This window comes from Microcebus murinus, chromosome 14 (assembly GCF_040939455.1).
Source record: "Microcebus murinus isolate Inina chromosome 14, M.murinus_Inina_mat1.0, whole genome shotgun sequence".
NCBI lineage: Eukaryota > Metazoa > Chordata > Mammalia > Primates > Cheirogaleidae > Microcebus > Microcebus murinus.
The window spans coordinates 82,032,100-82,102,148 of record NC_134117.1 but is presented as its reverse complement, the minus strand read 5'-3'; the positions used below and the strand labels follow the sequence as shown (position 1 = coordinate 82,102,148).

Below are 70,049 nucleotides of genomic sequence, written 5' to 3'. Positions count from 1 at the left end.
CGGTCAGGCAGAATGCTGTGTGGATGTGGCTTGTCCACACACCCACGGGAGACGGGCAGGCTGGGCGCCTAGTGGATCGGGCTGAGTCCACACACCCAAGGGAGACGGGCAGGTAGGGCACAGTGTGGATGTGACTGTGTCCACTCACCCCGGTAGACCGGAAGGCAGGGCGCAGTGTGGAACTGGCTGTGTCCAATGACCCAAGTGAGACGGGCAGGCCGGGTGCAGTGTGGATGTGGCTGTGTCCACTCACCCACGGGAGACCGGCAGGTAGGGCACAGTGTGAAACAGGCTGTGTGCACACACCAAAGGGAGATGGGCAAGCAGGGAGCATTGTGGATCTGGCTGTGTCCACTCACCCATGGGTGACGGGCAGGCAGGGCACAATGTGGAACTGGCTGTGTCCACACACCCTCGGGAGACGGGCAGATAGGGCGCTGTGTTGATCTGGGTGTGTCCACTCACCCACGGGAGATGGGCAGGCAGGGCGCAATGTGGAACAGGCGCTGCCCACTCACCCATGGTAGAGAGGCAGGTAGGGCGCTCTGTGGGACAGGCTGTGTCCACTGACCCACGGTTGACGGGCAGGTAGGGCTCTGTTTGGAACTGGCTCTGTCCACTGACCCACGGGTGACAGGCAGGTAGAGAGCTGTGTGGAACTGGCAGTGTCCACTCACCCACGGGAGAAGGGCAGGCAAGTCGCTGTGTTGAACTGGCTGTGTTCACTCACACACGGGAGACGGGCAGGCAGGGCGCTGTGTTGAACTGGCAATGTCCAGTCACCCACGGGAGACGGGCATGCAGGTCACTGTGTTGACCTGGCTGTGTCCACTCACCCACGGGAGTCGGGCAGGTCGGGCGCTGTGTGGAACTGGCTCTGTCCACTCACCCATGGGAGACGTGCAGGCAGGGTGCTGTGTTGAACTGGCAGTGTCCAATCCCCGACGGGAAACAGACAGGGAGGGCGCAATATGGAACAGGCGATGTACACTCACCCATGGTAGAGAGGCAGGTAGGGCGCTCTGTGGGACCGGCTGTGTCCACTGCCCCACGCGAGACAGATTGGTAAGGCACTGTGTGGAACTGGCAGTGTCCACACTCCCATGGGAGACGGGCAGGCAGGGCGCTGTGTTGAACTGGCAGTGTCCACTCACCCACGGGAGACGGGCAGGCAGGTCACTGTGTAGACCTGGCCGTGTCCACTCACGCACGGGACACGGGCAGTCAGGGTGCGGTGTGGAACTGGCAGTGTCCACTCACCGACGGTTGACGGGCAGGTAGTGTGCTGTGTGGAACTGGCTGTGTCCAGAGTCGCACGGGTGACGGGCAGGTAGGGCGCTGTGTGGAACTGGCAGTGTCCACTCACCCATGGGAGACGGGCAGGCAGGGCACGGTGAGGAACTGGCGCTGTCCACTCACCCATGGTAGAGAGGCAGGTAGGGCGCTCTGTGGGACGGGCTGTGTCCACTGACAAACCGGTGACGGGTAGGTAAGGCACTGTGTGGAACTTGCTTTGTCCACTCACCCACGGGGGATGGGCAGGCAGGTTGCTGTTTTGTACTGGCATTGTCCACTCACCCACGGGACACGGGCAGGCAGGGCATGGTGTGGAACTGGCAGTGTCCACTCACCCAAGGCTGATGGGCAGGTAGGGCGCTGTGTGGAACTGGCTGTGTCCACTGTCCCACGGTTGACAGGCAGGTAGGGCGCTGTGTGGAACTGGCAGTTTCCACTCACCCACGGCTGACGGGCAGGTAGGGAACTGTGTGCAACTGGCTGTGTCCACTCACCCACGGGAGACGGGCAGGCAGGGCGCGGTGTGGAACTGGCGCTGTCCACTCACCCATGGTAGAGAGGCAGGTAGGGCGCTCTTTGGGACGGGCTGTGTCCACTGACCCACGGGTGACGGGTAGGTAAGGCACTGTGTGAAACTGGCTTTGTCCACTCACCCACGAGGGACAAGCAGGCAGGGCACAGTTTTGCACTGGCAGTGTCCACTCACCCATGGGACACGGGCAGGCAGGGCGTGGTGTGGAACTGGCAGTGTCCACTCACCCACGGCTGACGGGCAAGTAGGGCGCTGTGTGGACTGTCTGTGTACACTGACCCACAGGTGATGGGTATGTAGGGCGCTGTGTGGAACTGGCAGTGTCCTCTCACCCACGGGAGAAGGGCAGGCAGTGCGCGGTGTTGAACTGGCAGTGTCCACTCACCGAAGGCTGATGGGCAGGTAGGGAACTATGTGGAACTGGCTATGTCCACTGACCCACGTGTGACTGGCAGGTAGGGCTCTGTGTGTAACTGGCAGTGTCCACTCACCCATGGTTGATGGGCTGGTAAGGCGCTGTGTGGAACTGGCTGTGTCCACTGACCCACGGGTGACGGGCAGGTAGGGCGCTGTCTGGAACTGGCTGTGTCCACTCACCCACGGGAGACAGGCAGGCAGGGCGCGGTGTGGAACTGGCGTTGTCCACTCACCCATCGTAGAGAGGCAGGTAGGGTGCTCTGTGGTACGGGATGTGTCCACTGACCCACGGGTGACGGGTAGGTAAGGCACTGTGTGGAACTGGCTTTGTCCACTCACCCATGGGGGATGGGCAGGCAGGGCGCTGTTTTGTACTGGCAGTGTCCACTCAGCCACAGGACACGGGCAGACAGGACGTGGTGTGGAACTGGCAGTGTCCACTCACCCATGGCTGACGGGCAGGTAGGGCGCTGTGTGGAAGTGGCAGTGTCCACTCACCCACGGTTGACGGGCAGGTAGGGCTCTGTGTGGAACTGACAGTGTCCACTCACCCACGGGAGACAAGCAGGCAGGGCGCTGTGTTGAACTGGCAATGTCCTGTCACCCACGGGAGACGGGCATGCAGGTCACTGTGTTGACCTGGCTGTGTCCACTCACCCACGGGAGTCGGGCAGGTCGGGCGCTGTGTGGAACTGCCTGTGTCCACTCACCCATGGGAGACATGCAGGCAGGGTGCTGTGTTGAACTGGCAGTGTCTACTCCCCGACGGGAAACAGACAGGGAGGGCGCAATATGGAACAGGCGATGTACACTCACCCATGGTAGAGAGGCAGGTAGGGCGCTCTGTGGGACCGGCGGTGTCCACTGCCCCACACGTGACAGGTAGCTAAGGCACTGTGTGGAACTGGCAGTGTCCACTCACCCATGGGAGACGGGCAGGCAGGTCACTGTGTTGACCTGGCTGTGTCCACTCACCGACGGGTCACGGGCAGGCAGAGCGCGGTGTGGAACTGGCAGTGTCCACTCACCCACAGTTGACGGACAGGTAGGGCGCAGTGTGGAACTGGCAGTGTCCACTCACCCACGGCTGATGGGCAGGTGGTGCGCAGTGTGGATCTGGCAGTGTCCACTCACCCACGGTTGACGGGCAGGTAGGGCGCTGTGTGGAACTGGCTGTGTCCACTGACCCACGGGTGACGGGCAGGTAGGGCGCTGTGTGGAACTGGCAGTGTCCATTAACCCACAGGAGAGGGGCAGGCAGGGCGCGGTGTGGAACTGGCGCTGTCCACTCACCCATGGTAGAGAGGCAGGCAGTGCGCCCTGTGGGACGGGCTGTGTCCACTGACCCACGGGTGATGGGTAGGTAAGGCACTGTGTGGAACTGCCAGTGTCCACTCACCCATGGGAGACGGGCAGGCAAGTCGCTGTGTTGAACTGGCTGTGTCCACTCACACACGGGACACGGGTAAGAAGGGCGCGGTGTGGAACTGGCGCTGTCCAATCACCCATGATAGAGAGGCAGGTAGGGCGCTCTGTGGGACGGGCTGTGTCCAATGTCCCATGGGAGACAGGTAGGTAAGGCACAGTGTGGAACTGGCTTTGTCCACTCACCCACGGGGGACGGGCAGGCAGGGGGCTGTGTTGAACAGGCTGTGTCCACTCACACAGGGGAGATGGGCAGGCAAGGCGCTGTGTTGAAATGCCAGTGTCCACTCACACACGGGAGACGGGCAGGCAGGTCACTGGGTTGACCTTGCTGTGTCCAGTGACCCACGGGAGATGGGCATATAGGGAGCTGTGTGGAACTGGCTGTGTCCACTCACCGACGGGAGACGGGCAGGCAGGCCGCAATGTGGAACAGGCGCTATCCACTCACTCATGGTAGAGAGGCAGGTACGGTTGTCTGTGGGACGGGCTGTGTCCAATGACCCACGGGTGACGGGCAGGTAGGGCGCTGTGTGGAACTGGCTGTGTCCACTCACTCACGGGAGACGGGCAGGCAGGGCGCGGTGTGGAACTGGTGCTTTCCACTCACCCATGGTAGAGGGGCAGGTAGGGCACTCTGTAGGACGGGCTGTGTCCATTGACCCACGGGTGATGGGTAGGTAAGTCACTGTGTGGAACTGGCTTTGTCCACTCACACACAGGGGACGGGCAGGCAGGGCGCTGTTTTGTACTGGCAGTGTCCACTCACCCACGGGACACGGGCAGGCAGGGCGTGGTGTGGAACTGGCAGTTTCCACTCACCCACGGCTGACGGGCATGTAGGGTGCTATGTGGAACTGGCCATGTCCACTGACCCTCAGGTGACAGGAAGGTAGGGCGCTGTGTGGAACTGGCTGTGTCCAATGACCCACGGGTGACGGGCAGGCAGGGCGCAGTGCGGATCTGGCTGTGTCCACTCACCCACGGGAGACGGGCAGAGAGGGTGCTGTGTGGATCTGGCTATGTCCACTCACACACGGGAGACAGTCAGGCAGGGAACAGTGTGGATCTGGCTGTGTCCACACACCAACGGGAGACAAGTAGTGAGGGCACAGTGTGTATCTGGCTTTGTCCACTCACTCACGGCAGACGGGCAGTCAGGGCGCTGTGGGGATCTGGTTGTGTCCACTCACCCACGGGAGACGGGCAGGCAAGGCGCAGTGTGGTCTGGCTGTGTCCACTCACCCACAGGAGACGGGCAGGCAGGGCACAGTGTGGATCTGGCTGTGTCCATTCACCCACGGGAGACGGGCAGGCAGGGCACAGTGTGGATCTGGGTGTGTCCACTCACCCATGGGAGACGGGCAGAGAGGGTGTTGTGTCGATCTGGCTATGTCCACTCGCCACGGGAGACAGGCAGGCAGGGCACAGTGTGGATCTGGCTGTGTCCACACTCCCACGAGGAGATGGGCAGTGAGAGCGCATTGTGGATCTGGCTGTGTCCACTCACCCAGGGCAGACGGGCAGTCAGGGTGCTGTGGGGATCTGGCTGTGTCCACTCACCCACGGGAGATGGGCAGGCAAGGCGCAGTGTGGATCTGGCTGTGTCCACTCACCCACGGGAGACGGGCAGGCAGGTCACAGTGTGGATCTAGCTGTGTCCACTCACCCACGGGAGTCGGGCAGGCAGGGCGCAGTGTGGATCTGGCTGTGTCCACTCACCCACGGGAGACGGGCAGAGAGGGTGCTGTGTGGATCTGGCTATGTCCACTGACCCACGGCAGATGGGCAGGCAGGGCGCAGTGCGGATCTGGCTGTGTCCACTCACCCACGGGAGACGGGCAGGCAAGGCGCAGTGTGGATATGGCTGAGTCCACTCACCCACGGGAGACGGGCAGAAAGGGTGCTGTGTGGATCTCGCTATGTCCACTGACCCACGGCAGATGGGCAGGTAGGGCGCAGTGCGGATCTGGCTATGTCCACTCATCCACGGCAGACTGGCAGGCAGGGCCTGTGTGGATCTGGCTGTTTCCACTCTCCCACGGGAGACGGGCAGGCAAGGCGCATTGTGGATCTGTCTGTGTCCACTCACCCACGGGAGACGGGCAGAGAGGGTGCTGTGTGGATCTGGCTATGTCCACTGACCCACCGCAGACGGGCAGGCAGGGCGCAGTGCGGATCTGGCTGTGTCCACTCACCCATGGCAGACGGGCAGGCAGGGCGCAGTGCGGATCTGGCTGTGTCCACTCACCCACGGGAGACGGCGATGCAAGGCGCAGTGTGGATCTGGCTGTGTCCACTCACCCACGGGAGACGGGCAGAGAGGGTGCTGTGTGGATCTGGCTATGTCCACTGACCCACGGCAGACGGGCAGGCAGGACGCTGTGCGGATCTGGCTGTGTCCACTCACCCATGGCAGACGGGCAGGCAGGGCCTGTGCGCATCTGGCTGTGTCCACTCACACACGGGCGACGGGCAGGCAAGGCGCAGTGTGGATCTGTCTGTGTCCACTCAACCACGGGAGACGGGCAGAGAGGGTGCTGTGTGGATCTGGCTATATCCACTGACCCACGGCAGATGGGCAGGCAGGGTGCAGTGTGGTTCTGGCTGTGTCCACTCACTCACAGTACACGGGCAGGCACGGCGCAGTGCGGATCTGGCTATGTCCACTCACCCACGAAAGACGGGCAGGCAGGTCAGAGTACAGATCTGGCTGTGTCCACTGACCCACGGCAGACGGGCAGGCAGGGTGCAGTGCGGATCTGGCTGTGTCCACTCAACCACCGGAGACGGGCAGGCAAGGCGCAGTCTGGATATGGCTGTGTCCACTCACCTACGGGAGACGGGCAGAGAGGGTGCTCTGTGGATCTGGCTATGTCCACTGACCCACGGCAGACGGGCAGGCAGGGCGCTGTGCGGATCTGGCTGTGTCCACTCACTCACGGCAGACGGGCAGGCAGGGCCTGTGCAGATCTGGCTGTGTCAACTAGCCACGGGAGACGGGCAGGCAGGGCGCAGTGTGGATGTGGCTGTGTCCACTCACCAACGGGAGACGGGCAGTGAGGGCGCAGTGCGGATGTGGCTGTGTCCACTCACCCACGGGAGACGGGCAGGCAGGGCGCAGTGCGGAACTGGCTGTGTCCACTCACTCCCGGCAGACGGATAGGCAGGGCGCAGTGCGGATCTGGCTTTGTCCACTCACCCCCGGGAGATGGGCAGTGAGGGCGCAGTAGGGATCTGGCTGTGTCCACTCACCCAAGGGAGACGGGCAGTGAGGGCGCAGTGTGGATCTGGCTGTGTCCACTCACCCACGGGAGGCGGGCAGAGAGGGCGCTGTGTGCATCTGCCTGTGTCCACTGACCCACCGCAGACGGGCAAGCAGGGCGCAGTGCGGATCTGGCTGTGTCAACTCACCAACAGGAGACGGGCAGTGAGGGCGCAGTGCGGATGTGGCTGTGTCCACTCACCCACGGGAGACAGGCAGGCAGGGTGCAGTGCGGAACTGTCTGTGTCCACTCACCCCCGGCAGACAGGCAGGCAGGGCGCAGTGCAGATCTGGCTTTGTCCACTCACCCACGGGAGACGGACAGTGATGGCGCAGTGTGGATCTGGCTGTGTCCACTCACCCATGGCAGACGGGCAATCAGGGCGCTGTGGGGATCTGGCTGTGTCCACTCACACACGGGAGACGGGCTGAGAGGGTGCTGTGTATATCTGGCTATGTGCACTGACCCACGGAAGACGGGCAGGCAGGGCGCAGTGCGGATCTGGATGTGTCCACTCACCCACGGCAGACAGGCAGGCAGGGCGAGTGCAGATCTGGCTGTCTCCATTCACCAACGGGAGTCGGGCAGGTAATGCGCACTGTGGATCTGGCTGTGTCCACTAACCCACGGGAGACGGGCAGAGAGGGTGCTGTGTGGATCTGGCTATGTCCACTTACCCACCGCAGACGAGCAGGCAGGACGCAGTGCGGATCTGGCTGTGTCCACTCACCCACGGGACACGGGCAGGCAAGGCGCAGTGTGGATCTGGCTGTGTCCACTCACCCACGGGAGACGGGCAGAGAGGGTGCTGTGTGAATCTGGCTATATCCACTGACCCAGGGCAGATGGGCAGGCAGGGTGCAGTGTGGTTCTGGCTGTGTCCACTCACTCACGGGAGACGGGCAGGCACGGCGCAGTGCGGATCTGCCTATGTCCATTCACCCACAGCAGATGGGCAGACAGGGAGCATTGCGGATCTGGCTGTGTCTACTCACCCACGGGAGACGGGCAGCCAAGGCGCAGTGTGTATCTGGCTGTGTCCACTGACCCACGAAAGACGGGCAGGCAGGGCGCAGTGCGGATCTGGCTGTGTCCACTCACCCATGGCAGACGGGCTGGCAGGGCGCAGTGCGGATCTGGCGGTGTCCACTCACCCACGTGAGACGGGCAGGCAAGGCACAGTCTGGATATGGCTGTGTCCACTCACCCACGGGAGACGGGCAGAGAAAGTGCTGTGTGGATCTGGCTATGTCCACTGACCCACGGCAGACGGGCAGGCAGGACGCTGTGCGGATCTGGCTGTGTCCACTCACCCACGGCAGACGGGCAGGCAGGGCCTGTGCAGATCTGGCGGTGTCCACTAGCCACGGGAGACAAGCAGACAGGGCGCAGTGTGGATCTGGGTGTGTCAACTCACCCATGGGAGACGGACAGAGAGGGTGCTGTGTGGATCTGGCTATGTCCACTGACCCACGGCAGACGGGCAGGCAGGGCGCAGTGCGGATCTGGCTATGTCCACTCACCCACGGAGGATTGGCAGGCAGGGCTCAGTGCGGATATGGCTGTGTCCACTCACACACGGGAGACGGGCAGGCAAGGCGCAGTGTGGATTTGGCTGTGTCCATTCACCCACGGGAGACGGGCAGAGAGGGTGCTGTGTCGATCTGGCTATGTCCACTGACCCACGGCAGACGGGCAGGCAGGGCGCAGTGCGGATCTGGCTGTGTCCACTCACCCACGGCAGACGGGCAGGCAGGGCGCAGTGCAGATCTGGCTGTGTCCACTTACACACGGGTGACGGGCAGGCAAGGCGCAGTGTGGATCTGGCTGTGTCCACTCACCCACGGGAGATGGGCAGAGAGGGCGCTGTGTGGATCTGGCTGTGTCCACTCACGCACGGGAGACGGGCAGTGAGGGTGCTGTGTGGATCCGGCTGTGTCCACACACCCACGGGAGATGGGCAGGCAGGGAGCACTGTGGATCTGGCTGTGTCCACTCAACTCGGGAGATGGGCAGTGAGAGCCCAGTGTGGTTCTGGCTGTGTCCACTCACCCACGGGTGACGGGCAGTGAGGGTGCTCTGTGGATCTAGCTGTGTCCACTCACCCACGGGAGACGGGCCGGCAAGGTCCAGTGTGGATATGGCTGTGTCCACTCACCAACGGGAGGCATGCAGGCAGGGCGCAGTGCGGATCTGGCTGTATCCACTCACCCACGGGAGACGAGCAGGCAGGGCGCAGTGTGGATTTGGATGTGTCCACTCACCCACGGGAGACGGGCAGGCAGGGCGCAGTGCGAATCTGGCTTTGTCCACTCACCCACGGCAGACGGGCAGGCAGGGCCTGTGTGGATCTGGCTGTGTCCACTACCCACGGGACACGGGCAGGCAGGGCGCAGTGTGGATCTGGCTGTGTCCACTCACCCACGGGAGACGGGCAGTGAGGGTGCTGTTTGGATCTGGCTATGTCCACTGACCCACGGCAGACGGGCAGGAAGGGCGCAAGGCGGATCTGGCAGTGTCCACTCACCCACAGCAGACGGGCAGGCAGGGCGCAGTGTGGTTCTGGCTGTATGCACTCACCCACGGGAGACGGGCAGGCAAGGCGCAGTGTGGATCTTGCTGTGTCCACTCACCCACAGGAGACGGGCAGAGAGGGTGCTGTGTGGATCTGGCTATGTCCACTCACCCACGGGAGACAGGAGGCTGGGCGCAGTGCGGATCTGGCTGTGTCCACTACCCACGGGAGACGGGCAGGGAGGGTGCAGTGTGGATCTGGCTGTGTCCACTCACCCACGGGAGATGGGCAGTGAGGGCGCAGTGTGGATCTGGCTGTGTCCACTCACCCACGGGAGATGGGCAGTGAGGGCCCAGTGTGGATCTGGCTGTGTACACTCACCCACGGGAGACGGGCAGAGAGTGTGCTGTGTGGATCTGGCTATGTCCACTGATCCACGGCACACGGGCAGGCAGGGCGCAGTGCGGATCTGGCTGTGTCCACTCACCTAAGGCAGATGGGCAGGCAGGGCGCAGTGCGGAATTGGCTGTGTCCACTCACCCACGGGAGACGGGCAGGCAAGGCGCAGTGTGGATCTGGCTGTGTCCACTCACCCACGGGAGACGGGAAGAGAGGGTGCTGTGATGATCTGGCTATGTCCACTGACACTCGGCAGTCGGGCAGGCTGGGCGCAGTGCGGATCTGGCTGTGTCCACTCACCCACGGCAGACGGGCAGACTGGGCGAAGTGCAGATCTGGCTGTGTCCACTACGCACGGGAGACGGGCAGGCAGGGCGCAGTGCGGATCTGGCTGTGTCCACTCACCCACAGCAGACAGGCAGGCTGGGCGCAGTGCGGATCTGGCTGTGTCCACTACCCACAGGATACGGGCAGGGAGGGCGCAGTGTGGATCTGGCTGTGTCCACTCACCCACGGGAGATGGGCAGAGAGGGTGCTGTGTGGATCTGGCTATATCCACTGACCCACGGCACACGGGCAGGCAGGGCGCAGTGCGGATCTGGCTGTGTCCACTCACCCACGGGAGACGGGCAGGCAGGGCGCAATGCGGATCTGGCTGTGTCCACTCACCCACGGGAGACGGGCAGGCTGGGCGAAGTGCAGATCTTGCTGTGTCCACTACCAACGGGAGACGGGCAGGCAGGGCGCAGTGCAGATTTGGCTGTGTCCACTCACCCACGGCAGACACGCAGGCTGGGCGCAGTGCCGATCTGGCTGTGTCCACTCACCCATGGGAGACGGGAAGGCAAGGCGCAGTGTGGATCTGGCTGTGTCCACTCACCCACGGGAGACGGGCAGAGAGGGTGCTGTGTGGATCTGGCTATGTACACTCACCCACGGCAGACGGGCAGGCAGGGCGCAGTGCGGATCTGACTGTGTCCACTCACCCACGGCAGACGGGCAGGCAGGCCCTGTTCGGATCTGGCTGTGTCCACTACCCACGGGAGACGGGCAGGCAGGGCGCAGTGTGGATCTGGCTGTGTCCACTCACCCACGGGAGACGGGCAGTGAGGGTGCTGTGTGTATCTGGCTATGTCCACTGACCCACGGCAGATGGGCAGGAAGGGCGCAGTGCGGATCTGGCAGTGTCCACTCACCCACGGCAGATGGGCAGGCAGGGCGCAGTGTGGATCTGTCTGTGTCCACTCACCCACAGGATACGGTCAGAGAGGGTGCTGTGAATCTGGCTATGTCCACTGACCCACGGAAGACGTGCAGGCAGGGCACAGTGTGGATCTGGCTGTGTCCACACACCCACGGGAGACGGGCAATGAGGGCGCAGTGTGGATCTGTCTGTGTCCACTCACCCACGGGAGACGGGCAGTGAGGGCTCAGTGTGGATCTGGCTGTGTCCACTCACTCACGGGAGACGAGCAGTGAGAGCTCAGTGTGGATCTGGCTGTGTCCACTCACTCACGGGAGACGGGCAGTGAGGGCTCAGTGTGGATCTGGTTGTGTCCACTCACTCACGGGAGACGGGCAGTGAGTGCACCATGTGGATCTGGCTATGTCCACTCATCCACGGGAGACGGGCAGAGAGGGTGCTGTGTGGATCTGGCTATGTCCACTGACCCACGGCAGATGGGCAGGCAAGGCGCAGTGTGGATCTCGCTGTGTCCACTCACCCACGGGAGACGGGCAGAGAGGGTGCTGTGTGGATCTTGCTATGTCCACTGACCCACGGCAGACGGGCAGGCAGGGCGCAGTGTGGATCTGTTTGTGTCCACTCACCCACGGCAGACGTGCAGGCAGGGCGCAGTGCGGAACTGGCTGTGTCCACTCACCAACGGGAGACGGGCAGGCAGGGCGCAGTGTGGATCTTGCTGTGTCCACTCATCCACAGGAGACAGGCAGAGAGTGTGCTGTGTGGATCTGGCTATGTCCACTGACCCACGGCAGACGGGCAGGCAGGGCGCAGTGCGGATCTGGCTGTATCCACTCACCCACGGCAGACGGGCAGGCAGGGCGCAGTGTGGATCTGGCTGTGTCCACTAACCCATGGGAGACGGGCAGGCAGGGCGCAGTGTGGATCTGGCTGTGTCCACTCACCCACTGGAGACGGGCAGGCAGGGCGCAGTGTGGATCTGGCTGTGTCCACTCATCCACGGGAGACGGGCAGAGAGGGTGCTGTGTGGATCTGGCTATGTCCACTGACCCACGGCAGACGGGCAGGCAGGGCGCAGTGCGGATCTGGCTGTATCCACTCACCCACGGCAGACGGGCAGGCAGGGCGCATTGCGGATCTGTCTGTGTCCACTAACCCACCGGAGACGGGCAGTGAGGGCGCAGTGTGGATCTGGTTGTGTCCACTGACTCACGGGAAACGGACATTGAGTGCGCAGTGTGGATCTCGCTGTGTACACTCACGCACGGGAGACGGGCAGAGAGGGTGCTGTTTGGATCTGGCTATGTCCACTGACCCACGGCAGATGGGCAGGCAGGGCGCAGTGCGGATATGGCTGTGTCCACTCACCCACGGGAGATGGGCAGAGAGGGCGCAGTGCGGATCTCGCTGTGTCCACCTAACCACGGGAGACGGGCAGGCAGGGCACAGTGTGGATCTGGCTGTGTCCACTCACCCACGGGAGACGGGCACAGAGGGTGCTGTGTGGATCTGGCTGTGTCCACTGGCCCGACAGCAGATGGGTAGGCAGGGCGCAGTGCGGATCTGGCTGTGTCCACTCACCAACAGGAGACGGTCAGTGAGGGCGCAGTGTGGATCTGGCTGTTTCTACTCACCCACGGGAGACGGGCAGAGAGGGTGCTGTGTGGATCTGGCTATGTCCACTGACCCACGGCAGATGGGCTGGCAGGGCACAGTGCGGATCTGGCTGTGTCCACTCACCCACGGCAGATGGTCAGGCAGGGCGCAGTGCGGTCCTGACTGTGTCCACTCACCCACGGCATACGGGCAGGCAGGGTGCAGTGTGGATCTGGCTGTGTCCACTCACTCACGGGAGACGAGAAGTGAGAGCTCAGTGTGGATCTGGCTGTGTCCACTCACTCACGGGAGACGGGCAGTGACGGCTCAGTGTGGATCTGGCTGTGTCCACTCACTCACGGGAGACGGACAGTGAGTGCACAGTGTGGATCTGGCTGTGTCCAATCATCCACGGTTGACGGGCAGGCAGGGCACAGTGTGGAATTGGCTGTGTTCACACTCCCACGGGAGATGGGCAGTGAGTGCGCAGTGTGGATCTGGCTATGTCCACTCACCCAAGGGAGACGGGCAGAGAGGGTGCTGTGTGGATATAGCTGTGTCCACTGAACCATGGCAGACGGGTAAGCAGGGCGCAGTGCGGATCTGGCTGTGTCCACTCACCCACGGAGGATGGGCAGGCAGGGCGAAGTGCGGATCTGGCTGTGTACACTCACACACGGGAGACGGGCAGGCAAGGCGCAGTGTGGATCTGGCTGCGTCCACTCACCCACGGCAGACGGGCAGGCAGGGTGCTGTGCGGAACTGGCTGTGTGCACTCACCCACAGGAGACAGGCAGGCAAGGCGCAGTGTGGATCTGGCTGTGTCCAGTCACCCACGGGAGACGGCCAGAGAGGGTGCTGTGTGGATCTGGGTATGTCCACTCACCCACGGGAGATGGGCAGGCAGGGCGCAGTGCGGATCAGGCTATGTCCACTCACCCACGGCAGATGGGAAGGCAGGGCGCAGTGCGGATCTGACTATGTCCACTCACCCACGGGAGACGGGCAGGAAAGGCACAGTGTGAATCTGGCTGTGTCCATTCACACATGGGAGACGGGCAGAGAGGGTCCGGTGTTGATCTGGATATGTCCACTGACCCACGGCAGACGGGCAGGCAGTTCGCAGTGCGGATCTGGCTGTGTCCACTCACCCACGGCAGACGGGCAGGCAGGGCGCATTGCGGATCTGGCTGTGTCCACTTACCAATGGGAGAGGGGCCGGCAAGGCGCAGTGTGGATCTGGCTGTGTCCACTCACCCACGGGAGACGGACAGGCAAGGCGCAGTGTGGATCTGGCTGTGTCCACTCACCCACGGGAGACGGCCAGAGAGGGTGCTGTGTGGATCTGGCTATGTCCACTCACCCACGGGAGACGGGCAGGCAGGGCACAGTGTGGATCTGGCTCTGTCCACACTCCCACGGGAGATGGGCATTTGGGCGCAGTGTGGTTCTGGCTGTGTCCACTCACCCATGGCAGACGGGCAGGCAGGGCGCTGTGAGAATCTGGCTGTGTCCACTCACCCACGGGAGACGGGCAGGTAAGGCGCAGTGTGGATCTGGCTGTGTCCACTCACTCACGGGAGACGGGCACAGAGGGGGCTGTGTGGATCTGGCTATGTCCACTGACCCACGGCAGACGGGCAGGCAGGGCGCAGTGCGGATCTTGCTGTGTCCACTCACCCACGGCAGACGGGCAGGCAGTGCGCAGTGCGGATCTGGCTGTGTCCACTCCCCCACGGGAGATGGACAGGCAAGGCGCAGGGCGGATCTGGCTGTGTCCACTCACCCACGGGAGACGGGCAGGCAGGGCGCAGTGCGGATCTGGCTGTGTCCACTCACCCACGGGAGACGGGCAGGCAAGGTGCAGTGCGGATATGGCTGTGTCCCCTCACCCACGGGGGACGGGCAGGCAGGGCGCAGTGCGGATCTGGCTGTGTCCACTCACCCACGGGAGACGGTCAGTCAGGGCGCAGTTCGGATCCGGCTGTGTCCACTCACCCACGGGAGACGGGCAGAGAGGGTGCTGTGTGGATCTGGCTCTGTCCACTGACCCACGGCAGACGGGCAGGTAGGGCGCAGTGCGGATCTTGCTGTGTCCACTGAACCACGGCAGACGTTCAGGCAGGGCACAGTGCGGATCTGGCTGTGTCCACTCACCCACGGCAGACGGGGAGGCAAGGCTCAGTGCGGATCTGGCTTTGTCCAGTCACCCACGGGAGACGGGCAGGCAAGGCGCAGTGTGGATCTGTCTGTGTCCACTCACCCACAGGAGATGGGCAGAGAGGGTGCTGTGTGGATCTGGCTATGTCCACTGACCCACGGCAGACGGGCAGGCAGGGCGCAGTGCGGATCTGGCTGTGTCCACTCACCCATGGGAGACGGGCAGGCAAGGCGCAGTGTGGATCTGGCTGTGTCCACTCACCCACGGGAGACGGGCACTGAGGGTGGTGTTGGATCCTGCTGTGACCACTCACCCACGGGAGATGGGGAGTGAGGGTGCTGTGTGGATCTGGCTGTGTCCACTCAACCACAATAGACGGGCAGGCAGGGTGCAGTGTGGATCTGGCTGTGTTCACTCACCCACGGGAGACGGGCAGGCAGGGCGCAGTGTGGATCTGGCTGTGTCCACTCACCCACGGGAGATGGGCAGGCAAGGCTCAGTGTGGATCTGGCTGTGTCCACTCACCCACGGGAGACGGGCAGTGAGCCTGCTGTGTGGATCTGGCTATGTCCACTCACCCACGGGAGACGGGCAGGCAGGGCACAGTGTGGATCTTGCTGTGACCACACTACCACGGGAGATGGGCAGTGAAGGCACAGTGTGAATCTGGCTATGTCCACTGACCCACGGGAGACGGGCAGGCAGGGAACAGTGAGGATATAGCAGTGTCCATTCACCCACGGCAGACGGGCAGGCAGGGCGCAGTGCGGATCTGGCTGTGTCCACTCACCCACGGGAGACGGGCAGGCAAGGCGCAGTGTGGATCTGGCTGTGTCCACTCACCCACGGGAGACGGGCACTGAGGGTGGTGTTGGATCCTGCTGTGACCACTCACCCACGGGAGATGGGGAGTGAGGGTGCTGTGTGGATCTGGCTGTGTCCACTCAACCACAATAGACGGGCAGGCAGGGTGCAGTGTGGATCTGGCTGTGTTCACTCACCCACGGGAGACGGGCAGGCAGGGCGCAGTGTGGATCTGGCTGTGTCCACTCACCCACGGGAGACGGGCAGGCAAGGCTCAGTGTGGATCTGGCTGTGTCCACTCACCCACGGGAGACGGGCAGTGAGCCTGCTGTGTGGATCTGGCTATGTCCACTCACCCACGGGAGACGGGCAGGCAGGGCACAGTGTGGATCTTGCTGTGACCACACTACCACGGGAGATGGGCAGTGAAGGCACAGTGTGAATCTGGCTATGTCCACTGACCCACGGGAGACGGGCAGGCAGGGAACAGTGAGGATATAGCAGTGTCCATTCACCCATGGCAGACGGGCAGGCATCACACAGAGCAGATCTGGCTGTGTCCACTCACCCATGGGAGACCGGCAAGCAGGGCGCAGTGCGGATCTGGCTGTGTCCACACTTACACGGGAGACGGGCAGTGAGGGCGCAGTGTGGATCTGGCTGTGTCCACTCACCCACGGGAGACGGGCAGTGAGGGCTCAGTGTGGATCTGGCTGTGTCCACTCACTCACGGGAGACGGGCAGTGAGGGCTCAGTGTGGATCTGGCTGTGTCCACTCACTCACGGGAGACGGGCAGTGAGTGGACAGTGTGGATCTGGCTGTGTCCACTCATCCACGGGTGACGGGCAGGCAGGGAACAGTTTGGAATTGGCTGTGTCCACATTCCCACGGGAGACCTGCAATGAGTGCACAGTGTGGATCCTGCTATGTCCACTCACCCACGGGAGATGGGCAGGCAGGGCACAGTGTGGATCTGGCTGTGTCCACTCACCCACAGGAGACGGATAGAGAGAATGCTGTGTGGATCTGGCTATGTCCACTGACCCACGGCAGACGAGTATGCAGGGCGCAGTGCGCATCTGGCTGTGTCCACTCACCCACGGCAGACGGGCAGGCAGGGCGCAGTGCGGATCTGGCTGTGTCCACTCACCCACCGGCGACGGGCAGGCAAGGCGCAGTGTGGGTCTGACTGTGTCCATTCACCCACGGGAGACGGGCAGAGAGGGTGCTGTGTGGATATGGCTATGTCCACTGACCCACAGCAGACGGGCTGGCAGGGCGCAGTGCGGATCTGGCTGTGTCCACACACCCATGGCAGACGGGCAGACAAGGCGCAGTGCGGATCTGGCTGTGTCCACTCACCCACGGGAGACGGGCAGTCAAGGCTCAGTGTGGATCTGGCTGTGTCCACTCACCCACGGGAGACGGGCAGAGAGGGTGCTATGTTGATCTGGCTATGTCCACTGACCCACGGCACAAGGCCAGGCAGGGCGCAGTGTGGATCTGGCTGTGTCCACTCACCCACAGCAGACGGGCAGGAAGGGCGCAGTGCGGATCTGGCTGTGTCCTCTCACCCACGGGAGACGGGCAGGCAACTCGCAGTGTGGATCTGGCTGTGTCCACTCACCCACGGGAGACGGCCAGAGAGGGTTCTGTGTGAATCTGGCTATGTCCACTGACCCACGGCAGATGGGCAGGCAGGGCGCAGTGCGGATCTGGCTGTGTCCACTCACCCACGGCAGACGGGCAGGCAGTGCGCAGTGCGGATCTGGCTGTGTCCACTCACCCACGGAGACGGGCAGGCGAGGCGCAGTGTGGATCTGGCTGTGTCCACTCACCCACGGGAGACGGGCAGAGAGGGTGCTGTGTGGATCTGGCTATGTCCACTGACCCACGGCAGACGGGCAGGCAGTGCGCAGTGCGGATCTGGCGGTGTCCACTCACCCACGGCAGACGGGCAGGCCGGGCGCAGTGCGGATCTGGCTGTGTGAACTCACCCACGGGAGACTTGCAGGCAAGGTGCAGTGTGGATTTGGCTGTGTCCATTCACCCACAGGAGACGGGCAGAGAGGGTGCTGTGTGGATCTGGCTATGTCCACTGACCCACGGAAGACGGGCAGGCAGGGCACAGTGTGGATCTGGCTGTGTCCACACACCCACTGGAGATGGGCAGTGAGGGTGCAGTGTGGATCTGTCTGTGTCCACTCACCCGCGGTAGATGGGCAGTGAGGGCTCAGTGTGGATCTGGCTGTTTCCACTCACTCACGGGAGACGAGCAGTGAGAGCTCAGTGTGGATCTGGCTGTGTCCACTCACCCACGGGAGACGGGTAGGCAGTGCGCAGTGCGGATCTGGCTGTGTCCACTCACCCACGAGAGACGGGCAGGCAGTGCGCAGTGCGGATTTGGCTGTGTCCACTCACCCACGGCAGACGGGCAGGCAGGGCGCAGTGCGGATCTGGCTGTGTCCACTCACCCTTGGGAGACGGGCAGGCAGGGCGCAGTGCGCATCTGGCTGTGTCCACTCACCCACGGGAGACGGGCAGAGACGGTGCTGTGTGGATCTGGCTATGTCCACTGACCCACGGCAGACGGGCAGGCAGGGAGCAGTATGGATATGGCTGTTTCCACTCACCCACGGCAGGCGGTCAGGCAGGGCGAAGTGAGGATATGGCTGTGTCCACTCACCCACGGCAGGCGGTCAGGCAGGGCGCAGTGCGGATCTGGCTGTGTCCACTCACCCACGGCAGACGGTCAGGCAGGGCGCAGTGCGGATCTGGCTGTGTCCACTCACCCACGGCACACGGGCAGGCAGGGCGCAGTGTGGATATGGCTGTGTCCACTCACCCACGGGAGACGGGCAGAGGGTGCTGTGTGGATCTGGCTGTGTCCACTGACCCACAGCAGATGGGCAGGCAGGCGCAGTGCGGATCTGGCTGTGTCCACTCACCCACGGCAGACGGTGAGGCAGGGCGCAGTGCGGATCTGGCTGTGTCCACTCACCCACGGGAGACGGGCAGGCAGGGCGCAGTGCGGATCTGGCTGTGTCCACTCACCAACGGGAGACGGGCAGGCAGGGCGCAGTGCGGACTTGGCTGTGTCCACTCTCCCACGGGAGATGGGCAGGCAAGGCTCAGTGTGGATCTGGCTGTATCCACTCACCCACGGAGACGGGTAGAGAGGGTGCTGTATGTATCTGGCTATATCCACTGACCCACGGCAGACCGGCAAGCAGGGCGCAGTGCGGATCTGGCTGTGTCCACTCACCCACGGGAGACGGGTAGGCAAGGCGCAGTTTGGATCTGGCTGTGTCCACTACCCACGGGAGACGGGTAGAGAGGGTGACGTGTGGTTCTGGCCATGTCCACTGACACACGGCAGACGGGCAGGCAGTGCGCAGGGCGGATCTGGCTGTGTCCACTCACCCACGGGAGACGGGCAGGCAAGGCGCAGTGTAGATCTCTCTGTGTCCACTCACCCACGGGAGACGGAAAGAGAGGGTGCTCTGTGGATATGGCTATGTCCACTGACCTACGGCAGTCGAGCAGGCAGGGCGCAGTGCGGATCTGGCTGTGTCGACTCACACACGGCAGACAGACAGGCAGGGCCCAGTGCGGATCGGGCTGTGTCCACTCTTCCACGGGAGAGGGGCATGCAGGGCGCAGTGCGGATCTGGCTGTGTCCACTCACCCACGGGAGATGGGCAGGCAGGGCGCAGTGCGGATGTGGCTGTGTCCGAACACCCACGGGAGACGGGTAGGCAAGGCGCAGTGTGGATCTGGCTGTGTCCACTCACTCACGGGAGACGGGCAGAGAGGGTGCTGTGTGGATCTGGCTATGACCACTGACCCACGGCACACGGGCCGGCAGGGCACAGTGAGTATCTGGCTGTGTCAACTCACCCACGGGAGACGGGCAGGCAAGGCACAGTGTGGATCTGGCTGTGTCCACTCACCCACGGGAGACGGGCAGAGAGGGTGCTGTTTGGATCTGGCTATGTCCACTGACCCACGGCAGACAGGCAGGCAGGGCGCAGTGCGGATCTCTCTGTGTCCACTCACCCACGGCAGACTGTCAGGCACGGCGCAGTGCGGATCTGGCTGTGTCCACTCACCCACGGGAGACGGGCAGAGAGGGTGCTGTGTGGATTTGGCTATGTCCACTCACCCACGGCAGACGGGCAGGCAGGGCGCAGTGCGGATCTGGCTGTGTCCAATCACCCACGGGAGACGGGTAGGCAAGGCGCAGTGTGGATCTGGCTGTGTCCGCTCACCCACGGGAGACGGGCAGAGAGGGTGCTGTGTGGATCTGGCTATGTCCACTGACCCAGGGCACACGGGCACGCAGGTTGAAGTGCGGATCTTGCTGTGTCCACTCACCCACTGCAGACGGGCCGGCAGGGCACAGTGCGGATCTGGCTGTGTCCACTCACCAACGGGAGACGAGCAGGCAAGGCGCAGTGTGGATCTGGCTGTGTCCACTCACCCACGGGAGTCGGGCAGAGAGGGTGCTGTTTGGATCTGGCTATGTCCACTGACCCACGGCAGACTGGCAGGCAGGGCGCAGTGCGGATCTGTCTGTGTCCACTCACCCACGGCAGACGGTCAGGCACGGCGCAGTGCGGATCTGTCTGTGTCCACTCACCCACGGGAGACGGGCAGAGAGGGTGCTGTGTAGATCTGGCTGTGTCCACTCACCCACGGGAGACAGGCAGGCAGGGCGCAGTGCGGATCTGGCTGTGTCCACTCACCCACGGGAGACGGGCAGAGAGGGTGCTGTGTGGACCTGCCTATGTGCAATGAAGCACGGCACACGGGCAGGCTGGGCGCAGTGCGCATCTGGCTGTGTCCACTCTCCAACGACAGACAGGCAGGCAGGGCGCAGTGCGGATCTGGCTGTGTCCACTCACCCACGGCAGACGGTCAGGCAGGGCGCAGTGCGGATCTGGCTGTGTCCACTCACCCACGGGACACGGGCCGGCAGAGCGCTGTGCGGATCTGGCTGTGTCCACTCACCCACGGGAGACGGGCAGAGTGGGTGCTGTGTGGATCTGGCTATGTCCACAGACCAACGGCAGACGGGCAGGCAGGGCGCAGTGCGCATCTGGCTGTGTCCACTCACCCACGGGAGACGGGCAGAGAGGGTGTTGTGTGGATCTGGCTATGTCCAATGACCCACGGCATATGGGCAGGCAGGGCGCAGTGCGGATCTGGCTGTGTCCACTCACCCACGGCAGACGGGTAGGCAGGGCGCAGTGCGGATCTGGCTGTGTCCACTCACCCACGGGAGGCGGGCAGGCAAGGCGCAGTGTGGATCTGGCTGTGTCCACTCACCCATGGGAGACGGGCAGAGAGGGTGCTGTGTGGATCTGGCTATGTCCACTGACCCACGGCAGACGGTCAGGCAGGGCGCAGTGCGGATCTGGCTGTGTCCACTCACCAACGGGAGACGGGCAGTCAGGGCGCAGTGCGGATCTGGCTGTGTCCACTCACCAATGGGAGGCGGGCAGGCAGGGCGCAGTGCGGATCTGGCTGTGTCCACGCACCCACGGGAGACGGGCAGGCAAGGCACAGTGTGGATCTGGCTGCGTCCACTCACCCATGGGATACGGGCAGAGAGGGTGCTGTTTGGATCTGGCTATGTCCACTGACCCACGGCAGACGGGCAGGCAGTGCGCAGTGCGAATCTGGCTGTGTCCAATCACCCACGGCAGACGGGCAAGCAGGGCGCAGTGCGGATCTGGCTGTGTCCACTCACCCACGGCAGATGGTCAGGCAGGGCGCAGTGCGGATCTGGCTGTGTCCACTCACCGAAGGGAGACGAGCAGGCAGGGCGCATTGCGGATCTGGCTGTGTACACTCACCCACGGGAGACGGGCAGACAAGGCGCAGTGCGGATCTGGCTATGTCCACTCACCCACGGCAGACGGGCAGAGACGGTGCTGTGTGGATCTGGCTATGTCCACAGACCAACGGCAGACGGGCAGGCAGGGCGCAGTGCGCATCTGGCTGTGTCCACTCACCCACGGGAGACGGGCAGAGAGGGTGTTGTGTGGATCTGGCTATGTCCAATGACCCACGGCATATGGGCAGGCAGGGTGCAGTGCGGATCTGGCTGTGTCCACTCACCCACGGCAGACGGGTAGGCAGGGCGCAGTGCGGATCTGGCTGTGTCCACTCACCCACGGGAGGCGGGCAGGCAAGGCGCAGTGTGGATCTGGCTGTGTCCACTCACCCATGGGAGACGGGCAGAGAGGGTGCTGTGTGGATCTGGCTATGTCCACTGACCCACGGCAGACGGTCAGGCAGGGCGCAGTGCGGATCTGGCTGTGTCCACTCACCAACGGGAGACGGGCAGTCAGGGCGCAGTGCGGATCTGGCTGTGTCCACTCACCAATGGGAGGCGGGCAGGCAGGGCGCAGTGCGGATCTGGCTGTGTCCACGCACCCACGGGAGACGGGCAGGCAAGGCACAGTGTGGATCTGGCTGCGTCCACTCACCCATGGGATACGGGCAGAGAGGGTGCTGTTTGGATCTGGCTATGTCCACTGACCCACGGCAGACGGGCAGGCAGTGCGCAGTGCGAATCTGGCTGTGTCCAATCACCCACGGCAGACGGGCAAGCAGGGCACAGTGCGGATCTGGCTGTGTCCACTCACCCACGGCAGATGGTCAGGCAGGGCGCAGTGCGGATCTGGCTGTGTCCACTCACCGAAGGGAGACGAGCAGGCAGGGCGCATTGCGGATCTGGCTGTGTACACTCACCCACGGGAGACGGGCAGACAAGGCGCAGTGCGGATCTGGCTATGTCCACTCACCCACGGCAGACGGGCAGAGACGGTGCTGTGTGGATCTGGCTATGTCCACTGACCCACGGCAGACGGGCAGGCAGGGCGCAGTACGGATCTGGCTGTGTCCACTCACCCACGGCCGGCGGTCAGGCAGGGCGCAGTGAGGATCTGGCTGTGTCCACTCACCCACGGCAGGCGGTCAGGCAGGGCGCAGTGCGGATCTGGCTGTGTCCACTAACCCACGGGAGACGGGCATGCAAGGCGCAGTGCGGATCTGGCTGTGTCCACTCACCCACGGGACACGGGCAGGCAGGGCGCAGTGCGGATCTGGCTGTGTCCACTCACCTAGGGGAGACGGGCAGAGAGGGTGCTGTGTGCATCTGGCTATGTCCACTGACCCCCGGCAGACGGGCACGCAGGGCGCAGTGCGGATCCGGCTGTGTCCACTGACCCACGGCAGACGGGCAGGTAGGGCGCAGTACGGATCTGGCTGTGTCCACTGACCCACGGCAGACGGGCAGGTAGGGCGCAGTACGGATCTGGCTGTGTCCACTCACCCAGGGCAGGCGGTCAGGTAGGGCGCAATGAGGATCTGGCTGTGTCCACTCACCCACAGCAGGCGGTCGGGGAGGGCGCAGTGCGGATCTGGCTGTGTCCACTAACGCATGGGAGACGGGCAGGCAAGGCGCAGTGCGGATCTGGCTGTGTCCACTCACCCACGGCAGACGGGCAGGCAGGCGCAGTGCGGATCTGGCTGTGTCCACTCACCCACGGCAGACGAGAGGCAGGGCGCAGTGCAGATCTGGCTGTGTCCACTCACCCACGGCAGACGGGCAGGCAGGGCGCAGTGTGGATCTGGCTGTGTCAACTCACCCACGGCGGACGGGCAGGCAGGGCGCAGTGCGGATCTGGCTGTGTCCACTGACCCACGGGAAAGGGGCAGAGAGGGTGCTGTGTGGATCTTGCTATGTCCACTGACCCACGGCAGATGGGCAGGCAGGGCGCAGTGCGGATGTGGCTGTGTCCAATCACCCACGGCAGACAGGCAGGCAGGGCGCAGTACGGATCTGGCTGTGTCCACTCACCCATGGCAGACGGTCAGGCAAGGCGCAGTACGGATCTGGCTGTGTCCACTCACCCACGGGAGACGGGTAAGCAAGGCGCTGTGTGGATCTGGCTGTGTCCACTCACCCACGGGAGACGGGCAGAGGGTGCTGTGTGGATCTGGCTGTGTCCACTGACCCACAGCAGATGGGCAGGCAGGCGCAGTGCGGATCTGGCTGTGTCCACTCACCCACGGCAGACGGTGAGGCAGGGCGCAGTGCGGATCTGGCTGTGTCCACTCACCCACGGGAGACGGGCAGGCAGGGCGCAGTACGGATCTGGCTGTGTCCACTCACCAACGGGAGACGGGCAGGCAGGGCGCAGTGCGGACTTGGCTGTGTCCACTCTCCCACGGGAGATGGGCAGGCAAGGCTCAGTGTGGATCTGGCTGTATCCACTCACCCACGGAGACGGGTAGAGAGGGTGCTGTATGTATCTGGCTATGTCCACTGACCCACGGCAGACCGGCAAGCAGGGCGCAGTGCGGATCTGGCTGTGTCCACTCACCCACGGGAGACGGGTAGGCAAGGTGCAGTTTGGATCTGGCTGTGTCCACTACCCACGGGAGACGGGTAGAGAGGGTGACGTGTGGATCTGGCCATGTCCACTGACACACGGCAGACGGGCAGGCAGTGCGCAGGGCGGATCTGGCTGTGTCCACTCACCCACGGGAGACGGGCAGGCAAGGCGCAGTGTAGATCTCTCTGTGTCCACTCACCCACGGGAGACGGAAAGAGAGGGTGCTGTGTGGATATGGCTATGTCCACTGACCTACGGCAGTCGAGCAGGCAGGGCGCAGTGCGGATCTGGCTGTGTCGACTCACACACGGCAGACAGACAGGCAGGGCCCAGTGCGGATCGGGCTGTGTCCACTCTTCCACGGGAGAGGGGCATGCAGGGCGCAGTGCGGATCTGGCTGTGTCCACTCACCCAGGGGAGACGGGCAGGCAGGGCGCAGTGCGGATGTGGCTGTGTCCACTCACCCACGGGAGACGGGCAGGCAAGGCGCAGTGTGGATCTGGCTGTGTCCACTCACCCACGGGAGACGGGCAGAGAGGGTGCTGTGTGGATCTGGGTATGTCCACTGACCCACAGCAGACGGACAGGCAGGGCGCAGTGTGGATCTGGCTGTGTCCGAACACCCACGGGAGACGGGTAGGCAAGGCGCAGTGTGGATCTGGCTGTGTCCACTCACTCACGGGAGACGGGCAGAGAGGGTGCTGTGTGGATCTGGCTATGACCACTGACCCACGGCACACGGGCCGGAAGGGCACAGTGAGTATCTGGCTGTGTCAACTCACCCACGGGAGACGGGCAGGCAAGGCGCAGTGTGGATCTGGCTGTGTCCACTCACCCACGGGAGACGGGCAGAGAGGGTGCTGTTTGGATCTGGCTATGTCCACTGACCCACGGCAGACAGGCAGGCAGGGCGCAGTGCGGATCTCTCTGTGTCCACTCACCCACGGCAGACTGTCAGGCACGGCGCAGTGCGGATCTGGCTGTGTCCACTCACCCACGGGAGACGGGCAGAGAGGGTGCTGTGTGGATCTGGCTATGTCCACTCACCCACGGCAGACGGGCAGGCAGGGCGCAGTGCGGATCTGGCTGTGTCCAATCACCCACGGGAGACGGGTAGGCAAGGCGCAGTGTGGATCTGGCTGTGTCCGCTCACCCACGGGAGACGGGCAGAGAAGGTACTGTGTGGATCTGGCTATGTCCACTGACCCAGGGCACACGGGCACGCAGGTTGAAGTGCGGATCTTGCTGTGTCCACTCACCCACTGCAGATGGGCCGGCAGGGCACAGTGCGGATCTGGCTGTGTCCACTCACCAACGGGAGACGGGCAGGCAAGGCGCAGTGTGGATCTGGCTGTGTCCACTCACCCACGGGAGTCGGGCAGAGAGGGGGCTGTTTGGATCTGGCTATGTCCACTGACCCACGGCAGACTGGCAGGCAGGGCGCAGTGCGGATCTGTCTGTGTCCACTCACCCACGGCAGACGGTCAGGCACGGCGCAGTGCGGATCTGGCTGTGTCCACTCACCCACGGGAGACGGGCAGAGAGGGTGCTGTGTAGATCTGGCTATGTCCACTCACCCACGGCAGACGGGCAGGCAGGGCGCAGTGCGGATCTGGCTATGTCCACTCACCCACGGGAGACGGGCAGAGAGTGTGCTGTGTGGATCTGGCTATGTCCACTGACCCACGGCAGATGGGCAGGCAGGGCGCAGTGTGGTTCTGGCTGTGTCCACTCACCCATGGCAGACGGGAAGGTAGGGCGCACTGCGGTTCTTGTTGTGTCCACTCACCCACGGGAGACGGGAAGGCAAGGCGCAGTGTGGATCTGGCTGTGTCCACTCACCCCCGGGAGACAGGCAGAGAGGGTGCTGTGTGGATCTGGCTATGTCCACTGACCCACAGCACACGGGCAGGCATGGCGCAGTGCGGATCTGGCTGTGTCCACTCACCCACGGCAGACGGTCAGGCAGGGCGCAGTGCGGATCTGGCAGTGTCCACTCACCCACAAAAGACGGGCAGAGAGGGTGCTGTGTGGATCTGGCTATGTCCACTGACCCACGGCAGACGGGCAGGCAGGGTACAGTGCGGATCTGGCTATGTCCACTCACCCACGGCAGACGGTCAGGCAGGGCGCAGAGCGGATCTGGCTGTGTCCACTTATCCACGGGAGACGAGCAGGAAGGGCGCAGTGCGGATCTGGCTATTTCCACTCACCCACGGGAGACGGGCAGGCAGGGCGCAGTGCGGATCTGGCTGTGTCCACTCACCCACGGGAGACGGGCAGGCAGGGGGCATGGCGGATCTGGCTGTGTCCACTCACCCACAGGAGACGGGCAGGCAATGCGCAGTGCAGATCTGACTATGTCCACTGACCCACGGCAGACGGGCAGGCAGGGCGCAGTGCGGATCTGGCTGTGTCAACTCACCCAGGGCAGACGGTCAGGCAGGGCGCAGTGCGGATCTGGCTGTGTCCACTCACCAACGGGAGATGGGTAGGCAAGGCGCAGTGTGGATCTGGCTGTGTCCGCTCACCCACGGGAGACGGGCAGAGAGGGTGCTGTGTGGATCTGGCTATGTCCACTGACCCAGGGCACACGGGCACGCAGGTTGAAGTGCGGATCTTGCTGTGTCCACTCTCCCACTGCAGATGGGCCGGCAGGGCACAGTGCGGATCTGGCTGTGTCCACTCACCAACGGGAGACGGGCAGGCAAGGCGCAGTGTGGATCTGGCTGTGTCCACTCACCCACGGGAGTCGGGCAGAGAGGGTGCTGTTTGGATCTGGCTATGTCCACTGACCCACGGCAGACTGGCAGGCAGGGCGCAGTGCGGATCTCTCTGTGTCCACTCACCCACGGCAGACGGTCAGGCACGGCGCAGTGCGGATCTGGCTGTGTCCACTCACCCACGGGAGACGGGCAGAGAGGGTGCTGTGTAGAACTGGCTATGTCCACTCACCCACGGCAGACGGGCAGGCAGGGCGCAGTGCGGATATGGCTATGTCCACTCACCCACGGGAGACGGGCAGAGAGTGTGCTGTGTGGATCTGGCTATGTCCACTGACCCACGGCAGACGGGCAGGCAGGGCGCAGTGTGGTTCTGGCTGTGTCCACTCACCCACGGCAGACGGGAAGGTAGGGCGCACTGCGGTTCTTGTTGTGTCCACTCACCCACGGGAGACGGGAAGGCAAGGCGCAGTGTGGATCTGGCTGTGTCCACTCACCCCCGGGAGACAGGCAGAGAGGGTGCTGTGTGGATCTGGCTATGTCCACTGACCCACAGCACACGGGCAGGCATGGCGCAGTGCGGATCTGGCTGTGTCCACTCACCCACGGCAGACGGTCAGGCAGGGCGCAGTGCGGATCTGGCAGTGTCCACTCACCCACAAAAGACGGGCAGAGAGGGTGCTGTGTGGATCTGGCTATGTCCACTGACCCACGGCAGACGGGCAGGCAGGGTACAGTGCGGATCTGGCTATGTCCACTCACCCACGGCAGACGGTCAGGCAGGGCGCAGAGCGGATCTGGCTGTGTCCACTTATACACGGGAGACGAGCAGGAAGGGCGCAGTGCGGATCTGGCTATTTCCACTCACCCACGGGAGACGGGCAGGCAGGGCGCAGTGCGGATCTGGCTGTGTCCACTCACCCACGGGAGACGGGCAGGCAGGGGGCATTGCGGATCTGGCTGTGTCCACTCACCCACAGGAGACGGGCAGGCAATGCGCAGTGCAGATCTGACTATGTCCACTGACCCACGGCAGACGGGCAGGCAGGGCGCAGTGCGGATCTGGCTGTGTCAACTCACCCAGGGCAGACGGTCAGGCAGGGCGCAGTGCGGATCTGGCTGTGTCCACTCACCAACGGGAGACGGGTAGGCAAGGCGCAGTGTAGATCTGGCTGTGTCCACTCACCCACGGGTGACGGGCAGAGAGGGTGCTGTGTGGATCTGGCTGTGTCCACTGACCCACAGCAGATGGGCAGGCAGGCGCAGTGCGGATCTGGCTGTGTCCACTCACCCACGGCAGACGGTGAGGCAGGGCGCAGTGCGGATCTGGCTGTGTCCACTCACCCACGGGAGACGGGCAGGCAGGGCGCAGTGCGGATCTGGCTGTGTCCACTCACCCACGGGAGACGAGCAGAGAGGGTGCTGTGTGGATCTGGCTATGTCCACTCACCCACCGCACACGGGCAGGCAGGGCGCAGTGCGGATCTGGCTGTTTCCAATCACCCACGGGAGACGGGCAGGCAAGGCGCAGTGTGGATCTGGCTCTCTCCACTCACCCACGGGAGACGGGCCGGCAGGGCACAGTGCGGATCTGGCTGTGTCAACTCACCCACGGGAGACGGGCAGGCAAGGCGCAGTGTGGATCTGGCTGTGTCCACTCACCCACGGCAGACGGGCCGGCAGGGCACAGTGCGGATCTGGCTGTGTCAACTCACCCACGGGAGACGGGCAGGCAAGGCGCAGTGTGGATCTGGCTGTGTCCACTCACCCACGGGAGACGGGTAGGCAGGGCGCAGTGCCGATCTGGCTGTGTCCACTCACCCACGGGAGACGGGCAGAGAGGGTGCTGTGTGGATCTGGCTATGTCCACTGACCCACGGCAGACGGGCAGGCAGGGCGCAGTGCGGATCTGGCTGTGTCAACTCACCCACGGGAGACGGGCAGGCAAGGCGAAGTGTGGATCTGGCTGTGTCCACTCACCCACGGGAGACGGGCAGAGAGGGTGCTGTTTGGATCTGGCTATGTCCGTTGACCCACGGCAGACGGGCAGGCAGGGCGCAGTGCGGATCTGGCTGTGTTCACTCACCCACGGCATACGGTCAGGCAGGGCGCAGTGTGGATCTGGCTGTGTCCACTAACCCACGGGAGACGGGCAGACAGGGTGCTGTGTGGATCTGGCTATGTTCACTGACCCACGGCAGACGGGCAGGCAGGGCGCAGTGCGGATCTGGCTGTGTCCACTCACCCACGGCAGACGGGCAGGCAGGGCGCAGTGCGGATCTGGCTGTGTCCACTCACCCACGAGAGATGGGTAGGCAAGGCGCAGTGTTGATCTGGCTGTGTCCACTCACCCAAGGGAGACGGGCAGAGGGGTGGTATGTGGATCTGGCTATGTCCACTGCCCCACGGCACAAGGGCAGGCAGGGCGCAGTACGGATCTGGCTGTGTCCACTCACCCACGGCAGACGGGCAGGCAGGGCGCAGTGCGGATCTGGCTGTGTCCTCTCACCCACGGGAGATGGGCAGAGAGGGTGCTGTGTGGATCTGGCTATGTCCACCTACCCATGGCAGACGGGCAGGAAGGGCGCAGTGCGGATCTGGCTGTGTCCCCTCACCCTCGACAGGCGGGCAGGCAGGATGCAGTGTGGATCTGGCTGTGTCCACTCACCCACGGGAGACGGGCAGGCAAGTCGCAGTGTGGACCTGGCTGTGTCCACTCACCCACGGGAGACGGCCAGAGAGGGTGCTGTGTGAATCTGGCTATGTCCACTGACCCACGGCAGACGGGCAGGCAGGGCGCAGTGCGGATCTGGCTGTGTCCACTCACCCACGGCAGACGGGCAGGCAGTGCGCAGTGCGGATCTGGCTGTGTCCACTCACCCACAGGAGATGGGCAAGCAAGGTCCAGTGTGGATCTGGCTGTGTCCACTCACCCACGGGAGGCATGCAGGCAGGGCGCAGTGCGGATCTGGCTGTATCCACTCACCCACGGGAGACGAGCAGGCAGGGCGCAGTCTGGATGTGGCTGTGTCCACTCACCCACTGGAGACGGGCAGGCAAGGCGCAGTGTGGATATGGATGTGTATACTCACCAACGGGAGACGGGCAGAGAGGGTGCTGTGTGGATCTGGGAATGTCCACTCACCCATGGGAGACGTGCAGGTAGGGAGTAGTGTGGATCTGACTGTGTCCACTCACCCACGGTAGACGGGCAGTGAGGGTGCTGTGTGGATCCTGCTGTGACCACTCACCCACGGGAGATGGGCATTGAGGGTGCTGTGTGGATCTGGCTGTGTCCACTCAACCACAAGGGACGGGCAGGCAGGGTGCAGTGTGGATCTGGCTGTGTCCACTCACCCACGGGAGACGGGCAGGCATGGCGCAGTGTGGATCTGGCTGTGTCCACTCACCCACGGGAGATGGGCAGTGAGGGTGCTGTGTGGATCTGGCTGTGTCCACTCAACCACAAGAGACGGGCAGGCAAGGCGCAGTGCGGATCTGGCTGTATCCACTCACCCACGGGAGACGAGCAGGCAGGGCGCAGTGTGGATGTGGCTGTGTCCACTCACCCACTGGAGACGGGCAGGCAAGGCGCAGTGTGGATATGGATGTGTCCACTCACTCACGGGAGACGGGCAGTGAGTGGACAGTGTGGATCTGGCTGTGTCCACTCATCCACGGGTGACGGGCAGGCAGGAACAGTTTGGAATTGGCTGTGTCCACATTCCCACGGGAGACCTGCAGTGAGTGCGCAGTGTGGATCCTGCTATGTCTACTCACCCACGGGAGATGGGCAGGCAGGGCACAGTGTGGTTCTGGCTGTGTCCACTCACCCACAGGAGACGGATAGAGAGAATGCTGTGTGGATCTGGCTATGTCCACTGACCCACGGCAGACGGGCAGGCAGGGCGCAGTGCGGATCTGGCTGTGTCCACTCACCCACGGCAGACGGACAGGCAGGGCGCAGTGCGGATCTGGCTGTGTCCACTCACCCACGGGAGACGGGCAGGCAATGTGCAGTGTGGATTTGGCTGTGTCCATTCACACACAGGAGACGGACAGAGAGGGTGCTGTGTGAATCTGGCTATGTCCACTGACCAACGGAAGACGGGCATGCAGAACACAGTGTGGATCTGGCTGTGTCCACACACCCACGGGAGACGGGCAGGGAGGGCTCAGTGTGGATCTGGCTGTGTACACTCACTCACGGGAGACGAGCAGTGAGAGCTCAGTGTGGATCTGGCTGTGACCACTCACCTACGGGAGACGGGCAGAGAGGGTGCTGTGTGGATTTGGCTATGTCCACTGAACCACGGCAGACGGGTATGCAGGGCGCAGTGCGGATCTGGCTGTGTCCACTCACCCACGGCAGACGGGCAGGCAGGGCGCAGTGCGGATCTGGCTGTGTCCACTCACTCACGGGAGACGGGCAGATAGGGTGCTGTGTGGATCTGGCTGTGTCCCCTCACCCTCGACAGACGGGCAGGCAGGATGCAGTGCGGATCTGGCTGTGTCCACTCACCCACGGGAGACGGGCAGGCAAGGCGCAGTGTGGATCTGGCTGTGTCCACTCACCCACGGGAGACGGGCAGAGAGGGTGCTGTGTGCATCTGGCTATGTCCACTGACCCACGGCAGACGGGCAGGCAGGGCGCAGTGCGGATCTGGCTGTGTCCACTCACCCACGGCAGATGGTCAGGCAGGGCGCAGTGCGGATCTGGCTGTGTCCACTCACCCACGGTACACGGGCAGGCAGGGCACAGTGCGGATCTGGCTGTGTCCCCTCACCCACGGGAGACGGGCAGGCAGGGGGCAGTGCGGATGTGGCTGTGTCCACTCACCCACAGGAGAAGGGCAGGCAGGGCGCAGTGCGGATCAGGCTGTGTCCACTCACCCACGGCAGACGGGAAGGCAGGGCGCAGTGCGGATCTGGCTATGTCCACTCACCCACGGGAGACGGGCAGGAAAGTCACAGTTTGGATCTGGCTGTGTCAACTCACACATGGGAGACGGGCAGAGTGGGTGCTGTGTAGATCTGGCTATGTCCACTGACCCACGGCAGACGGGCAGGCAGTTCGCAGTGCGGATCTGGCTGTGTCCACTCACCCACGGCAGACGGGCAGGCAGGGCGCATTGCGGATCTGGCTGTGTCCACTTGGGGATCTGGCTGTGTCCACTCACCAACGGGAGACGGGCAGGCAAGGCGCAGTGTGGATCTGGCTGTGTCCACTAACCCACTGGAGACGGGCAGAGAGGGTGCTGTGTGCATCTGGCTATGTCCACTGACCCACGGCAGACGGGCAGGCAGGGCGCAGTGTGGATCTTGCCGTATCCACACACCCACGGGAGACTGGCAGGCAGGGCGCAGTGTGGATGTGGCTGTGTCCATTCACACATCTGTGACGGGCAGGCAGGGCGCAGTTTGGAACTGGCAGTGTCCACAACCACCACCAGAGACGGGCAGGCAGGACTCTGTGTGGATGTGCCTGTCTTCACTCAGCCACGGAAGATGGGCAGGCAGTGCGCAGTGTGGAAATGGCAGTGTCTACTCACCCACGGGAGATGGGCAGGCAGGGCGCTGAGTGGATCTGGCTGTTTCCACACACCCATGGGATACGGTCAGGCAGGGCGCAGTGTGGAACTAGCTGTGTCCACACACGCACTGGAGACGGGCAGGCAGGGCACTGTGTGCAACTGGCTGTGACCACACACCCACAGTAGATGGGCAGGCAGGGCGCAGTGTTGATCTGGCTGTGTCCACTCACTCACTGGAGACGGGCAGGCTGGGTGCCATGTGCATCTGACTGTGTCCACACACTCATGGGAGACGGGCAGGCTGGGCGTCGTGTGGATCCGGCTGTGTGCACACACCCATGGGAGACTGCCAGGCAGGGTTCTGTGTGGGACTCGCTGTGTCCACACACCCACGGGAGACGGGCATGCAGAGTGCAGTGTGGTTCTGGCCGTGTCCACATACCCATGGGAGACGGGCAGGCAGGGTTCTGTGTGTATCTGGCTGTGTCCACTCACCCATGGGAGACGGGCAGGCAGGGTGCAGTGTGGATCTGGCTGTGTCCACTCACCCACGGGAGACGGGCAGGCAGGGCGCTGCGTGTATCTGGCTGTGTCCACACACCCATGGGAGACGTGCAGGCTGGGTGCTGTGTGGATCTGGTTGTGTCGACACACTCATGAGAGACGGGCAGGCAGGGCACTGTGAGGATCTGGCTATGTCCACTAACCCACGGGAGAGGGGCAGGCAGGTCGCAGCACTGTGTGGATCTGGCTGTGTCTACTCACCCACGGGAGACGGGCAGGCAGGGCGCTGTATGGATCTGCCTGTGTCTACTCACCCACGGGGGACGGGCAGGCAGGGCGCAGTGTGGAACTGGCTGTGTCCACTCAACCACAGGAGACGGGCAGGTAGGGCACAGTGTGGATCTTGCCGTGTCCACACACTCATGGGAGATGGGCAGGCAGGGCCCAGTGTTGAACTGGCTGGTTCCACTCACCCAGGGTTGTCGGGCAGACAGGGCGCAGTGTGGAACTGGTGTGTCCACACACCCACGGTAAACGGGAGGCAGGGCGCAGTGTGGATGTGGCTGTGTCCACTCACCCACGGGAGACGGGCAGGCAGAGCGCAGTGTGGAACTTGCTGTGTCCACACACCCACCGGAGACGGGCAGGTAGGGCGCTGTGTGGAACTGGCTGTGTCCACACACCCATGGGAGATGGTCAGGCAAGGTGCTTTGTGGATGTGGCTGTGTCCACTCAACAATGGGAGATGGGCAGGCTGGGCGCCGTGTGTATCTGGCTCTGTCCACTCACCCACGGGAGATGAGCAGGCAGCACGCAGTGTGGATCCTGCTGTTTCCACTCACCCATGGGAGACAGGCAGGGCGCAGTGTCGATCTGACTGTGTCCACTCACGCATGGGTGATGGGCAGGCAGAGCTCTGTGTGGATCTGGCTTTGTCCACACACCCACCGGAGACGGGAAGGCAGGGCGCTGTTTGGATCTGGGTGTGTCCACTTACCCATGGGATACGGTCAGGCAGGGCGCTGTGTGGAACTGGCTGTGTCCACTCACACACAGGAGACAGGGAGGCAGGGCGCAGTGTCGATCTTGCCGTGTCCACACACCCACGGGAGACGGGGAGGCAGGGCGCTGTGTGGATGTGGCTGTGTCCACTCACGCATGGGAGACGGGCAGGCTGGGCGCCGTGTGGAAGTTGCCGTGTACACACACTCACGGGAGACGGGCAGGGAGGGCGCTATGTGGATCTGGCTCTGTCCACTCACCCACGGCAGACGGGCAGGCAGGGCTCTGTGTGGAACATGCTGTGTCCACACATCCATGGGAGATGGTCAGAAAGGGTGCTGTGTGGATGTGGCTGTGTCCACTCACCCACGGGAGCTGGGCAGGCAGGGCGCTGTGTGGAACTGGCTGTGTCCACACACCCATGTGAGACGGTCAGCCAGGGTGCTGTGCGGATGTGGCTGTGTCCACTCACCCACGGGATTCGGGCAGGCTGGGCGCAGTGTGGATCTGGTTGTGTAGACACAGTCATGGGAGATGGGCAGGCAGGGCGCTGTGTGGATCTGGCTGTGTCCACACACCCACCAGAGACGGGCAGGCAGGGCGCTGTGTGGATCTGGCTGTGTCCACTCACCCATGGGAGACGGGCAGGCAGGGCGCTGTGTGGATCTGGCTGTGTCCACACACCCACCGGAGACGGGCATGCAGGGCACTGTGTAGATCTGTCTGTGTCCACTCACCCATGGGATACGGGCAGGCAGGTCGCTGTGTGGATATGGCTGTGTCCACACACCCACCGGAGACGGGCAGGCAGGGTGCTGTGTGGATCTGGCTGTGTCCACTCACACATGGTTGACGGGCAAGCAGGGCGCAGTGTGGAAATGGCTGTGTACACACACCCACAAGAGACGGGCAGGCAGGGCGCTGTGTGGATGTGGCTATCTCCACTCACCCACAGGAGACTGGCAGGCAGGGCGCAGTGTGGAACTGGCTGTGTCCACTCACCCATGGGAGATGGGCAGGCAGGGCGCAGTGTGGAACTGGCTGTGTCTACTCACCCACGGGAGATGGTCAGGCAGGGTGCTGTGTGGATGTGGCTGTGTCAACACACCCACGGGAGACGGGCAGGCTGGGAGCCGTGTGGATCTGGCTGTGTCCACACACAAACGGGAGACGGGCATGCAGGGCGCAGTGTACATCTGGCTGTGTCCACTCACGCATGGGTGACGAGAAGGCAGAGCGCAGTGTGGAACTGGCTATGTCCACACACCTACGGGAGACGGTCAGGCAGTGCTCTGTGTGGAATTGACTGTGTCCACACAAGCACGGGAGACGAGCAGGCCGGGCGCAGTGTGGAACTGACTGTGTCCACACAAGCACGGGAGACGAGCAGGCTGGGCGCAGTGTGGATCTAGCTGTGTCCACTCACCCATGGGTGACGGGCAGGCTAGGCGCAGTGTGGAACTGGCTGTGTCCACTCACCCATGGGAGACGGGCATGCAGGGCGCAGTACGGATGTGGAGGTGTCCACTCACCAAAAGGAGATGGGCAGGCAGGGCTCTGTGTGGAACTGGCTGTGTCCACTTACTCACGGGAGACGGGCAGGCAGGGCGTCGTGTGGATGTGGCTGTGTCCAAAAACCCAAGGGAGACGGTCAGGCAGGGCGCAGTGTGGATGTGGCTGTGTCCACTCAACCATGGGAGACGGGCAGGCTGTTCGCCGTGTGGATCTGGCTGTGTCCACTCACCCACGGGAGATGGGCAGGCAGGGCACAGTGTGGATCTGGCTGAGTCCACTCACCCATGGGTGATGAACAGGCAGGGCACAGTGTGGAACTGGCTGTGTCAACACACGCACCGGAGACGTGCAGGTAGGACTCTGTGTGGAACTGGCTGTGTCCACGCACCCATGGGAGATGGTTAGGCAGGGCGCAGTTTGGATCTTTCCGTGTCCACACACCCACGGGAGACGGGCAGGCAGGGCGCAGTGTGGATGTGGCTGTGTCCACTCACCCATGGGAGACGGGCAGGCAGGGCGCAGTGTGGATCTGGCTGTGTCCACTCACCCATGGGAGATGGGCAGGCAGGTCGCAGTGTGGATCTGGCTGTGTCCACTCACCCATGGGAGACGGGCAGGCAGGGCGTAGTGTGGATGTGGCTGTGTCCAATCACCCATGGGAGATGGGCAGGCAGGGCGCAGTGTGGATCTTGCCGTGTCCACACACCAACGGGAGAAGGGCAGGCTGGGCGCCGTGTGGATCTGGCTGTGTCCTCACACACACGGGAGACTTGCAGGCAGGGCGCAGTGTACATCTGGCTGTGTCCACTCACCCATGCGTGACGGGCAGGCAGGGCCCAGTGTGGAACTGGCTGTGTACACACCCCCACCGGAGACGGGCAGGCAGGGCGCTGTGTGGATGTGGATGTCCCCACTCACCCACGGAAGATGGGCAGGCAGGGCGCAGTGTGGAACTAGCTGTGTCTACTTACCCACGGGAGACAGGCAGGCAGGGCGCTGTGTGGATCTGGCTGTTTCCACACACCCATGGGATACGTTCAGGCAGGGCGCTGTGTGGATCTGGCTGTGTCCACTCACCCACGTGAGACTGGCAGGAAGGGTGCTGTGTGGATGTGGCTGTGTCCACTCACCCACACGAGATGGGCAGGCTGGGCACCGTGACGATCTGGCTGTGTCCACTCACCCACGGGAGACAGGCAGGCAGGGTGCAGTGTGGATCTGGCTGTGATCACTCACCCATGGGTGATGGGCAAGCAGGACGCAGTGTGGAAATGGCTGTGTCCACACACCCACCAGAGACGGCCAGGCAGGGCATGTGTGGATGTGGCTGTCTCCACTCACCCACGGGAGACGGGCAGGCAGGGCGCAGTGTGGAACTGGCTGTGTCTACTCACCCACGGGAGACGGTCAGGCAGGGTGCTGTGTGGATGTGGCTGTGTCCACACACCCACCAGAGACGGGCAGGCTGGGAGCCGTGTGGATCTGCCCTGTCCACACTCCCATGGGAGACGGGCAGGCAGGGCCCAGTGTGGAACTGGCTGTGTCCACACCCCTACCGGAGACGGACAGGCAGGGCGCTGTGTGGATGTGCCTGTCTCCACTCACCCACGGAAGGTGGGCAGGCAGGGCACAGTGTGGAACTAGCTTTGTCTACTCACCCACGGGTGACGGGCAGGCAGGGCGCTGTGTGGATCTGCCTGTTTCCACACACCCATGGGATACTTTCAGGCAGGGCACTGTGTGGATCTGGCTGTGTCCACACACCCATGGGAGATGGACAGGAAGGGCGCTGTGTGGAACTTGCTGTGTCCACACACCCACCCGAGACGGGCAGGCTGGGCGTAGTGTGGAACTGGCTGTGTCCACACACCCATGGAAGACTGTCAGGCAGGGTGCTGTGTGGATGTGGCTGTGTCTACTCACCCACCGGAGTTGGGCAGGCTGGGCACCGTGATGATTTGGCTGTGTCCACTCACCGATGGGAGACGGGCAGGCTGGGCGATATGGGGATCTGTCTGTGTCCACTCACCCACGGGAGATGGGCAGGCAGGGCGCAGTGTGGAACTGGCTGTGTCCACACACCCATGGGAGGCGGTCAGCCAGGGTGCTGTGTGGATGTGGCTGTGTCCACACACCCATGGGAGACGGTCAGGTAGGGCGCATTGTGGAACTTGCAATGTGCACTCTCCCACGGGAGACGGGCTGGCAGGTCACAGTGTGCATGTGGCTGTGTCCACTCACCCACGGGAGACGGGCAGGAAGGGCGCTGTGTGGATGTGGCTGTGTCCACTCACCCACGGGTGACGGGCAGGCAGGGTGCTGTGTGGATGTGGCTGTGTCCACTCACCCACCAGAGACAGGCAGTCAGGGCGCAGTGTGGAACTGGCTGTGTCCACAAACCAATGGGAGGCGGGCAGGCAGGGCTGTGTGTGGAACTTTCTGTGTCCACAGACATATGGAAAACGGGCAGACAGGGCGCAGTGTGGAACTTGCTGTATCCACTCACCAATGGGTGACATGGAGGCTGGGCTATGTGTGGAACTGTCATTGTCCACACACCCACGGGACACGGGCAGACAGGGAGCAGTGTGGAACTTGCTGTGTCCACACATCAAACAGACGGGTAGGCAGGACGCTGCGTGGACGTGGCTGTGTCTACTCACCCACGGGAGACATGTAGGCTGGGCGCCGTGTGGATTTATTGTGTCCCCTCACCCACGGGAGACGGGTGGCAGGGCGCTGTGTGGAACTTGTTGTGTCCACACACCCAGCAGAGACAGGCGGACAGGGCGCAGTGTGGATGTGACTGTGTAAACTCACCCACAGGAGACGGGCAGTCAGGGCGCAGTGTGGAACTGGTTGTGTCCACACAGCAAAGGGACACAGGCAGGCAGGGCGCAGTGTGGATCAGGCTGTGTCCACTCACCCATGGGAGATGGGCAGGCCGTGCGCTGTGTCGATCTGGGTGTGTCCACACACCCATGGGGGACGGTAAGACAGGGTGCCAGAACTTTGGTCTGAGACCTGACAATCCAGAAGCCACGCATGCTGCCGCGTGATGGCAGTATCGCGGCTTGGGACAAGAGGAGGCCCCACGGTGCGGGCTGGGGCTCCAGGCACCGCGGCGGGCGCTGAGGGTGTGGGTGACCCCCACCATGGGCCGCCGCCTCGCTCCCAGAAAGGGGACAGAACAAGAGGCAAAACAAAAAAAGAAAAAAGAAGAAGCCTACGGCACCCGGTATTCCCAGGCGGTCTCCCATCCAAGTACTAACCAGGCCCAACCCTGCTTAGCTTCCGAGATCAGACGGGATCGGGCGCGTTCAGGGTGGTGTGGCCGTGGACGGCGGAGTGCGCCCCTGCCCCGCTCAAGAAGCCGAGCCTCTCTGCGCTTCCCCGCCGCCGCCTCCCGCCCCAGGCCCCGCGCCGGGCCAGGCCTGTTGAGTTTGCCGGCCAGGTCCGCAGGGCTCCGAGGGACAGGGGTGACAGGCGGGGCGGGGCGGGCAGGGAGCGGCGGGCCAGGGTGGGGGGCTGTCTCTCTATACACACACACACACACACACACACACACTCACACTCACTCACTCACACTCACACAAGATGCGCCTCCACGGCTGGACTCGCCAAGGTGGAGACCTTCCAGCCCCCTTCCTCTCCCCACCTGGCCTCCTTCACCTCCCCGCCCCCCACCCCTAGCTCTTGATCGCAACCGCCACCACCACAGCCACCGCCGCCGCCGCCACCGCCCATTGCGCACGCGCGGGTCGCCTGGCCTTTGACCCCAGGCAGGGGCCGCCCTCCCCCCCAACCCCTTTCAGCTGGGCCCCCCACCCTGTGGGTGGGCTGCCGCCTATTCCCCTGGGCCAGGGCTGGGGCACAGCACATGGGGGAGGGGAGCGAGTGTATGGGGCGTCTCTCTCTCTCTCTAGGGATGTGTCCCATGGGTGGGATGGGGTGGCGTGGTTTAGGGGGCGCTGAAGAAATCAGTCCCTTCCATCTCCTACCTCTGGAAAACGCCCAAGCCCGTGGAGAACTGCCGGCACCGCTTCGTGGGGGCCGGGACCCTCCTCCGTGTCCTCCTGTGGCCCAGTCCAAGGGGCCTGGGCCTGGCCGGGGCTGCATTGGACCCCGACCACCCTGGCGTGTGGACTCACTAAAAATCGGCCATTAGATATTGGATTCCAGCTTCCTTGAGGTCATTTCACTAATGAGTGCACCGGAAAGAGTTTCCTAATCCATCTGTGAGGGTGGCAACTGAAAGAGAATTTTAAAGCTGACAGAATAGGCGAGGGAAGGCATAGGAGATTTCCACACCCAGTAAGGAAGACTTTCCCGAAATGGAAGAAAGAAACGAGCAAGCAGAGACACCGGTAGCCCGCCCGGAAAAGAGTCTGCCCCTTAGAGAAAGCACCCTGACCAGGTTCACCCGTGGGTGGGTGGCGAGCTAGCGGCATTCAGAAGAGCGAGGCCCGCAGTCTGTGCGGAAGACACCTGCGCACGGGTGTGTGTGGCGGCGCGATTCACAAGCAGCTCTAGACGTTAAACCAAGGAGAAGCCAGGAAGTTCCCAACGCCCCAGGTGTCCTCAGCCCACGACTGGCTGCTGTGGGAATGCGAAGCCCGGCTCCTTGTCTCAGAGCGGGGTTCCCAGGAGGATCAGGCTGAAGCTGGGACTTGGCCTCAAAGTGTCCCCTCGCATGGCCACCCCCTTCCCCTTCCTGCTCCTCTACTCCTGGTGCCCCTCCATCCAGGGGCCAGACCTTAAAGAGTCACCGCAAGAGAATCCTGGTCCCAAAGGAGCCTTCTGGGGGACCGGTGCTGAGAGAGGTTGTGGGCATGGCCCGCTGGGGCTCTGCCCGACCCAGGGCTGAGAGATGCCACCTCCCAGCTCTGGGTCCCTGCAGGAAGTGTTGGCAAGCACAGGGCCGGTCCTCCAAAGGCCCAGGTGCAGGGAGCCCAGGCCAAGCAGCCTGTGGAAGAAGCCACTTGCCGTGCCACCCCGGGAACAGTACTGCAGGCCCCGGCCCTTCCCACCTACTCCTCCTCCTCCTCCTCCTCCCCCCCGCCTCCCCCCCCACAGGGCACAGGGCTCAGAGACACCTCAGACTCTTGCTACCCAAAGAGCAAAGGGCATCAGTTGCTCCTCCAACCGCCCCCGCCCAGCAGACCACGTTGTCCAGCCAGCCCCCGGGCCTCCCTGGGGTGCCCAGCACAAAAGTGCAGACACCCACCGGACCCTCAGTCTCAGCTTTCGGATGTTTTTGCCACTCTAAGGACCCGCAGGCCAGCTGGGCCTTCGGGCAGGACAGAGAGCCCCGGAATCCGACGTGGAGAGCTGCGTGTACGTCCCCATCAGGAGGCGGTCCCCACCTCCGCGGCTCTCCCCTTGCGGGGAGCGGCAGCCCAGCCGGCAGCCGCAGGGCCTCAGGGAAGACACCAGGCTGGGCCCCCGCGGCACAGCGGGGGCACGTCCCCCGCACTCACGCGACTTAGGGACGGCTGCTGGAGACTGCTGCGGCCACCCTGCTGCCGGGTTTCTGGAGGGCTTCCTGGAAGCAGCGTCCACACCAAGCCCTTGGAAGGCCCAGGCGACGGAGGAGCCGGTCAGGCAGGGGCCGAGGACGGTGAGAGGCCGGGCGGGAAGGAGCGTGTCAGGCAGGGGCAGAGGACGGTGACAGGCCGGGCGGGGAGGAGCCGGTCAGGCGGGGGCCCAGGACAGTGACGGGCCTGGCCGGGGAGGAGTGCGTCAGGCAGGGGCAGAGGAGACGGGCTGGGTAAGGGTTAGGGTTACAGTTAGGGCACAATTCACAATCCCAAAGACGTGGAAGCGACCCGAGTGCCCATCCATCCAGGAGTGCATCAATAAAATGTGGCGCGTGGACACCACGGAGTGCCATTCGGCTGTGAGGAGCAGCGGTGAGAGGGCGCCTCTCGTGTTCTCCTGGCCAGAGCTGGAACCCGTTCCAGTAAGCCAGGTAGCCCAAGAATGGACACACGAGCACCACGTGAGCGCGCTCACCAGCTAATTGGTACGAACGGATGGACGCCTAAGTGGACAGAGAGGAATCACCTTCATCGGGTGGGTGTCGGGCGGGTGGGGGGAGAGGAGGGGCATACACATCCATTAGGCATGGGGTGGGTGCGCACCGACTGGGGGATGGGCGCACTTGAGGCTCTGACCCGAGGGGGGAGGCTGGGAGAGGGCAACGTACCCGACCTTAACATTGGTACCCCCACAATACGCTGGAACGACATCAGAGGTAAATGAATAAGAACACAGGGGGGAGGGGGGCACGGGCAACACATGTCACCTTAATACTTGGACTCCCATCATCTGCTTGAAAAGAGAGAGAAAAGAAAATGCAATCATAGAGATAAGAGACACTTTTTAAAAATAATGAATCCGAAGAGAAAAGTAAAAGGAGGCCTGTGGAGCAGGTCTGGGTGTGACTCCGGATCCCCCAACATCAGGTGCCACCACCAAAGATTCCTACGTGTAGCCCATAGAACCCCAAAAGCAACGGGACGAGTTCTGGTCACATACTCCCTCAAAATGACATCCTGGCCTTCTTCTGGAACTCCCTCCCCTCTCAGACTCTCAAGGTTTCCTCCAGCGTGTCGGTTCCCACAGAGCAGACCTTTGGTCTGAGACCTGACAGTCCAGAAGCCACGCATGCTGCCGCGTGACGGCGGTGTCGCGGCTTGGGACAAGAGGAGGCCCCACGGTGCGGGCTGGGGCGCCAGGCACCGCGGCGGGCGCTGAGGGTGGGGGTGACCCCCACCCCGGGCCGCCGCCTCGCTCCCAGAGAGGGGACAGAACAGGAGGCATAACAAAAAAAAAAAAAAGAAGAAGCCTACGGCACCCGGTATTCCCAGGCGGTCTCCCAGCCAAGTACTAACCAGGCCCGACCCTGCTTAGCTTCCGAGACCAGACGAGGTCGGGCGCGTTCAGGGTGGTGTGGCCCTAGACGGCGGAGGGCGCCCCTGCCCCGCTCAAGAAGCCGAGCCTCTCTGCGCTTCCCCGCCGCCTCCTCCCGCCCCAGGCCCCGCACCGGCGCTGACCCGCGCCCGGCCGGGCCTGTTGAGTTCACCGGCCGGGTCCGGCGGGCTCCGAGGGACGGGGGTGACAGGCGGGGCGGGGCGGGACGGGCAGGGAGCGGTGGGCCGGGGTGGGGGGCTGTCTCTCTATACACACACACACACACTCACACTCACACAAGATGCGCCTCCACGGCTGGACTCGCCAAGGTGGGGACCTTCCAGCCCCCTTCCTCTCCTCGCCGGGCCTCCTTCACCTACCCGCCCCCCACCCCCAGCTCGTGGCCGCCCCCGCCGCCGCCGCCGCCGCCGATTGCGCACGCGCGGATCGCCCGCCCTTTGACCCCAGGCAGGGGCCGCCCTCCCCGACAACCCCTTTCAGCTGGGCCCCCCACCCTGTGGGTGGGCTGCCGCCTATTCCCCCGGGCCCGGGCTGGGGCACAGCGCATGGGGGAGGGGAGCGAGTGTATGGGGCGTCTCTCTCTCTCTCTAGGGATGTGTCCCATGGGTGGGGTGGCGTGGTTTGTGGGGCGCTGAAGAAATCAGTCCCCTCCATCTCCTACCTCTGGAAAACGCCCAAGCCCTTGGAGAACTGCCGGCAACGCGACCGGGGGGGCCGGGACCCTCCTCTGTGTCCTCCTGTGGCCCAGTCCAAGGGGCCTGGGCCTGGCCGGGGCTGCATTGGACCCCGACCACCCTGGCGTGTGGACTCGCTAAAAATCGGCGATTAGATATTGGATTCCAGCTTCATTGAGGTCATTTCACTAATGAGTGCACCGGAAAGAGTTTCCTAATCCATCTGTGAGGGTGGCAACTGAAAGAGAATTTTAAAGCTGACAGAATAGGCGAGGAAAGGCATAGGAGATTTCCACACCCAGTAAGGAAGCCTTTCCCGAAATGGAAGAAAGAAACGAGCAAACAGAGACACCGGTAGCCCGCCAGGATCAGAGTCTGCCCCCGAGAGAAAGTACCTTGACCAGGTTCACCCGTGGGTGGGTGGCGAGCTAGCGGCATTCAGAAGAGCGAGGCCCGCAGTCTGTGCAGAAGACACCTGCACTCGGGTGTGTGTGGCGGCACGATTCACAAGCAGCTCCAGATGTTAAGCCAAGGAGAAGCCAGGGAGTTCCCAAGGCCCCAGGTGTCCTCAGCCCACGACTGGCTGCTGGGGGAATGCGAAGCCCGGCTCCTTGTCTCAGAGCGGGACAACCAGGAGGTGTGACGTACACCCCGGGGTTCCCAGGAGGATCAGGCTGAAGCTGGGACTTGGCCTGAAAGTGTCCCCTCGCATGGCCACCCCCTTCCCCTTCCTGCTCCTCTACTCCTGGTGCCCCTCCATCCAGGGGCCAGACCTTAAAGAGTCACCGCAAGAGAATCCTGGTCCCAAAGGAGCCTTCTGGGGGACCGGTGCTGAGAGAGGTTGTGGGCATGGCCCGCTGGGGCTCTGCCCGACCCAGGGCTGAGAGATGCCACCTCCCAGCTCTGGGTCCCTGCAGGAAGTGTTGGCAAGCACAGGGCCAGTCCCCCAAAGGCCCAGGTGCAGGGAGCCCAGGCCAAGCAGCCTGTGGAAGAAGCCACTTGCCGTGCCACCCCGGGAACAGGACTGCAGGCCCCGGCCCTTCCCACCTCCTCCTCCTCCTCCTCCTCCCCCCCCCCGCGCCCCCCCCCCCGGACATGGCACAGGGCTCAGAGACACCTCAGACTCTTGCTACCCAAGGTGCGAAGGGCATCAGTTGCTCCTCCAACCCCCCCCGCCCAGCAGACCACGTTGTCCAGCCAGCCCCCGGGCCTCCCTGGGGTGCCCAGCACAAAAGTGCAGACACCCACCGGACCCTCAGTCTCAGCTTTCGGATGTTTTTGCCACTCTAAGGACCCGCAGGCCCGCTGGGCCTTCGGGCAGGACAGAGAGCCCCGGGATCCGACGTGGAGAGCTGCGTGTACGTACGTCCCCATCAGGAGGCGGTCCCCACCTCCGCGGCTCTCCCCTCGCGGGGAGCGGCAGCCCCAGCCGGCAGCCGCAGGGCATCAGGGAAGACACCAGGCTGGGCCCCCCGCGGCACAGCGGGGGCACGTCCCCCGCACTCGACTTAGGGAAGGCTGCTGGAGACTGCTGCGGCCACCCTGCTGCCGGGTTTCTGGAGGGCTTCCTGGAAGCAGCCTCCACACCAAGCCCTTGGAAGGCCCAGGCGACGGAGGAGCCGGTCAGGCAGGGGCCGAGGACGGTGAGAGGCCGGGCGGGAAGGAGCATGTCAGGCAGGGGCAGAGGACGGTGACAGGCCGGGCGGGGAGGAGCCGGTCAGGCGGGGGCCCAGGACAGTGACGGGCCTGGCCGGGGAGGAGTGCGTCAGGCAGGGGCAGAGGAGACGGGCTGGGTAAGGGGTAGAGTGACAGTTAGGGCACAATTCACAATCGCAAAGACGTGGAAGCGACCCGAGTGCCCATCCATCCAGGAGTGCATTAATAAAATGTGGCGCGTGGACACCACGGAGTGCCATTCGGCTGTGAGGAGCAGCGGTGAGAGGGCGCCTCTCGTGTTCTCCTGGCCAGAGCTGGAACCCGTTCCAGTAAGCCAGGTATCCCAAGAATGGACACACGAGCACCACGTGAGCGCGCTCACCAGCAAATTGGTACGAACGGATGGACACCTAAGTGGACGGAGAGGAATCACCTTCATCGGGTGGGTGTCGGGCGGGTGGGGGGAGGCGATGGGCATCCACATCCATTAGGAATGGGGTGGGTGCGCACCGACTGGGGGATGGGCGCACTTGAAGCTCTGACCCCAGGGGGGAGGCTTGGAGAGGGCAACTGTACCCGACCTTAACACTGGTACCCCCACAATACGCTGGAACAACATGAGAGGTATATGAATGAGAACACAGGGGGGAGGGGTGCACGGGCAACACATGTCACCTGAATACTTGTACTCCCATCATCTGCTTGAAAAGAGAGAGAAAAGAAAATGCAATCATAGAGGTAAGAGACACTTTTTAAAAATCATGAATCCGAAGAGAAAAGTAAAAGGAGGCCTGTGGAGCAGGTCTGGGTGTGACTCCGGATCCCCCAACATCAGGTGCCACCACCAAAGATTCCTGCGTGGAGCCCATAGAACCCCCAAAAGCAACGGGACGAGTTCTGGTCACATACTCCCTCAAAATGACATCCTGGCCTTCTTCTGGAACTCCCTCCCCTCTCAGACTCTCAAGGTTTTCTCCAGCGTGTCGGTTCCCACAGAGCAGACCTTTGGTCTGAGACCTGACAGTCCAGATGCCACGCATGCTGCCGCGTGGCGGCGGTGTCGCGATTTGGGACAAGAGGAGGCCCCACGGTGCGGGCTGGGGCGCCAGGCAGCTCGGCGGGCGCTGAGGGTTGGGGTCACCCCCACCCCGGGCCGCCGCCGCGCTCCCAGAAAGGGGACAGAACAAGAGGCAAAAAAAAAAAAAAAAAAAAGAAGCAGCCTGTGGCCCCCGGTATTCCCAGGCGGTCTCCCATCCAAGTACTGACCGGGCCCGACCCTGCTTAGCTTCCGAGACCAGACGAGATCGGGGGGCGTTCAGGGTGGTGTGGCCCTAGACGGCGGCGGAGGGCGCCCCTGCCCCGCTCAAGAAGCCGAGCCTCTCTGCGCTTTCCCCCCGCCGCCGCCGCCGCCGCCGCCGCCGCCGCCGCCGCCTCCCGCCCCAGGCCCCGCGCCGGGCCGGGCCTGTTGAGCTCGCCGGCCGGGTCCCGTGGGCTCCCAGGGACGGGGGTGATGGGCGGGGCGGGGCGGGGGGCTGTCTCTCTATACACACACACACACACTCACACTCACTCACACTCACACAAGATGCGCCTCCACGGCTGGACTCGCCAAGGTGGAGCCCTCCCAGCCCCCCTCGTCTCCTCGCCCGGCCTCCTTCACCTACCCGCTGCCCACCCCCAGCGCGTCGCCGCCGCTGACGCTGACTGCGCACGCGCGCGCCCTTTGACCCCAGCCAGGGGCCGCCCTCCCCCACAACCCCTTTCAGCTGTGCCCCCCCTCGCCCTGTGGGTGGGCTGCCGCCTATTCCTCCGGGCCAGGGCTGGGGCACAGCGCAAGGGGGAGGGGAGCCAGTGTATGGGGCGTCTCTCTCTGGGGATGTGTCCCATGGGTGGGGTGGGGTGGCGTGGTTTGTGGGGCGCTGAAGAAATCAGTCCCCTCCATCTCCTACCTCTGGAAAACGCCCAAGCCCCTGGAGAACCGCCGGCACCGCTTCGTGGGGGCCGGGACCCTCCTCTGTGTCCTCCTGTGGCCCGGTCCAAGGGGCCTGGGCCTGGCCGGGGCTGCATTGGACCCCGACCACCCTGGCGTGTGGACTCGCTAAAAATCGGCCATTTGATATTGGATTCCAGCTTCATTGAGGTCATTTCACTAATGAGTGCACCGGAAAGAGTTTCCTAATCCATCTGTGAGGGTGGCAACTGAAAGAGAATTTGAAAGCTGACAGAATAGGCGAGGGAAGGCATAGGAGATTTCCACACCCAGCAAGGAAGCCTTTCCCGAAATGGAAGAAAGAAACGAGCAAACAGAGACACCGGTAGCCCGCCCGGAAAAGAGTCTGCCCCCGAGAGAAAGCACCCTGACCAGGTTCACCCGTGGGTGGGTGGCGAGCTAGCGGCGTTCAGAAGAGCGAGGCCCGCAGTCTGTGCGGAAGACACCTGCACTCGGGTGTGTGTGGCGGCCCGATTCACAAGCAGCTCTAGATGTTAAACCAAGGAGAAGCCAGGGAGTTCCCAAGGCCCCAGGTGTCCTCAGCCCACGACTGGCTGCTGTGGGAATGCGAAGCCCGGCTCCTTGTCTCAGAGCGGGGTTCCCAGGAGGATCAGGCTGAAGCTGGGACTTGGCCTCAAAGTGTCCCCTCGCATGGCCACCCCCTTCCCCTTCCTGCTCCTCTACTCCTGGTGCCCCTCCATCCAGGGGCCAGACCTTAAAGAGTCACCGCAAGAGAATCCTGGTCCCAAAGGAGCCTTCTGGGGGACCGGTGCTGAGAGAGGTTGTGGGCATGGCCCGCTGGGGCTCTGCCCGACCCAGGGCTGAGAGATGCCACCTCCCAGCTCTGGGTCCCTGCAGGAAGTGTTGGCAAGCACAGGGCCAGTCCCCCAAAGGCCCAGGTACAGGGAGCCCAGGCCAAGCAGCCTGTGGAAGAAGCCACTTGCCGTGCCACCCCGGGAACAGGACTGCAGGCCCCGGCCCTTCCCACCTCCTCCTCCTCCTCCTCCTCCCCCCCCCGCGCCCCCCCCGGACATGGCACAGGGCTCAGAGACACCTCAGACTCTTGCTACCCAAGGTGCAAAGGGCATCAGTTGCTCCTCCAAACCCCCCCCCGCCCAGCAGACCACGTTGTCCAGCCAGCCCCCGGGCCTCCCTGGGGTGCCCAGCACAAAAGTGCAGACACCCACCGGACCCTCAGTCTCAGCTTTCGGATGTTTTTGCCACTCTAAGGACCCGCAGGCCCGCTGGGCCTTCGGGCAGGACAGAGAGCCCCGGGATCCGACGTGGAGAGCTGCGTGTACGTACGTCCCCATCAGGAGGCGGTCCCCACCTCCGCGGCTCTCCCCTCGCGGGGAGCGGCAGCCCCAGCCGGCAGCCGCAGGGCCTCAGGGAAGACACCAGGCTGGGCCCCCCGCGGCACAGCGGGGGCACGTCCCCCGCACTCGACTTAGGGAAGGCTGCTGGAGACTGCTGCGGCCACCCTGCTGCCGGGTTTCTGGAGGGCTTCCTGGAAGCAGCCTCCACACCAAGCCCTTGGAAGGCCCAGGCGACGGAGGAGCCGGTCAGGCAGGGGCCGAGGACGGTGAGAGGCCGGGCGGGAAGGAGCATGTCAGGCAGGGGCAGAGGACGGTGACAGGCCGGGCGGGGAGGAGCCGGTCAGGCGGGGGCCCAGGACAGTGACGGGCCTGGCCGGGGAGGAGTGCGTCAGGCAGGGGCAGAGGAGACGGGCTGGGTAAGGGGTAGAGTGACAGTTAGGGCACAATTCACAATCGCAAAGACGTGGAAGCGACCCGAGTGCCCATCCATCCAGGAGTGCATTAATAAAATGTGGCGCGTGGACACCACGGAGTGCCATTCGGCTGTGAGGAGCAGCGGTGAGAGGGCGCCTCTCGTGTTCTCCTGGCCAGAGCTGGAACCCGTTCCAGTAAGCCAGGTATCCCAAGAATGGACACACGAGCACCACGTGAGCGCGCTCACCAGCAAATTGGTACGAACGGATGGACACCTAAGTGGACGGAGAGGAATCACCTTCATCGGGTGGGTGTCGGGCGGGTGGGGGGAGGCGATGGGCATCCACATCCATTAGGAATGGGGTGGGTGCGCACCGACTGGGGGATGGGCGCACTTGAAGCTCTGACCCCAGGGGGGAGGCTTGGAGAGGGCAACTGTACCCGACCTTAACACTGGTACCCCCACAATACGCTGGAACAACATGAGAGGTATATGAATGAGAACACAGGGGGGAGGGGTGCACGGGCAACACATGTCACCTGAATACTTGTACTCCCATCATCTGCTTGAAAAGAGAGAGAAAAGAAAATGCAATCATAGAGGTAAGAGACACTTTTTAAAAATCATGAATCCGAAGAGAAAAGTAAAAGGAGGCCTGTGGAGCAGGTCTGGGTGTGACTCCGGATCCCCCAACATCAGGTGCCACCACCAAAGATTCCTGCGTGGAGCCCATAGAACCCCCAAAAGCAACGGGACGAGTTCTGGTCACATACTCCCTCAAAATGACATCCTGGCCTTCTTCTGGAACTCCCTCCCCTCTCAGACTCTCAAGGTTTTCTCCAGCGTGTCGGTTCCCACAGAGCAGACCTTTGGTCTGAGACCTGACAGTCCAGATGCCACGCATGCTGCCGCGTGGCGGCGGTGTCGCGATTTGGGACAAGAGGAGGCCCCACGGTGCGGGCTGGGGCGCCAGGCAGCTCGGCGGGCGCTGAGGGTTGGGGTCACCCCCACCCCGGGCCGCCGCCGCGCTCCCAGAAAGGGGACAGAACAAGAGGCAAAAAAAAAAAAAAAAAAAAGAAGCAGCCTGTGGCCCCCGGTATTCCCAGGCGGTCTCCCATCCAAGTACTGACCGGGCCCGACCCTGCTTAGCTTCCGAGACCAGACGAGATCGGGGGGCGTTCAGGGTGGTGTGGCCCTAGACGGCGGCGGAGGGCGCCCCTGCCCCGCTCAAGAAGCCGAGCCTCTCTGCGCTTTCCCCCCGCCGCCGCCGCCGCCGCCGCCGCCGCCGCCGCCGCCGCCTCCCGCCCCAGGCCCCGCGCCGGGCCGGGCCTGTTGAGCTCGCCGGCCGGGTCCCGTGGGCTCCCAGGGACGGGGGTGATGGGCGGGGCGGGGCGGGGGGCTGTCTCTCTATACACACACACACACACTCACACTCACTCACACTCACACAAGATGCGCCTCCACGGCTGGACTCGCCAAGGTGGAGCCCTCCCAGCCCCCCTCGTCTCCTCGCCCGGCCTCCTTCACCTACCCGCTGCCCACCCCCAGCGCGTCGCCGCCGCTGACGCTGACTGCGCACGCGCGCGCCCTTTGACCCCAGCCAGGGGCCGCCCTCCCCCACAACCCCTTTCAGCTGTGCCCCCCCTCGCCCTGTTGGTGGGCTGCCGCCTATTCCCCCGGGCCAGGGCTGGGGCACAGCGCAAGGGGGAGGGGAGCCAGTGTATGGGGCGTCTCTCTCTGGGGATGTGTCCCATGGGTGGGGTGGGGTGGCGTGGTTTGTGGGGCGCTGAAGAAATCAGTCCCCTCCATCTCCTACCTCTGGAAAACGCCCAAGCCCGTGGAGAACCGCCGGCACCGCTTCTTGGGGGCCGGGACCCTCCTCTGTGTCCTCCTGTGGCCCGGTCCAAGGGGCCTGGGCCTGGCCGGGGCTGCATTGGACCCCGACCACCCTGGCGTGTGGACTCGCTAAAAATCGGCCATTAGATATTGGATTCCAGCTTCATTGAGGTCATTTCACTAATGAGTGCACCGGAAAGAGTTTCCTAATCCATCTGTGAGGGTGGCAACTGAAAGAGAATTTGAAAGCTGACAGAATAGGCGAGGGAAGGCATAGGAGATTTCCACACCCAGCAAGGAAGCCTTTCCCGAAATGGAAGAAAGAAACGAGCAAACAGAGACATTGGTAGCCCGCCCGGAAAAGAGTCTGCCCCCGAGAGAAAGCACCCTGACCAGGTTCACCCGTGGGTGGGTGGCGAGCTAGCGGCGTTCAGAAGAGCGAGGCCCGCAGTCTGTGCGGAAGACACCTGCGCTCGGGTGTGTGTGGCGGCCCGATTCACAAGCAGCTCTAGATGTTAAACCAAGGAGAAGCCAGGGAGTTCCCAAGGCCCCAGGTGTCCTCAGCCCACGACTGGCTGCTGTGGGAATGCGAAGCCCGGCTCCTTGTCTCAGAGCGGGGTTCCCAGGAGGATCAGGCTGAAGCTGGGACTTGGCCTCAAAGTGTCCCCTCGCATGGCCACCCCCTTCCCCTTCCTGCTCCTCTACTCCTGGTGCCCCTCCATCCAGGGGCCAGACCTTAAAGAGTCACCGCAAGAGAATCCTGGTCCCAAAGGAGCCTTCTGGGGGACCGGTGCTGAGAGAGGTTGTGGGCATGGCCCGCTGGGGCTCTGCCCGACCCAGGGCTGAGAGATGCCACCTCCCAGCTCTGGGTCCCTGCAGGAAGTGTTGGCAAGCACAGGGCCAGTCCCCCAAAGGCCCAGGTGCAGGGAGCCCAGGCCAAGCAGCCTGTGGAAGAAGCCACTTGCCGTGCCACCCCGGGAACAGGACTGCAGGCCCCGGCCCTTCCCACCTCCTCCTCCTCCTCCTCCTCCCCCCCCCGCGCCCCCCCCCCCGGACATGGCACAGGGCTCAGAGACACCTCAGACTCTTGCTACCCAAGGTGCGAAGGGCATCAGTTGCTCCTCCAACCCCCCCCCGCCCAGCAGACCACGTTGTCCAGCCAGCCCCCGGGCCTCCCTGGGGTGCCCAGCACAAAAGTGCAGACACCCACCGGACCCTCAGTCTCAGCTTTCAGATGTTTTTGCCACTCTAAGGACCCGCAGGCCCGCTGGGCCTTCGGGCAGGACAGAGAGCCCCGGGATCCGACGTGTAGAGCTGCGTGTACGTACGTCCCCATCAGGAGGCGGTCCCCACCTCCGCGGCTCTCCCCTCGCGGGGAGCGGCAGCCCCAGCCGGCAGCCGCAGGGCATCAGGGAAGACACCAGGCTGGGCCCCCCGCGGCACAGCGGGGGCACGTCCCCCGCACTCGACTTAGGGAAGGCTGCTGGAGACTGCTGCGGCCACCCTGCTGCCGGGTTTCTGGAGGGCTTCCTGGAAGCAGCCTCCACACCAAGCCCTTGGAAGGCCCAGGCGACGGAGGAGCCGGTCAGGCAGGGGCCGAGGACGGTGAGAGGCCGGGCGGGAAGGAGCATGTCAGGCAGGGGCAGAGGACGGTGACAGGCCGGGCGGGGAGGAGCCGGTCAGGCGGGGGCCCAGGACAGTGACGGGCCTGGCCGGGGAGGAGTGCGTCAGGCAGGGGCAGAGGAGACGGGCTGGGTAAGGGGTAGAGTGACAGTTAGGGCACAATTCACAATCGCAAAGACGTGGAAGCGACCCGAGTGCCCATCCATCCAGGAGTGCATTAATAAAATGTGGCGCGTGGACACCACGGAGTGCCATTCGGCTGTGAGGAGCAGCGGTGAGAGGGCGCCTCTCGTGTTCTCCTGGCCAGAGCTGGAACCCGTTCCAGTAAGCCAGGTATCCCAAGAATGGACACACGAGCACCACGTGAGCGCGCTCACCAGCAAATTGGTACGAACGGATGGACACCTAAGTGGACGGAGAGGAATCACCTTCATCGGGTGGGTGTCGGGCGGGTGGGGGGAGGCGATGGGCATCCACATCCATTAGGAATGGGGTGGGTGCGCACCGACTGGGGGATGGGCGCACTTGAAGCTCTGACCCCAGGGGGGAGGCTTGGAGAGGGCAACTGTACCCGACCTTAACACTGGTACCCCCACAATACGCTGGAACAACATGAGAGGTATATGAATGAGAACACAGGGGGGAGGGGTGCACGGGCAACACATGTCACCTGAATACTTGTACTCCCATCATCTGCTTGAAAAGAGAGAGAAAAGAAAATGCAATCATAGAGGTAAGAGACACTTTTTAAAAATCATGAATCCGAAGAGAAAAGTAAAAGGAGGCCTGTGGAGCAGGTCTGGGTGTGACTCCGGATCCCCCAACATCAGGTGCCACCACCAAAGATTCCTGCGTGGAGCCCATAGAACCCCCAAAAGCAACGGGACGAGTTCTGGTCACATACTCCCTCAAAATGACATCCTGGCCTTCTTCTGGAACTCCCTCCCCTCTCAGACTCTCAAGGTTTTCTCCAGCGTGTCTGTTCCCACAGAGCAGACCTTTGGTCTGAGACCTGACAGTCCAGATGCCACGCATGCTGCCGCGTGGCGGCGGTGTCGCGGCTTGGGACAAGAGGAGGCCCCACGGTGCGGGCTGAGGCGCCAGGCACCGCGGCGGGCGCTGAGGGTTGGGGTCACCCCCACCCCGGGCCGCCGCCGCGCTCCCAGAAAGGGGACAGAACAAGAGGCAAAAAAAAAAAAAAAAAAAAAGAAGCAGCCTGTGGCCCCCGGTATTCCCAGGCGGTCTCCCATCCAAGTACTGACCGGGACCGACCCTGCTTAGCTTCCGAGACCAGACGAGATCGGGGGGCGTTCAGGGTGGTGTGGCCCTAGACGGCGGCGGAGGGCGCCCCTGCCCCGCTCAAGAAGCCGAGCCTCTCTGCGCTTTCCCGCCGCCGCCGCCGCCGCCTCCCGCCCCAGGCCCCGCGCCAGGCCGGGCCTGTTGAGTTCGCCGGCCGGGTCCCGTGGGCTCCCAGGGACGGGGGTGATGGGCGGGGCGGGGCGGGGGGCTGTCTCTCTATACACACACACACACACTCACACTCACTCACACTCACACAAGATGCGCCTCCACGGCTGGACTCGCCAAGGTGGAGCCCTCCCAGCCCCCCTCGTCTCCTCGCCTGGCCTCCTTCACCTACCCGCTGCCCACCCCCAGCGCGTCGCCGCCGCTGACGCTGACTGCGCACGCGCGCGCCCTTTGACCCCAGCCAGGGGCCGCCCTCCCCCACAACCCCTTTCAGCTGTGCCCCCCCTCGCCCTGTGGGTGGGCTGCCGCCTATTCCCCCGGGCCAGGGCTGGGGCACAGCGCAAGGGGGAGGGGAGCCAGTGTATGGGGCGTCTCTCTCTGGGGATGTGTCCCATGGGTGGGGTGGGGTGGCGTGGTTTGTGGGGCGCTGAAGAAATCAGTCCCCTCCATCTCCTACCTCTGGAAAACGCCCAAGCCCGTGGAGAACCGCCGGCACCGCTTCGTGGGGGCCGGGACCCTCCTCTGTGTCCTCCTGTGGCCCGGTCCAAGGGGCCTGGGCCTGGCCGGGGCTGCATTGGACCCCGACCACCCTGGCGTGTGGACTCGCTAAAAATCGGCCATTAGATATTGGATTCCAGCTTCATTGAGGTCATTTCACTAATGAGTGCACCGGAAAGAGTTTCCTAATCCATCTGTGAGGGTGGCAACTGAAAGAGAATTTGAAAGCTGACAGAATAGGCGAGGGAAGGCATAGGAGATTTCCACACCCAGCAAGGAAGCCTTTCCCGAAATGGAAGAAAGAAACGAGCAAACAGAGACACCGGTAGCCCGCCCGGAAAAGAGTCTGCCCCCGAGAGAAAGCACCCTGACCAGGTTCACCCGTGGGTGGGTGGCGAGCTAGCGGCGTTCAGAAGAGCGAGGCCCGCAGTCTGTGCGGAAGACACCTGCGCTCGGGTGTGTGTGGCGGCCCGATTCACAAGCAGCTCTAGATGTTAAACCAAGGAGAAGCCAGGGAGTTCCCAAGGCCCCAGGTGTCCTCAGCCCACGACTGGCTGCTGTGGGAATGCGAAGCCCGGCTCCTTGTCTCAGAGCGGGGTTCCCAGGAGGATCAGGCTGAAGCTGGGACTTGGCCTCAAAGTGTCCCCTCGCATGGCCACCCCCTTCCCCTTCCTGCTCCTCTACTCCTGGTGCCCCTCCATCCAGGGGCCAGACCTTAAAGAGTCACCGCAAGAGAATCCTGGTCCCAAAGGAGCCTTCTGGGGGACCGGTGCTGAGAGAGGTTGTGGGCATGGCCCGCTGGGGCTCTGCCCGACCCAGGGCTGAGAGATGCCACCTCCCAGCTCTGGGTCCCTGCAGGAAGTGTTGGCAAGCACAGGGCCAGTCCCCCAAAGGCCCAGGTGCAGGGAGCCCAGGCCAAGCAGCCTGTGGAAGAAGCCACTTGCCGTGCCACCCCGGGAACAGGACTGCAGGCCCCGGCCCTTCCCACCTCCTCCTCCTCCTCCTCCTCCCCCCCCCCCCGCGCCCCGCCCCCGGACATGGCACAGGGCTCAGAGACACCTCAGACTCTTGCTACCCAAGGTGCGAAGGGCATCAGTTGCTCCTCCAACCCCCCCCGCCCAGCAGACCACGTTGTCCAGCCAGCCCCCGGGCCTCCCTGGGGTGCCCAGCACAAAAGTGCAGACACCCACCGGACCCTCAGTCTCAGCTTTCAGATGTTTTTGCCACTCTAAGGACCCGCAGGCCCGCTGGGCCTTCGGGCAGGACAGAGAGCCCCGGGATCCGACGTGGAGAGCTGCGTGTACGTACGTCCCCATCAGGAGGCGGTCCCCACCTCCGCGGCTCTCCCCTCGCGGGGAGCGGCAGCCCCAGCCGGCAGCCGCAGGGCATCAGGGAAGACACCAGGCTGGGCCCCCCGCGGCACAGCGGGGGCACGTCCCCCGCACTCGACTTAGGGAAGGCTGCTGGAGACTGCTGCGGCCACCCTGCTGCCGGGTTTCTGGAGGGCTTCCTGGAAGCAGCCTCCACACCAAGCCCTTGGAAGGCCCAGGCGACGGAGGAGCCGGTCAGGCAGGGGCCGAGGACGGTGAGAGGCCGGGCGGGAAGGAGCATGTCAGGCAGGGGCAGAGGACGGTGACAGGCCGGGCGGGGAGGAGCCGGTCAGGCGGGGGCCCAGGACAGTGACGGGCCTGGCCGGGGAGGAGTGCGTCAGGCAGGGGCAGAGGAGACGGGCTGGGTAAGGGGTAGAGTGACAGTTAGGGCACAATTCACAATCGCAAAGACGTGGAAGCGACCCGAGTGCCCATCCATCCAGGAGTGCATTAATAAAATGTGGCGCGTGGACACCACGGAGTGCCATTCGGCTGTGAGGAGCAGCGGTGAGAGGGCGCCTCTCGTGTTCTCCTGGCCAGAGCTGGAACCCGTTCCAGTAAGCCAGGTATCCCAAGAATGGACACACGAGCACCACGTGAGCGCGCTCACCAGCAAATTGGTACGAACGGATGGACACCTAAGTGGACGGAGAGGAATCACCTTCATCGGGTGGGTGTCGGGCGGGTGGGGGGAGGCGATGGGCATCCACATCCATTAGGAATGGGGTGGGTGCGCACCGACTGGGGGATGGGCGCACTTGAAGCTCTGACCCCAGGGGGGAGGCTTGGAGAGGGCAACTGTACCCGACCTTAACACTGGTACCCCCACAATACGCTGGAACAACATGAGAGGTATATGAATGAGAACACAGGGGGGAGGGGTGCACGGGCAACACATGTCACCTGAATACTTGTACTCCCATCATCTGCTTGAAAAGAGAGAGAAAAGAAAATGCAATCATAGAGGTAAGAGACACTTTTTAAAAATCATGAATCCGAAGAGAAAAGTAAAAGGAGGCCTGTGGAGCAGGTCTGGGTGTGACTCCGGATCCCCCAACATCAGGTGCCACCACCAAAGATTCCTGCGTGGAGCCCATAGAACCCCCAAAAGCAACGGGACGAGTTCTGGTCACATACTCCCTCAAAATGACATCCTGGCCTTCTTCTGGAACTCCCTCCCCTCTCAGACTCTCAAGGTTTTCTCCAGCGTGTCTGTTCCCACAGAGCAGACCTTTGGTCTGAGACCTGACAGTCCAGATGCCACGCATGCTGCCGCGTGGCGGCGGTGTCGCGGCTTGGGACAAGAGGAGGCCCCACGGTGCGGGCTGAGGCGCCAGGCACCGCGGCGGGCGCTGAGGGTTGGGGTCACCCCCACCCCGGGCCGCCGCCGCGCTCCCAGAAAGGGGACAGAACAAGAGGCAAAAAAAAAAAAAAAAAAAAAGAAGCAGCCTGTGGCCCCCGGTATTCCCAGGCGGTCTCCCATCCAAGTACTGACCGGGCCCGACCCTGCTTAGCTTCCGAGACCAGACGAGATCGGGGGGCGTTCAGGGTGGTGTGGCCCTAGACGGCGGCGGAGGGCGCCCCTGCCCCGCTCAAGAAGCCGAGCCTCTCTGCGCTTTCCCCCCGCCGCCGCCGCCGCCGCCGCCGCCGCCGCCGCCGCCTCCCGCTCCAGGCCCCGCGCCGGGCCGGGCCTGTTGAGCTCGCCGGCCGGGTCCCGTGGGCTCCCAGGGACGGGGGTGATGGGCGGGGCGGGGCGGGTGGCTGTCTCTCTATACACACACACACACACTCACACTCACTCACACTCACACAAGATGCGCCTCCACGGCTGGACTCGCCAAGGTGGAGCCCTCCCAGCCCCCCTCGTCTCCTCGCCCGGCCTCCTTCACCTACCCGCTGCCCACCCCCAGCGCGTCGCCGCCGCTGACGCTGACTGCGCACGCGCGCGCCCTTTGACCCCAGCCAGGGGCCGCCCTCCCCCACAACCCCTTTCAGCTGTGCCCCCCCTCGCCCTGTGGGTGGGCTGCCGCCTATTCCCCCGGGCCAGGGCTGGGGCACAGCGCAAGGGGGAGGGGAGCCAGTGTATGGGGCGTCTCTCTCTGGGGATGTGTCCCATGGGTGGGGTGGGGTGGCGTGGTTTGTGGGGCGCTGAAGAAATCAGTCCCCTCCATCTCCTACCTCTGGAAAACGCCCAAGCCCCTGGAGAACCGCCGGCACCGCTTCGTGGGGGCCGGGACCCTCCTCTGTGTCCTCCTGTGGCCCGGTCCAAGGGGCCTGGGCCTGGCCGGGGCTGCATTGGACCCCGACCACCCTGGCGTGTGGACTCGCTAAAAATCGGCCATTTGATATTGGATTCCAGCTTCATTGAGGTCATTTCACTAATGAGTGCACCGGAAAGAGTTTCCTAATCCATCTGTGAGGGTGGCAACTGAAAGAGAATTTGAAAGCTGACAGAATAGGCGAGGGAAGGCATAGGAGATTTCCACACCCAGCAAGGAAGCCTTTCCCGAAATGGAAGAAAGAAACGAGCAAACAGAGACACCGGTAGCCCGCCCGGAAAAGAGTCTGCCCCCGAGAGAAAGCACCCTGACCAGGTTCACCCGTGGGTGGGTGGCGAGCTAGCGGCGTTCAGAAGAGCGAGGCCCGCAGTCTGTGCGGAAGACACCTGCACTCGGGTGTGTGTGGCGGCCCGATTCACAAGCAGCTCTAGATGTTAAACCAAGGAGAAGCCAGGGAGTTCCCAAGGCCCCAGGTGTCCTCAGCCCACGACTGGCTGCTGTGGGAATGCGAAGCCCGGCTCCTTGTCTCAGAGCGGGGTTCCCAGGAGGATCAGGCTGAAGCTGGGACTTGGCCTCAAAGTGTCCCCTCGCATGGCCACCCCCTTCCCCTTCCTGCTCCTCTACTCCTGGTGCCCCTCCATCCAGGGGCCAGACCTTAAAGAGTCACCGCAAGAGAATCCTGGTCCCAAAGGAGCCTTCTGGGGGACCGGTGCTGAGAGAGGTTGTGGGCATGGCCCGCTGGGGCTCTGCCCGACCCAGGGCTGAGAGATGCCACCTCCCAGCTCTGGGTCCCTGCAGGAAGTGTTGGCAAGCACAGGGCCAGTCCCCCAAAGGCCCAGGTACAGGGAGCCCAGGCCAAGCAGCCTGTGGAAGAAGCCACTTGCCGTGCCACCCCGGGAACAGGACTGCAGGCCCCGGCCCTTCCCACCTCCTCCTCCTCCTCCTCCTCCCCCCCCCGCGCCCCCCCCGGACATGGCACAGGGCTCAGAGACACCTCAGACTCTTGCTACCCAAGGTGCAAAGGGCATCAGTTGCTCCTCCAAACCCCCCCCCCGCCCAGCAGACCACTTTGTCCAGCCAGCCCCCGGGCCTCCCTGGGGTGCCCAGCACAAAAGTGCAGACACCCACCGGACCCTCAGTCTCAGCTTTCGGATGTTTTTGCCACTCTAAGGACCCGCAGGCCCGCTGGGCCTTCGGGCAGGACAGAGAGCCCCGGGATCCGACGTGGAGAGCTGCGTGTACGTACGTCCCCATCAGGAGGCGGTCCCCACCTCCGCGGCTCTCCCCTCGCGGGGAGCGGCAGCCCCAGCCGGCAGCCGCAGGGCCTCAGGGAAGACACCAGGCTGGGCCCCCCGCGGCACAGCGAGGGCACGTCCCCCGCACTCGACTTAGGGAAGGCTGCTGGAGACTGCTGCGGCCACCCTGCTGCCGGGTTTCTGGAGGGCTTCCTGGAAGCAGCCTCCACACCAAGCCCTTGGAAGGCCCAGGCGACGGAGGAGCCGGTCAGGCAGGGGCCGAGGACGGTGAGAGGCCGGGCGGGAAGGAGCATGTCAGGCAGGGGCAGAGGACGGTGACAGGCCGGGCGGGGAGGAGCCGGTCAGGCGGGGGCCCAGGACAGTGACGGGCCTGGCCGGGGAGGAGTGCGTCAGGCAGGGGCAGAGGAGACGGGCTGGGTAAGGGGTAGAGTGACAGTTAGGGCACAATTCACAATCGCAAAGACGTGGAAGCGACCCGAGTGCCCATCCATCCAGGAGTGCATTAATAAAATGTGGCGCGTGGACACCACGGAGTGCCATTCGGCTGTGAGGAGCAGCGGTGAGAGGGCGCCTCTCGTGTTCTCCTGGCCAGAGCTGGAACCCGTTCCAGTAAGCCAGGTATCCCAAGAATGGACACACGAGCACCACGTGAGCGCGCACACCAGCAAATTGGTACGAACGGATGGACACCTAAGTGGACGGAGAGGAATCACCTTCATCGGGTGGGTGTCGGGCGGGTGGGGGGAGGCGATGGGCATCCACATCCATTAGGAATGGGGTGGGTGCGCACCGACTGGGGGATGGGCGCACTTGAAGCTCTGACCCCAGGGGGGAGGCTTGGAGAGGGCAACTGTACCCGACCTTAACACTGGTACCCCCACAATACGCTGGAACAACATGAGAGGTATATGAATGAGAACACAGGGGGGAGGGGTGCACGGGCAACACATGTCACCTGAATACTTGTACTCCCATCATCTGCTTGAAAAGAGAGAGAAAAGAAAATGCAATCATAGAGGTAAGAGACACTTTTTAAAAATCATGAATCCGAAGAGAAAAGTAAAAGGAGGCCTGTGGAGCAGGTCTGGGTGTGACTCCGGATCCCCCAACATCAGGTGCCACCACCAAAGATTCCTGCGTGGAGCCCATAGAACCCCCAAAAGCAACGGGACGAGTTCTGGTCACATACTCCCTCAAAATGACATCCTGGCCTTCTTCTGGAACTCCCTCCCCTCTCAGACTCTCAAGGTTTTCTCCAGCGTGTCTGTTCCCACAGAGCAGACCTTTGGTCTGAGACCTGACAGTCCAGATGCCACGCATGCTGCCGCGTGGCGGCGGTGTCGCGGCTTGGGACAAGAGGAGGCCCCACGGTGCGGGCTGAGGCGCCAGGCAGCGCGGCGGGCGCTGAGGGTTGGGGTCACCCCCACCCCGGGCCGCCGCCGCGCTCCCAGAAAGGGGACAGAACAAGAGGCAAAAAAAAAAAAAAAAAAAAAAAGAAGCAGCCTGTGGCCCCCGGTATTCCCAGGCAGTCTCCCATCCAACTACTGACCGGGCCCGACCCTGCTTAGCTTCCGAGACCAGACGAGATCGGGGGCGTTCAGGGTAGTGTGGCCCTAGACGGCGGCGGAGGGCGCCCCTGCCCCGCTCAAGAAGCCGAGCCTCTCTGCGCTTTCCCCCCGCCGCCGCCGCCGCCGCCGCCGCCGCCGCCGCCGCCGCCGCCGCCTCCCGCCCCAGGCCCCGCGCCGGGCCGGGCCTGTTGAGTTCGCCGGCCGGGTCCCGTGGGCTCCCAGGGACGGGGGTGATGGGCGGGGCGGGGCGGGGGGCTGTCTCTCTATACACACACACACACACTCACACTCACTCACACTCACACAAGATGCGCCTCCACGGCTGGACTCGCCAAGGTGGAGCCCTCCCAGCCCCCCTCGTCTCCTCGCCCGGCCTCCTTCACCTACCCGCTGCCCACCCCCAGCGCGTCGCCGCCGCTGACGCTGACTGCGCACGCGCGCGCCCTTTGACCCCAGCCAGGGGCCGCCCTCCCCCACAACCCCTTTCAGCTGTGCCCCCCCTCGCCCTGTGGGTGGGCTGCCGCCTATTCCCCCGGGCCAGGGCTGGGGCACAGCGCAAGGGGGAGGGGAGCCAGTGTATGGGGCGTCTCTCTCTGGGGATGTGTCCCATGGGTGGGGTGGGGTGGCGTGGTTTGTGGGGCGCTGAAGAAATCAGTCCCCTCCATCTCCTACCTCTGGAAAACGCCCAAGCCCCTGGAGAACCGCCGGCACCGCTTCGTGGGGGCCGGGACCCTCCTCTGTGTCCTCCTGTGGCCCGGTCCAAGGGGCCTGGGCCTGGCCGGGGCTGCATTGGACCCCGACCACCCTGGCGTGTGGACTCGCTAAAAATCGGCCATTTGATATTGGATTCCAGCTTCATTGAGGTCATTTCACTAATGAGTGCACCGGAAAGAGTTTCCTAATCCATCTGTGAGGGTGGCAACTGAAAGAGAATTTGAAAGCTGACAGAATAGGCGAGGGAAGGCATAGGAGATTTCCACACCCAGCAAGGAAGCCTTTCCCGAAATGGAAGAAAGAAACGAGCAAACAGAGACACCGGTAGCCCGCCCGGAAAAGAGTCTGCCCCCGAGAGAAAGCACCCTGACCAGGTTCACCCGTGGGTGGGTGGCGAGCTAGCGGCGTTCAGAAGAGCGAGGCCCGCAGTCTGTGCGGAAGACACCTGCACTCGGGTGTGTGTGGCGGCCCGATTCACAAGCAGCTCTAGATGTTAAACCAAGGAGAAGCCAGGGAGTTCCCAAGGCCCCAGGTGTCCTCAGCCCACGACTGGCTGCTGTGGGAATGCGAAGCCCGGCTCCTTGTCTCAGAGCGGGGTTCCCAGGAGGATCAGGCTGAAGCTGGGACTTGGCCTCAAAGTGTCCCCTCGCATGGCCACCCCCTTCCCCTTCCTGCTCCTCTACTCCTGGTGCCCCTCCATCCAGGGGCCAGACCTTAAAGAGTCACCGCAAGAGAATCCTGGTCCCAAAGGAGCCTTCTGGGGGACCGGTGCTGAGAGAGGTTGTGGGCATGGCCCGCTGGGGCTCTGCCCGACCCAGGGCTGAGAGATGCCACCTCCCAGCTCTGGGTCCCTGCAGGAAGTGTTGGCAAGCACAGGGCCAGTCCCCCAAAGGCCCAGGTACAGGGAGCCCAGGCCAAGCAGCCTGTGGAAGAAGCCACTTGCCGTGCCACCCCGGGAACAGGACTGCAGGCCCCGGCCCTTCCCACCTCCTCCTCCTCCTCCTCCTCCCCCCCCCCCGCGCCCCCCCCGGACATGGCACAGGGCTCAGAGACACCTCAGACTCTTGCTACCCAAGGTGCAAAGGGCATCAGTTGCTCCTCCAAACCCCCCCCCCCGCCCAGCAGACCACGTTGTCCAGCCAGCCCCCGGGCCTCCCTGGGGTGCCCAGCACAAAAGTGCAGACACCCACCGGACCCTCAGTCTCAGCTTTCGGATGTTTTTGCCACTCTAAGGACCCGCAGGCCCGCTGGGCCTTCGGGCAGGACAGAGAGCCCCGGGATCCGACGTGGAGAGCTGCGTGTACGTGTACGTACGTCCCCATCAGGAGGCGGTCCCCACCTCCGCGGCTCTCCCCTTGCGGGGAGCGGCAGCCCCAGCCGGCAGCCACAGGGCCTCAGGGAAGACACCAGGCTGGGCCCCCCGCGGCACAGCGGGGGCACGTCCCCCGCACTCGACTTAGGGAAGGCTGCTGGAGACTGCTGCGGCCACCCTGCTGCCGGGTTTCTGGAGGGCTTCCTGGAAGCAGCCTCCACACCAAGCCCTTGGAAGGCCCAGGCGACGGAGGAGCCGGTCAGGCAGGGGCCGAGGACGGTGAGAGGCCGGGCGGGAAGGAGCATGTCAGGCAGGGGCAGAGGACGGTGACAGGCCGGGCGGGGAGGAGCCGGTCAGGCGGGGGCCCAGGACAGTGACGGGCCTGGCCGGGGAGGAGTGCGTCAGGCAGGGGCAGAGGAGACGGGCTGGGTAAGGGGTAGGGTGACAGTTAGGGCACAATTCACAATCGCAAAGACGTGGAAGCGACCCGAGTGCCCATCCATCCAGGAGTGCATTAATAAAATGTGGCGCGTGGACACCACGGAGTGCCATTCGGCTGTGAGGAGCAGCGGTGAGAGGGCGCCTCTCGTGTTCTCCTGGCCAGAGCTGGAACCCGTTCCAGTAAGCCAGGTATCCCAAGAATGGACACACGAGCACCACGTGAGCGCGCTCACCAGCAAATTGGTACGAACGGATGGACACCTAAGTGGACGGAGAGGAATCACCTTCATCGGGTGGGTGTCGGGCGGGTGGGGGGAGGCGATGGGCATCCACATCCATTAGGAATGGGGTGGGTGCGCACCGACTGGGGGATGGGCGCACTTGAAGCTCTGACCCCAGGGGGGAGGCTTGGAGAGGGCAACTGTACCCGACCTTAACACTGGTACCCCCACAATACGCTGGAACAACATGAGAGGTATATGAATGAGAACACAGGGGGGAGGGGTGCACGGGCAACACATGTCACCTGAATACTTGTACTCCCATCATCTGCTTGAAAAGAGAGAGAAAAGAAAATGCAATCATAGAGGTAAGAGACACTTTTTAAAAATCATGAATCCGAAGAGAAAAGTAAAAGGAGGCCTGTGGAGCAGGTCTGGGTGTGACTCCGGATCCCCCAACATCAGGTGCCACCACCAAAGATTCCTGCGTGGAGCCCATAGAACCCCCAAAAGCAACGGGACGAGTTCTGGTCACATACTCCCTCAAAATGACATCCTGGCCTTCTTCTGGAACTCCCTCCCCTCTCAGACTCTCAAGGTTTTCTCCAGCGTGTCGGTTCCCACAGAGCAGACCTTTGGTCTGAGACCTGACAGTCCAGATGCCACGCATGCTGCCGCGTGGCGGCGGTGTCGCGGCTTGGGACAAGAGGAGGCCCCACGGTGCGGGCTGAGGCGCCAGGCAGCGCGGCGGGCGCTGAGGGTTGGGGTCACCCCCACCCCGGGCCGCCGCCGCGCTCCCAGAAAGGGGACAGAACAAGAGGCAAAAAAAAAAAAAAAAAAAAAGAAGCAGCCTGTGGCCCCCGGTATTCCCAGGCAGTCTCCCATCCAAGTACTGACCGGGCCCGACCCTGCTTAGCTTCCGAGACCAGACGAGATCGGGGGCGTTCAGGGTAGTGTGGCCCTAGACGGCGGCGGAGGGCGCCCCTGCCCCGCTCAAGAAGCCGAGCCTCTCTGCGCTTTCCCCCCGCCGCCGCCGCCGCCGCCGCCGCCGCCGCCGCCGCCGCCTCCCGCCCCAGGCCCCGCGCCGGGCCGGGCCTGTTGAGTTCGCCGGCCGGGTCCCGTGGGCTCCCAGGGACGGGGGTGATGGGCGGGGCGGGGCGGGGGGCTGTCTCTCTATACACACACACACACACTCACACTCACTCACACTCACACAAGATGCGCCTCCACGGCTGGACTCGCCAAGGTGGAGCCCTCCCAGCCCCCCTCGTCTCCTCGCCCGGCCTCCTTCACCTACCCGCTGCCCACCCCCAGCGCGTCGCCGCCGCTGACGCTGACTGCGCACGCGCGCGCCCTTTGACCCCAGCCAGGGGCCGCCCTCCCCCACAACCCCTTTCAGCTGTGCCCCCCCTCGCCCTGTGGGTGGGCTGCCGCCTATTCCCCCGGGCCAGGGCTGGGGCACAGCGCAAGGGGGAGGGGAGCCAGTGTATGGGGCGTCTCTCTCTGGGGATGTGTCCCATGGGTGGGGTGGGGTGGCGTGGTTTGTGGGGCGCTGAAGAAATCAGTCCCCTCCATCTCCTACCTCTGGAAAACGCCCAAGCCCCTGGAGAACCGCCGGCACCGCTTCGTGGGGGCCGGGACCCTCCTCTGTGTCCTCCTGTGGCCCGGTCCAAGGGGCCTGGGCCTGGCCGGGGCTGCATTGGACCCCGACCACCCTGGCGTGTGGACTCGCTAAAAATCGGCCATTTGATATTGGATTCCAGCTTCATTGAGGTCATTTCACTAATGAGTGCACCGGAAAGAGTTTCCTAATCCATCTGTGAGGGTGGCAACTGAAAGAGAATTTGAAAGCTGACAGAATAGGCGAGGGAAGGCATAGGAGATTTCCACACCCAGCAAGGAAGCCTTTCCCGAAATGGAAGAAAGAAACGAGCAAACAGAGACACCGGTAGCCCGCCCGGAAAAGAGTCTGCCCCCGAGAGAAAGCACCCTGACCAGGTTCACCCGTGGGTGGGTGGCGAGCTAGCGGCGTTCAGAAGAGCGAGGCCCGCAGTCTGTGCGGAAGACACCTGCACTCGGGTGTGTGTGGCGGCCCGATTCACAAGCAGCTCTAGATGTTAAACCAAGGAGAAGCCAGGGAGTTCCCAAGGCCCCAGGTGTCCTCAGCCCACGACTGGCTGCTGTGGGAATGCGAAGCCCGGCTCCTTGTCTCAGAGCGGGGTTCCCAGGAGGATCAGGCTGAAGCTGGGACTTGGCCTCAAAGTGTCCCCTCGCATGGCCACCCCCTTCCCCTTCCTGCTCCTCTACTCCTGGTGCCCCTCCATCCAGGGGCCAGACCTTAAAGAGTCACCGCAAGAGAATCCTGGTCCCAAAGGAGCCTTCTGGGGGACCGGTGCTGAGAGAGGTTGTGGGCATGGCCCGCTGGGGCTCTGCCCGACCCAGGGCTGAGAGATGCCACCTCCCAGCTCTGGGTCCCTGCAGGAAGTGTTGGCAAGCACAGGGCCAGTCCCCCAAAGGCCCAGGTGCAGGGAGCCCAGGCCAAGCAGCCTGTGGAAGAAGCCACTTGCCATGCCACCCCGGGAACAGGACTGCAGGCCCCGGCCCTTCCCACCTCCTCCTCCTCCTCCTCCTCCCCCCCCCGCGCCCCCCCCCGGACATGGCACAGGGCTCAGAGACACCTCAGACTCTTGCTACCCAAGGTGCGAAGGGCATCAGTTGCTCCTCCAACCCCCCCCGCCCAGCAGACCACGTTGTCCAGCCAGCCCCCGGGCCTCCCTGGGGTGCCCAGCACAAAAGTGCAGACACCCACCGGACCCTCAGTCTCAGCTTTCGGATGTTTTTGCCACTCTAAGGACCCGCAGGCCCGCTGGGCCTTCGGGCAGGACAGAGAGCCCCGGGATCCGACGTGGAGAGCTGCGTGTACGTACGTCCCCATCAGGAGGCGGTCCCCACCTCCGCGGCTCTCCACTCGCGGGGAGCGGCAGCCCCAGCCGGCAGCCGCAGGGCATCAGGGAAGACACCAGGCTGGGCCCCCCGCGGCACAGCGGGGGCACGTCCCCCGCACTCGACTTAGGGAAGGCTGCTGGAGACTGCTGCGGCCACCCTGCTGCCGGGTTTCAGGAGGGCTTCCTGGAAGCAGCCTCCACACCAAGCCCTTGGAAGGCCCAGGCGACGGAGGAGCCGGTCAGGCAGGGGCCGAGGACGGTGAGAGGCCGGGCGGGAAGGAGCATGTCAGGCAGGGGCAGAGGACGGTGACAGGCCGGGCGGGGAGGAGCCGGTCAGGCGGGGGCCCAGGACAGTGACGGGCCTGGCCGGGGAGGAGTGCGTCAGGCAGGGGCAGAGGAGACGGGCTGGGTAAGGGGTAGAGTGACAGTTAGGGCACAATTCACAATCGCAAAGACGTGGAAGCGACCCGAGTGCCCATCCATCCAGGAGTGCATTAATAAAATGTGGCGCGTGGACACCACGGAGTGCCATTCGGCTGTGAGGAGCAGCGGTGAGAGGGCGCCTCTCGTGTTCTCCTGGCCAGAGCTGGAACCCGTTCCAGTAAGCCAGGTATCCCAAGAATGGACACACGAGCACCACGTGAGCGCGCTCACCAGCAAATTGGTACGAACGGATGGACACCTAAGTGGACGGAGAGGAATCACCTTCATCGGGTGGGTGTCGGGCGGGTGGGGGGAGGCGATGGGCATCCACATCCATTAGGAATGGGGTGGGTGCGCACCGACTGGGGGATGGGCGCACTTGAAGCTCTGACCCCAGGGGGGAGGCTTGGAGAGGGCAACTGTACCCGACCTTAACACTGGTACCCCCACAATACGCTGGAACAACATGAGAGGTATATGAATGAGAACACAGGGGGGAGGGGTGCACGGGCAACACATGTCACCTGAATACTTGTACTCCCATCATCTGCTTGAAAAGAGAGAGAAAAGAAAATGCAATCATAGAGGTAAGAGACACTTTTTAAAAATCATGAATCCGAAGAGAAAAGTAAAAGGAGGCCTGTGGAGCAGGTCTGGGTGTGACTCCGGATCCCCCAACATCAGGTGCCACCACCAAAGATTCCTGCGTGGAGCCCATAGAACCCCCAAAAGCAACGGGACGAGTTCTGGTCACATACTCCCTCAAAATGACATCCTGGCCTTCTTCTGGAACTCCCTCCCCTCTCAGACTCTCAAGGTTTTCTCCAGCGTGTCGGTTCCCACAGAGCAGACCTTTGGTCTGAGACCTGACAGTCCAGATGCCACGCATGCTGCCGCGTGGCGGCGGTGTCGCGATTTGGGACAAGAGGAGGCCCCACGGTGCGGGCTGGGGCGCCAGGCAGCTCGGCGGGCGCTGAGGGTTGGGGTCACCCCCACCCCGGGCCGCCGCCGCGCTCCCAGAAAGGGGACAGAACAAGAGGCAAAAAAAAAAAAAAAAAAAAGAAGCAGCCTGTGGCCCCCGGTATTCCCAGGCGGTCTCCCATCCAAGTACTGACCGGGCCCGACCCTGCTTAGCTTCCGAGACCAGACGAGATCGGGGGGCGTTCAGGGTGGTGTGGCCCTAGACGGCGGCGGAGGGCGCCCCTGCCCCGCTCAAGAAGCCGAGCCTCTCTGCGCTTTCCCCCCGCCGCCGCCGCCGCCGCCGCCGCCGCCGCCGCCGCCTCCCGCCCCAGGCCCCGCGCCGGGCCGGGCCTGTTGAGCTCGCCGGCCGGGTCCCGTGGGCTCCCAGGGACGGGGGTGATGGGCGGGGCGGGGCGGGGGGCTGTCTCTCTATACACACACACACACACTCACACTCACTCACACTCACACAAGATGCGCCTCCACGGCTGGACTCGCCAAGGTGGAGCCCTCCCAGCCCCCCTCGTCTCCTCGCCCGGCCTCCTTCACCTACCCGCTGCCCACCCCCAGCGCGTCGCCGCCGCTGACGCTGACTGCGCACGCGCGCGCCCTTTGACCCCAGCCAGGGGCCGCCCTCCCCCACAACCCCTTTCAGCTGTGCCCCCCCTCGCCCTGTGGGTGGGCTGCCGCCTATTCCCCCGGGCCAGGGCTGGGGCACAGCGCAAGGGGGAGGGGAGCCAGTGTATGGGGCGTCTCTCTCTGGGGATGTGTCCCATGGGTGGGGTGGGGTGGCGTGGTTTGTGGGGCGCTGAAGAAATCAGTCCCCTCCATCTCCTACCTCTGGAAAACGCCCAAGCCCCTGGAGAACCGCCGGCACCGCTTCGTGGGGGCCGGGACCCTCCTCTGTGTCCTCCTGTGGCCCGGTCCAAGGGGCCTGGGCCTGGCCGGGGCTGCATTGGACCCCGACCACCCTGGCGTGTGGACTCGCTAAAAATCGGCCATTTGATATTGGATTCCAGCTTCATTGAGGTCATTTCACTAATGAGTGCACCGGAAAGAGTTTCCTAATCCATCTGTGAGGGTGGCAACTGAAAGAGAATTTGAAAGCTGACAGAATAGGCGAGGGAAGGCATAGGAGATTTCCACACCCAGCAAGGAAGCCTTTCCCGAAATGGAAGAAAGAAACGAGCAAACAGAGACACCGGTAGCCCGCCCGGAAAAGAGTCTGCCCCCGAGAGAAAGCACCCTGACCAGGTTCACCCGTGGGTGGGTGGCGAGCTAGCGGCGTTCAGAAGAGCGAGGCCCGCAGTCTGTGCGGAAGACACCTGCGCTCGGGTGTGTGTGGCGGCCCGATTCACAAGCAGCTCTAGATGTTAAACCAAGGAGAAGCCAGGGAGTTCCCAAGGCCCCAGGTGTCCTCAGCCCACGACTGGCTGCTGTGGGAATGCGAAGCCCGGCTCCTTGTCTCAGAGCGGGGTTCCCAGGAGGATCAGGCTGAAGCTGGGACTTGGCCTCAAAGTGTCCCCTCGCATGGCCACCCCCTTCCCCTTCCTGCTCCTCTACTCCTGGTGCCCCTCCATCCAGGGGCCAGACCTTAAAGAGTCACCGCAAGAGAATCCTGGTCCCAAAGGAGCCTTCTGGGGGACCGGTGCTGAGAGAGGTTGTGGGCATGGCCCGCTGGGGCTCTGCCCGACCCAGGGCTGAGAGATGCCACCTCCCAGCTCTGGGTCCCTGCAGGAAGTGTTGGCAAGCACAGGGCCAGTCCCCCAAAGGCCCAGGTACAGGGAGCCCAGGCCAAGCAGCCTGTGGAAGAAGCCACTTGCCGTGCCACCCCGGGAACAGGACTGCAGGCCCCGGCCCTTCCCACCTCCTCCTCCTCCTCCTCCTCCCCCCCCCGCGCCCCCCCCGGACATGGCACAGGGCTCAGAGACACCTCAGACTCTTGCTACCCAAGGTGCAAAGGGCATCAGTTGCTCCTCCAAACCCCCCCCCGCCCAGCAGACCACGTTGTCCAGCCAGCCCCCGGGCCTCCCTGGGGTGCCCAGCACAAAAGTGCAGACACCCACCGGACCCTCAGTCTCAGCTTTCGGATGTTTTTGCCACTCTAAGGACCCGCAGGCCCGCTGGGCCTTCGGGCAGGACAGAGAGCCCCGGGATCCGACGTGGAGAGCTGCGTGTACGTACGTCCCCATCAGGAGGCGGTCCCCACCTCCGCGGCTCTCCCCTCGCGGGGAGCGGCAGCCCCAGCCGGCAGCCGCAGGGCCTCAGGGAAGACACCAGGCTGGGCCCCCCGCGGCACAGCGGGGGCACGTCCCCCGCACTCGACTTAGGGAAGGCTGCTGGAGACTGCTGCGGCCACCCTGCTGCCGGGTTTCTGGAGGGCTTCCTGGAAGCAGCCTCCACACCAAGCCCTTGGAAGGCCCAGGCGACGGAGGAGCCGGTCAGGCAGGGGCCGAGGACGGTGAGAGGCCGGGCGGGAAGGAGCATGTCAGGCAGGGGCAGAGGACGGTGACAGGCCGGGCGGGGAGGAGCCGGTCAGGCGGGGGCCCAGGACAGTGACGGGCCTGGCCGGGGAGGAGTGCGTCAGGCAGGGGCAGAGGAGACGGGCTGGGTAAGGGGTAGAGTGACAGTTAGGGCACAATTCACAATCGCAAAGACGTGGAAGCGACCCGAGTGCCCATCCATCCAGGAGTGCATTAATAAAATGTGGCGCGTGGACACCACGGAGTGCCATTCGGCTGTGAGGAGCAGCGGTGAGAGGGCGCCTCTCGTGTTCTCCTGGCCAGAGCTGGAACCCGTTCCAGTAAGCCAGGTATCCCAAGAATGGACACACGAGCACCACGT

General features: G+C 63.7%; 2 non-coding genes and 7 pseudogenes across 2 annotated transcripts; all 9 read right to left on the bottom strand.

The window, feature by feature from the left end:
- Nucleotides 1–38,528: 38,528 nt before the first annotated feature.
- Nucleotides 38,529–38,647, bottom strand: LOC142875695 (5S ribosomal RNA). The gene has a single exon (XR_012923000.1). It is a non-coding gene; the product is annotated as a 5S ribosomal RNA (ribosomal RNA).
- Nucleotides 38,648–42,152: 3,505 nt separating this feature from the next.
- LOC142875718 (5S ribosomal RNA) lies at nucleotides 42,153–42,271 on the bottom strand. Its single transcript, XR_012923017.1, has one exon. It is a non-coding gene; the product is annotated as a 5S ribosomal RNA (ribosomal RNA).
- Nucleotides 42,272–45,788: 3,517 nt separating this feature from the next.
- On the bottom strand, nucleotides 45,789–45,908 carry LOC142876270 (uncharacterized; annotated as a pseudogene).
- Nucleotides 45,909–49,373: 3,465 nt separating this feature from the next.
- On the bottom strand, nucleotides 49,374–49,493 carry LOC142876269 (uncharacterized; annotated as a pseudogene).
- Nucleotides 49,494–52,964: 3,471 nt separating this feature from the next.
- LOC142876272 (uncharacterized) lies at nucleotides 52,965–53,084 on the bottom strand (annotated as a pseudogene).
- A 3,448-nt stretch (nucleotides 53,085–56,532) lies between these two features.
- Nucleotides 56,533–56,652, bottom strand: LOC142876268 (uncharacterized; annotated as a pseudogene).
- Nucleotides 56,653–60,121: 3,469 nt separating this feature from the next.
- Nucleotides 60,122–60,240, bottom strand: LOC142876312 (uncharacterized; annotated as a pseudogene).
- Nucleotides 60,241–63,725: 3,485 nt separating this feature from the next.
- LOC142876287 (uncharacterized) lies at nucleotides 63,726–63,844 on the bottom strand (annotated as a pseudogene).
- A 3,467-nt stretch (nucleotides 63,845–67,311) lies between these two features.
- On the bottom strand, nucleotides 67,312–67,431 carry LOC142876267 (uncharacterized; annotated as a pseudogene).
- Nucleotides 67,432–70,049: the final 2,618 nt, after the last annotated feature.